At 41.3% G+C, this 72,089-nt stretch overlaps 1 protein-coding gene and 1 pseudogene across 1 annotated transcript; both read right to left on the bottom strand.

Moving 5' to 3' along the window:
- Positions 1 to 24,790: 24,790 nt before the first annotated feature.
- LOC150002165 (tubulin beta chain-like) lies at positions 24,791 to 26,122 on the bottom strand (annotated as a pseudogene).
- A 16,500-nt stretch (positions 26,123 to 42,622) lies between these two features.
- Positions 42,623 to 71,123, bottom strand: BPGM (bisphosphoglycerate mutase). Its single transcript, XM_090286808.1, has 3 exons — positions 71,015 to 71,123; positions 58,772 to 59,432; positions 42,623 to 43,584 (listed from the first exon to the last, which is right to left on the bottom strand). The coding sequence occupies exons 2-3, from the start codon at positions 59,370 to 59,372 to the stop codon at positions 43,412 to 43,414; spliced, it is 774 nt and encodes a 257-aa protein (XP_090142934.1). The 5' UTR covers positions 59,373 to 59,432; positions 71,015 to 71,123; the 3' UTR covers positions 42,623 to 43,411.
- Positions 71,124 to 72,089: the final 966 nt, after the last annotated feature.

Below are 72,089 nucleotides of genomic sequence, written 5' to 3'. Positions count from 1 at the left end.
TGGCTGTGCCAAGACAGATTCCAGACTAAATACTTCAATTTAAAAAGAAGATATTGTTGGCTAGACCTCCAAGTGATATAGATGAGAGAAGTGTCTGATGAATTAAAAGGTTTGGGGGAAAATGGTGAGAGATTTGTGCTTGTTGCTTGATGTTTAAAGTATGCAGAACGGAATACTTCAGGCATTGTTTGAAGGATTAGAAAGAGAAAAGGACAGCTAGAATGAGTCTTCCCTCCAGTCTCTGTTGGAACTTCCTTTTCCCCTCCCTCTCCTTCTCTCTCTCCCTTTCTCCCTCCTTTACTCTCTCCCTCTTTCTTTCTCCTTTTAAAAAATTTTTATTTGATGCTTATACACCAGGAACTGTGTTTAGGCTACAAAGATAAATAAGACGTGATTCCTGATCTGAGTATATCCAACAATCTCCTTTCTGTTTCCACTTTCATGGACCTTCCCCAAACATTCTGCTCCGCTTTACCTGTCTCTACTGTCCTTACACTTTACAGAACAGCCTGCATTTGTTAGGGTTCCCCAGAGAAACAGAAGAGGATATCCATATCATCTATATCTGTATATCTATATAGAGAGATTTTTTTGAGTGTGAGAGAGAGGTTTTGAGGAATTGGCTCACATAACTGTGGGAGCTTGTAAATCCGTTTTATTGAGGATTTTAGCATTTATGTTTATCAAGGATATTGGCCTATAATTTCCTTTCTTTGTTGTGTCTTTATCTAGTTTTGGAATTAGGATAATGCTGGCCTCATAAAATGAGCTTGGGAGTCTTCCCTCTGCTTGAATTTTTTGGAATAGTTTGAGAAGAATAGGTATTAGTTTTTCTCTGAATATTCAGTAAAATTCAACTGTGAAGCTATCTAGTCAGGACTTTTATATGTTGGGAGAATTTTTTAAATTACTATTTTAATTTCACTAGCTGCGATCTGTCTATTCAGATTTTCTGATATTTTTCTGGTTCAGTTTTGGAAGATGACATGTTTCTAGGAATTTATCTATTTCATCCAGATTATCCAATTTGTTGGCATATAGTTGTTCCTAGTATTTTCTTACTCTTGTACTCCCCCTCTAAATAAATAAATAATTAAAAAAGACTAATGACATAACAGGAGCAATATCATTATTCTTTTAAAGGTCAAATATGAAGGTATTTAGATATTAACTCTTTCTGGGCAATTAGATCATTCACCTATCTACTTTAAAAATTAAATCCTACAAATGCTGGGCTCAGACAGACCTATGCTGAGATTATTGGTCACAGATGGATATCAGTCCCTCCAGAGATAAGGTGCCTTGACCAGGAGGGTTCAGCTCTCCCCAGAGGAACTTAATGTAACAAAGGTGTTTGGCTTAATAACAAGAATTTTTATTGCAAAAATATTTTCCATTCTTTAATCAGAGCCTCATCCAGAGGAAACCTCAGATGCCTGTCATGGGTACTTTCCATTTTAAATCTCTACCTCCCTCTCATTTTAGTCTCTGTAGCATTCCTGTGCTATGCAAACAGTAAAGAAAAACCTGGGAATGGTAAAAGTCTTTGTCAAGCTATCACCATTTGATGAATCCCTCAGACTGTAGTAGTGTGACTAAGTTTTTAACCAACAGTCCAGGACTAATGCAACAAATGAGAACTGTCTACTTTGTGAAGACAAAAAGTTATTCTCATTAATAAGTTTTTGAATCCAAACATTTTGGGAACTCTTTGTGTGAAATTACTTCCATAGGCTATTAACATCTCTTTAAATAACAATTAAGAAATAATCATACCATGTATTGTACTATTTACACATTATCCCACTTACCCTCAAAACATCCCCAATACTTTGTATTACTTCCGTGGCATGAAGAAACCAAGGCCCTGAGCTATAAAGTTACTTGCCAAGAACACATAGCTGGCAAATTAAAACACAGAACTTCTGGTTCCAAGTATGGGGTTCCGTCTACCTCTCAACATCTACTTTATCTCTTTGAAAATTACTTAAATGTTTGGAAGCAGTTATAAGTCATTTAGAACAAAACTCTTGTGAATTAAGGGGCTCTTCGATCAATGACGAAGAGATGTTGAATGTGTGCTGTATGGAGAATAGCCCATGCATGTTTTGATACTATTTGAGGAGATTATCAGATGAATAAATAGTGGTCTCTGTTGTCATCAAATTAGGTAATGCTAATCTTTGGTCAAAACCTGAGGTATCACTTTAATGTTAACAAGACTAACCCTGTGTGTGTGTGTGTGTGTGTGTGTGTGTGTGTGTATGTTAAACCTGCTCTGAAGGTCTCCATTAATATCTATCTCATTGAAGGTACCAGGGACTTTTTAGATGTTAGACAAGGTATGATCACACACAGATGGAAGACTGATATCAGAAACACTAAAAATGATGTAATTGTGCATTGATTCATTAACCTGCTAGTCAGGACATATGCATAGGAGTATCAAAACCTTACTGTTGTCTCTCATTAATATCCTCAGAGTCAGACTGAGGATTGACATTGAGACCCCATATATCCTATATTCTATTTGACCTTTCTCTCCTTTTAAAATACATTATCTTTGGCTTGAAGAGAGTTTTATTTATTTGTTTTGCCACAAAGATATTACATTCCCTCCTGGGCATATCGTCATAATGTCACAGCCTGGCTTATACTCACTTATATTTGGGGTGACTTTTCACAGGGCCACTTGGATGATTTTGTTCTATGTATTATACCTGAGCCAGAAAATTTAGTAGACCTTGAATAAAACAACAGGATTCTTATAGGCTAAGTAGTATCACATGAGATGGATTGATATAGACCAAGGAGAAATTATTCTTCTGCACCAATCAATGATATGATTCCTTACTATTTTATAGCAATAAATTTAAATTTAAAGTAACTAGTAAATTTTATGTGAGAGTACTTAAAAATCAAAGGGATATACAAAAAGTCTCATGGTTCTTAGTAGTTGAATGTATTAACTTCTACTACATAGCTTCTAAACTTCTAAATGCAAGCAGTATTGCAGCGCTTCCCAGACTTGTCCTCTGATAAAGTTTTCACTGGTTCACAGAACAATGAGAAAAACAAATGCATATAATACAATCTTATTATAAATACATGTATAGATGTACTTATAAATTGGTATGTATTAGTTAAGCTAAATAATAATGTTTCTCTAATAAGCAACGCTTAGTATTAGTAGCTTAATAAAATAAAGTTTTATTTCTCAGTCTTATCACAGTCCATGAAGGTGAGGACTGTTCTTCTATTGGTCATTCTGGGACTTGGGCTCCTTCCATTGAGGGGCTCTGCCATCTTCTAGGGCATGGGAAGGAAGGGTGGAAAGGGCCTCTAGCTCACAGATGGCACACATCCTTTGTATACTTCCATTGGTGAGAACAGTTCCTGTCATCCCATCTAATGTATGGGAGCCGAAGAGACAGTCCAGCCGCAGATCATGGAAGGAAAGAACACAGATATTGGCCAGAACCTTAGGCCACAGTGTTAAGGCTCCCTAGTAACCTCTCCTGGAACAAGGTCTCTCTTTTTCTTAGTTTATTTTTTTATCTTTTTCTTTTTTGTATCTTATTTTTAAATTTAATTTTATTTTATTTTTTCAAGATTTTATTTATTTATTTTTAAAGAGAGGAGAAGGGAAGGAGGAAGAGAGGGAGGGAAACATCAATGTGAGAAAGAAACATTGACCAGTTGCCTCTCACAAGCACCTGGACCAGGGAGCACACCTGTAATCCAGGCCTGTGCCCTGACCGGGAATCAAACTGCCAACCTTTTGCTTTGCAGGATGACATCCAACCAACTGAGCCACACGGGTAAGGGCTTCTTATCTTTTTGTAGATGTAAAAAGTCCTTTCTTTTGTAGAAAACTGATAATAGTAGATGGTAGGGGGGTTTTTAATGCTCTTATTCGACAAAACATACTGTCAACTCTTCATTGGCTCCACACTCCCTAACTGGAAAAAAAAAAAAATTCTGGCTCCTGGATTCCTAAAGCCTTGGACCACTGGCCTATAGTATATTCAAACCCTAAGAAGATTTCCTGGGCCCAATGTCTCACTTTATAAAACCACTTCTATCTTTGACTCATATGGCATTTCAACACAAGTATTCTCAGTTTTTGTTTTTCTTCAATTCTTTTTATTATAAAATACTATGACATAAAATGTACCGTCTTAACCATTTTTAAGTGTATACTTCAGTAGTATTAAGTATGTTCATAAGGTTGTGCTAGCAACACTACTATTCATCTTCAGAACTCTTTCCACCTTGCAAAACCAAAACTCTGTACCCGTTAAACAGTAATTTTCTCTGTTGTCCCTGGCAACCACTATCATACTTTCTGTCTTATTTTGACTACTTTCAATGCCTCATACCTCATACTTCATCCCTCATACAAGTAGAATCATACCATATTTATCTTTCTGTGACTAGCATATTTCACTTAGAATAATGCCTTAAGTTTCACCCATGTTGTAGCATATGTCAATATTTCTTTCCTTCTTAAGGCTGAAAATACTGCATCATGTATATACAGTAGTTCCTCTCTATATCGCGGTTCGCTTATCGCAGCCTCACTGTATTGTGGGATTAAAATACATATATTTAATCATTTATCGTGGATTTTTTGCTATATCGCAGGATTTTGCAGTACTATACATATACCACATTTTGCTTGTCTATCCACTCATCAGTTGATACTAGGGTTGGTTTCATCTTTTAACTATTGTGAATAAGGCTGCTATGAACATGGGTATGCAAATATCTCTTCAAGATCCTGCTTTCAATGATTTTGGGTGGCATCGCTGGATCAAATGGTAGTTCTAGTTTTAATTTTTTGAAAACCACCATACATTTTCCATAGCTGCTGTACTATTTTATATTTTCACCAACAGTGCATGAGCGTTCCAATTTCTCCACATCCTTGTCAACACCTGTCATTTTCTGTTTTTTGTTTTTTTTAAATAGCCATATTAAAGTGTGAGGTTGTGTGTCAATGTGGTTTTGATTTGCACTTCCCTGATGAATAATGATGCTGAACGTCTTTTCATGTGCGTGTGGGCCATTTGTATATCTTCTTTGGAGAGATAGCTGCTCAAATTCTTTGCCCATTTTTGAATCGAGTTGTTTTTGTTATTGTTGCATTTTATGAGTTCTCCATATATTCTGGATAAGTTTTGCAAGTATTTTTTCCAATCCTGTGGGTTGCTTTTTTACTCTGTTGCTAGGGTCTTTTGTGGTACAAATTTAAAATTTTTTTGTGCAGCCCAATCTTGGTGTCATACCCAAAAATTCACTGCTAAATCCAACATCATGAAGTTTTTGTCCTACATTTTCCCCTGAGAGTTTTATAGTTTAGGTCTTACATTTAGGTCTTTTGTTCATTTTGGGTGAATTTTTATATATGGTATTAATACGTATACTTACCTAATAGAGATACTCTTTGAAATTGCAAAACACTTTTCTGATATTCCTTTTACAAACTCTGACAGCTATGTAAGTGTAGGAAGAGAAAAGGATATTAAAAAACTCATTTTTTTCCCCATTTTTTGATTGGTAGGAATAAATGCATCTTTCCAGCATTCTCCGCTCAAACCACCAAATGTCACGATTTCAGCAATGTTGTATTTGCAAAAGCTTTCCTAATCAATATTATTGCTTAGGTAGAAGGAGCTGTTGCCAGTGGGAACTTTTTCGTGATGTTACTATCCTCTGCTAAGCCTGCTCCTCGGGGGTGGGCTTCACCTGTCCTTAAAGAAACGTGCTGTGATCCGCCTGCGTCTAGGGAGTCTCACATCTAGTCTCTAGCACCAGAAATGCCTTTCTGAGAAGGGCACGGATCAGTGCTGCGCAGTTCACAGCACGGGTGAGTGCTCATACCGTAGAGTGAAGGATGGACATCTTCCTTTTATGATCTTGGCAGGTGGACTCTTATGCTCTTTTTCCCCAACCCTTTAGTATTTTTATTTATAACTCTGTAAATGGCTTTTCCATTCAAAACAGCCTTGAGTACATTCCCATCCAATATCTTACCACCGTCCCTAAAAAGCCCTCTTTTGTTGGGCGGTTGGTTTAAAGATTTGTTAAGTCCAAATCAGATAAGGTGACAATTTGTAACACTTCTTTTCAATTCCCAAAGATCATTGATTTGTCTCTGCATTGGATCGTAGAAAACAATGTGTGCATTTCAACTAACCCACTCATTTCTTTCTACTCCCCAAATACAATAAAAATAATAGCTCTCATGTTTTACAAGTCTTCTGTGTTCCAGAAAATATGTTGGATCTTTGACACACATGTGTTATCTCATTCAATACCCACTGCAACTCTGCGAGGGGGTGTTATTAGCCCCGGTTAAAGATAAGGCATCTGAGGTTCAGCGAAGCACTCCTCAAAATTACAAGCATAATCTGACTTTCACAATTACTTGAAAATGGCCATATAGCAATTTTTTATGGCTAGGGGGTTGGGTGGATGTGAATTGGAATTCTAGCCCTGCCATTCACTTCGGGGGACTTGGGGCAAGTTGCATACACTCCCCTAGGACTATTTTGCTGGGGTGCAGAATATGCCAGTGGAGGTCAGTCATTCTCACTCGTCAGCATGGAGAATGTATGGAAGGCGCCATCATGGAGTGTATAGTTCTAGGTCAGCTCCTCCCCCTCTGTAGAGTACTCTGGGAAGGTCCAATTCGCAAGCTCCCCCATCTCACTAGCCTCAAGAAGCCTCTTCCTGAGAGTTGAGGTTTGGTCATGACCTCCTAGGAGTAGCCTGAGTCCTAAGAGAACACGAACTTCTCAGGCTTTCTGAAATACTTTCCAGAATGAATTTCCAGGGCCCAGCTCAAATGAAACACAAGAAGGTTTTTACGAACCCTCAATGTTAAATTGTAATGGGTTTAGCATTTCCACTTACTTATTAGCAAAGGAACCTCTTTGCTGGATAGTTACCTCTGGATAGATACCCACAGGGGTATCCTAGGTCCCTGGAGCCTTGGCAGAAAATATTACCAGATATAATTTACTAAGGTGACCCAGGAAAACTTAGGCATTATTTACCAAAAAACAAACAAACAACAAACAACAGGTGTTGAATGGGTTCATAGAAAGATTTAGTAAAGGGCTCTTGGGAATTTGTAATCCTCCATTGTAAGGTTTCTGTAGAAACATTACTCCTGTGGGTTCTGGACTGTAACTATTCATTAAAAAATCTTAGCACACAGAACGCCACATTTGTCTGTTAGCTCCACAAATAAAGCTACCTATTATTTTTCCATTTAGAACTACACATTTCCTAATTTATCCATGCCCCAAATCAAGTCGCTCCTGCCTTATACAGAGAGGCTTGGCTGCTCCCTGGGGTAGCCTCCAGTGAGTCAGCTGTAAAAAAAAAAAAAAAGACTGACAGTTTTATTTGCAGTTTGTTCTCAATCCTTGACCTTGGAGAAACTGCTGCAGTGAGCAGTGAGGACTCCGCTAGAGGGAGGGGGAGGGAGGGGGCAGCTGCTTCTGCAACGAGCCCATCCAAGGCACCTTCTGACCTGCTCCGTGAGTTCTGTGAAGGCGAAGGGTCCCTTTTTCAGATGTTTTCCTCTTACGCTAATAACACCTGAGGAGCACGTGTTCACCGGCATTAACATATCTTGTGCATGTGGGTGGGGCTTGGGGGGGAATAGGCAAAAGATCCAATGCACGTTGGCCCAAGGCCTTGAGGAGTTTCCAGCTATTTCTCACCCACATTCTTCCTTACGCGCACTTGCTAGTGCCCTGAACACTGGTGACCTAGAAGAAGGAGCAATGCTGGCGTCAAACTCCACTTCTCTACATTGGACAACCACTAGACGGAAGCAGAGGAAAAAGAAAGAGCTGCTTCTCGTTTGTCAGCGAGGGAATGGACCACATCAGTCGTTCTAAAAGCTGAAGTCTAAAAATCATCTGAGGTGCTGACTAAATTGCGGATCCCTTGGGCTTCACTCCCAGATATTCTGGTTCATTAGTTCTAATTCCCCCTGCATATGGTTTCCAGGCTAGTTAGGGGGGTAACGCTGGTGATCACTTAGTCCACCCCAGCTGATTCCTCCCCACGTTGGATAACTTCATTGATGTGCTCTATTTCTCACCTGGGGCTAAATAGCCAACCTTCATCAACCCCTTAGCCAGTCACTCGCTGTTTGGTGTAACCTTGGCTTCCCAGTCAAATTCCTGACCCCCCACGGTCTTCCTCAATAGCAGATTGAAGTTCCTGAGTTCTCCTTCCTCTACCTTCAGAAGCATCCCAAAAGCAAGGAAGAGAGAAATAAGAGAAACCAGTTTTCAGCTGAACAAAAAGTCTCTTTGATCCTCCTTTCTCCCATCATGGCCGGCTGCTCCCCTGATCCACCTCCTCCTCTAATTGGCACACTTTCCATTTCCTATACTTTTCAGTAAATAGGAGCACAGTCCTATCCAGGCTAAGCAGAACATTTGAGAGGATCTGGTCTCAACCTCCTTACCTTCCAGGAAGGAAAGCAAGGGAGAAACTTCCCTTTAAAGGACAAACTTCTCTTTAAGGGACTTGCTCAAGGTCTCCGTCACACACAGCCAGCAGGGGCAACGGTGCTGTCTCCAGCCCTTATGCTTGTAACGAGCATATTCTACAGAGCATAGATTTGATGAGGAAGCTGTGCAAAGAGTGGAACTTCTACTGGCATAACTGTCGGGAAGATACATGTAAGTTCAGGGGCAAGGCTATCATGCGATTTTTGTAATTTTGTTCTTCTGTCAGTTTGTAGTTAAAAAAAAGAAAGAGGCAAAGCCACGTGCTGTCTCGACTATTCGGAAGCACTAATTGCATCAGAGAGGGGATTAAAACCCGGATTGTTGGGTCATTTGGCTTGGATCACTTCATTCTTTCCCATAACTCACAAGAAGAGACAGAGCGTGGGCAGGACCGGGAGCCCTGAATGGCTCCAGCAGCCTGGGGTTCTACTTTTAACTCCACTTCCCCCTGTGTTGGGCACAGAACTGCCTTTCATCAGTAAATGGGACAGAGGATTGTTCAGGGTGGTTGCTGGGGCTACTTTCAGTTCTAAGATTGGATATGTGTCCTACTGGGGATCTGGCAGACCTTTTTGTGTAGATCTCTTGTGGCTGAGGTTAATATAAGTTTCTTGGTCACTTGCATGTCTGTTGACTGGTTCTGTATTGATTCAGTCCTCTGCTCTCATGAATGGGGAGAGCCTTTACAGACCTTGTAACTCCCTTCTTCGTCTAGGGTAGTATTTTGCCAATGAAAGGTATCAGTAAGTATTGCAGAGCGTCTGTGCACAGGACCAGAGTCAGCCGGAGACCCCAGAGTCTTGATAAGGCTGTCCCTCTGGAGAGCTCCTCTCACCCCCTCCCTCTAATCCAACAAGCCACTCTGGAGTTTAGGGAGCAGGAGGATTTAACAAACAGACCTGAGTGACTCTGTGACCCTGTCATCTCACGGTGACTAGGCAAGAAGACAGCCTATCTCCCTGAGCCTTGTGACACTGCTTCTCCCGGCCTGTTCAGATATCTGGCTGGAGGCAAAGTACTGGTCATCCTGCTCCTTGCTTGGTTGGGGTGTCGGGGGCACCTCAGTTTCCTTGATAAGACCAAAGAAAAGTGTTCAATCTCTTAAAACTAATCTCCTGTCCCTACCGTTGACCAAAAAAGTGTCTCCATCACCAACAGTTCATCAATTCCAGCTCTTCTGCAATGTCCTTATCTCCCAACCTTCTGGGGTTCCATCCTGGATTCAGAAAGCTGCCAAGTGGTCTCCACAATGATGTCTGGGGATGACTGTCTCAGAGAAATGGACATAAACTGCCACGTGGGAGATATTTCTGGTCACACATTTCACCTTCCCGAGTGGATGGCATAACAGTTGGGCTTGTGAAAGCCAAACATCCATCCCATGGAATGTTCTGGAGTCTGTGGTACCTGGAGACTCAGGGTTGTTCTAAGCCAGTCTCAGAACTTTGGGCCTCTGGTTTCTAATTCAATGGTTAGAAACTGGGCTAAATGCTTTGATCCATGGATGGGCCAGTGAGCTTGGCTTAATTCAGTGGCCCAAATCCTACCACTAACTCTAACTTGGTGACTTTTGTATAATTATTAAAAAGGAAAACCAAAAAGAGAGATTGTACCTCAACTTCTCTCAGGCTATTGTATTACTCCAAGGCAATTTGAAATGTTGACATGGATTCTGCAATGGGATGTTTTAAGGAGGAATTACGAAGATCAGTGTCAAAGGCTAAGACTGTATAAAATCCAATAAATCATTTCCTCCAAAGGAAAGAACTGTTCATGATTTTTCTGTGCTCTCATTAAGATAATGTCTAGGTAAAATTCTGCTTCAACAAATACCATGGCAAATATGCAAGTTTTCTGTTTCATGTTTCATGTATAGCAGTTCTTCGTTAACTTTTGGAGACATGCCTTCACAGAGAGTGGTCTTAGTCCATTGAGGCTGCTATAAAAAAAATACCCTAGCCTGGGTGGCTTATAAGCACAGAAATTTATTTCTTGAAGTACTAGGAAGTCCAAAATCAAGATACCAGCAGATTTGGTGTTTGGTGAGAGCTCACTTGTTGGTTTATAGATCACTGTTGCTTTGCTGTGTCCTCATTTGGTGGACGGTGTGACCATCTCTCTAAGGCCTCGTTTATAAGGGCACTAATCCAATTCATGAGGGCTTCATTCTCATGACCTAATCAATTCCCAAAGGCCCTACACCCAAATACCAGCACATCGGGCAATAGATTTAACATATGAATTTGTGCATGGCAGGGGGAGGGGGAGACACAAACATTTAGTATATAACAAGAGTCATTTCTTTCAACAAACTAATTATTTCCTCTTCCAGATAGAACACTTTTGCTTCTCACAAAAGTAACTAGTATTTATCTTATAAGAAAAGAAGTAGACCAGAGTTTGGTTTAGTTGTGTCTAAAGTCAGGTCTCTCTTGGTCTCCAGAAAGCAGCAATTCTTTGCAATTTTTCTCTTTTCACACCCCAAACCCCACTAACTTACCTAAAACCCCAAACAATTGAACCACACCTTGTGCCTGGGTGCCACAGTGCTCTCCTCTATCGAGAGGTTGAGCACAAAATCTCTTTCATTCTTTATTCCTTTCAGACGATGCAACGATATCTAGTGGCGGGTTGTTTATACATTCTGCCAACACAAGCCAACAAAAAATTAAATGAAGTCGGCTTTTTTTTTTTTGCTGTATTCCACCCCTGGAAGAGGAAGGAAAGAATTCTGCCTTCCAACTGCCTTCAGACCCAAGCTACAACATCAGCTCTTGGAATTTCCAGCCTGTCAACCTGCCCTGCAGATTTTAGACTTACCTGCCCCCACATTCACGTCAGTTCATTCCTTACAATAAAGCTCTCTGTGTCTGTCTCTGTATATACTATTGGTTCTGTTTCTCTGGAGAACCTGATTATTACAGTATATGTTTGTTAAGAGTTTGTTGCTCTACAGACTTAAGAACAAGAAAAGGAATATGGCAAGGATGGCTGAAGGCTGGATAGGAACAGGAAAATAGCTGAAAATATTTGGTTGGTAGACACAGATTGAATAACTAGGAAAGAAACTACATGGCACTATTTTTTAAATAATGATTTCTACATTTATTACGCACCTGGGTACCATATGTGCATAGAAGTATTTTAATGTAATTGGATATCCTTAAATTTTAGAGATTCTCGTGTAAATATCAAACTTTAAAGTAGAATGGGATTAAGATATCGAAAAAAGGATTTCAGCCAACATAAAGTACATACAATAAAATGTATTTATATTTTATAGGGGATTTTCTGGAATCTTTAGAATCTTATGGGACTGGATTAAGTCCCTGGGATTCCTAAACACTTAGGAGTCCTCAAACTATTCTCAGTATTTTTTAAGGTTGCATGGAAGTCCTATCCCTGCCTGCTAAACCTGCAGAGTCTCTTTAAACTGTCCAATGTTGTTTGCTCTGGGTGAGAATTCTAAGTAACCCAATATGATAACATTGGTTAGCCTTTGTTGCTCAATGACTCTGGTAATTGCACATATCTTTGATTGAATTTTTTAAACGTGGAAACATAGCTCAACTAAATTAACAAATATAAGATTTATTCGCACACCCTCTTGAGACAAAGGGGGCCCAAGGGGTGGAGAAAAGGAGGGAGGTAATGAAAGGAGTTTCCAGTAACGAAAAGGTAGGGGTCCTTGGGTTGGATGATTGCCGAGTTCCTCCAAAGCCCAAGAGCTTAGTGAAGTCAGCCCAGGAGCTCATTAACCACTGGGCTTATGGTGGCAAAATGATAAGCACCTTGGGATTGTTTCTTTGCCTGGATTCAAGTTCACACACAGGTGTCTCTAGTGAGATGTCTCAGAGAAGCCACCTGAGCAAGCCAGAGAGTCCACATGGGGAGCAACGTGCTGGGACAGCAGCGGCAGCAGTCCTGCTCCCTAAGTCTTGACTGTGGGCAGCTGGAAGCCACAACCCTAGCCCTGACTGCCTGACTCTGAATCCCAGCTCCATCCCTCGCTAGGTCTGTGAACTCTTTGTGCCTCAGTTTCCTCACTTGTAAGATAATGACGATGATGCATTCTAGAGTTGTCCTAAGAATCAATTAATTTAACACAGAAAGTACCTTGACTTGTACCAGGAACACAGAAGCCGCCAATGAAAGTATGTTCTTGTTATATGTCAGGCATTTTGTGTAGGCTTCCTCCCAGTTCCTAGAAGAATCCCTCAAGGTGGGTACTATTATCTCCATTTTACAGATGAGAAAACCAATGTTTAAGGAGTTTAAAGAACATCCAAAATCACCCCACTCATTAGTGGCAGAAGCTCAAACAAAGCCTTGATATTTCCAACTGCACGTTGCTTCCCCAGTGGGGCAAAGGGTGTGCCTGTTAGGGACACCAAATTACCTCCCTCACTGTGTGCCTCTGAGCAAGTCACCCGGCCTTCCCAAGCTCCCAAGATTTTTTATCTGTGAAACAAGAGGGTTGTGTCCCAGTTTTGATCATATATTATGGTGACGTATGACGTTATCATTGGGAAAAGTACAATGAGGGATACCCAGCAACGCTCTGCACTAATTTTGTGACTCCTTTGAAATGCCTAAAATGATTTCAAAGCAGAAAGTTTAAAAACTACTGCGGGAATATGCTACCTGGCATTTTTCCTGATGTCAGGCACCATGTATTTTGCACATAAGACGTGCTCAATAAATGCTTCTTGATGTGATTTATCTGATTTCTAGAAAGTGAAATGTGACCAGTATTGAACAGATTGCTCTGTGTGACATGAAAAAGAAATTTCTCTCTACAAAGTCTCTCAATTTAAATAGCAAAAAAAAAAAAAAAAAAAAAATGTGACTGATAGAAACATTTCATTTTTTTAAAGTACATTTTTCAATGGTATTAAATTTTTATGTTAAAAAGACCATCACATCAACACAGTAAAAAATAAAAATCACATGAGTATATCAATAGATGCAAAAAAAAAATGAATTTGGCAAAATCCAATACCTATTCAAAATAAAAATTTTAGTGAGCTGGGAATAGATAGGAAAAATTTCAACTTGCTAAAGTCTCTCTACAAAAATCCTACAGCTAACATTATTCTTAACAGTGAGAAACTCAAAGCTTTCCCACTAAGATCAGGTACAAAGCAGAAATGTTCCATCACTACCCCTTTTCAAATGCCCTAAATAAATGGAGAGATGTTTCATGTTCATAGAGAGACTCAATACAGTATTGTAAAGATGTTTGTTCTTCCAAACTTGATCTATAGGTTGAATGCAGTCCCAATCAAAATCCCAGCAGTTGTTTTATGGATATCAATACACTGATTCAAAGTTCATATGGTGAGACAACAACTCAGAACAGACTACAATATTGAAGGGGAAGAAGAAAGTTGGATGACTGATGCTACCTGATGCCAAGACTTAACCTATAAAGCTACAGTAATTAAAACAGTGTGGTACTGTCAAAGGAATAGACGCATAGATCCATGGACTAGAAAAGAAAGCCCAGAAATAGACTCCAATAAATATAGTCAACTGATCTTTGACAAACAATCAAAGGCAGCACAATGAAGCAAAGATAGACCCCTCAACAAACAGGGCTGAAACAATGGGCCATCCACATGTCAAAATATGAATCTATATGCAGATCTTCTATTGTTCACAGAAATGAACTCAACATAGACCATAGACCTAAATGTAAAACACAAAACTATAAAACCCCTGGAAGGTTACAGAGGAGAAAACGTAGATGACCTTGGGTATGATGATGCCCTTTTAGACACAACATCAAAGGCACAGTCCATGAAAGAGATCACTGATAAGCTAACCTTCATTCAGTTTTAAACCTTCTGCTCTGTGAAAGACAATGTCAAGAGAATTAGAAGACAAGCCACAGACTGGGGGAAAATATTTGCAAAAGACGCCTCTGATAAAGATCTGATAACATCTTTGTTATCCAAAATATACAAAGAACTCTTAAAAATCAACAATAAGAAAAAAAAAACAACAGCCTGATTTTTAAATGTGGGTCAAGAAACCTTAACAGACACCTCACCAAAGAATATATACAGATGGCAAGGATCATATAAACATATATTCCACAACATATGTCCTCAGAAATATAGAAATTAAAACAAGACACTACCGATTAGATTCGCCCAAATTGAGAACACTGATAACAGCAAATTCTGGTGAGAATGTGAAGCAATGGGAATTCTCATACATTGCTGGTGGGAATGCAAAATGGTAGAGCTACTTTGGAAGACAGTTTGGTGGCTTCTTGTAAAACTAAACATACTCTTACCGTATGATCTGGCGATTGTGCTCACTGATATTTACCCAAAGGTGTTGAAGACTTACGTCCACACGCGCACACACAAACCTATGCACAGATATCTGTAGCAGCTTTATTTGTAATTGCCAAAACTTGGAAGCAATCAAGATGTTCCTCAGTAGGTGAATGGATAAATAAACTATGGTATATCCAGATAATGCCATATTATTCAGCACTAAAAAGAAATGAGCTACCAAGTCATGCAACAACATGGAAAAAAACTTAAATGAATTTTACTAAGTGAAAGAAACCAATCTGAGGAGGCTACATACTGTATAGTTCTAACTCTATGACATTCTGAAAAAAGTTCGAACTATGGAGACTCTAAAAAGATCAGTGGTTGCCAAGGGCTGGAGAAGAGAGATGAATAGACAGAGCACATAAATTTTTAGGGCAATGAAAATACTCTGTATGACATTATACTAGTGCACATATATCATTATACAGTTTGTCCAAATCCATAGAATTTGCAATACCAAGAATGAACCCTAAGGTAAACCATGGACTTGGGGTGATTATGACATGTCAGTGTTGGTTCATCTTTGGTACCAGATGTACCATTCTGTTCAGTGATGTTGATAATGAGGGAGGCTATGCATTGTTGGGCTCAGGCGTATGTCGATGGAAAATTTTTGTACACCCCTTTCACTTTTGTTGTGAATTTAATACAGCTCTAAAACAAATCAAATATCTAAACAGAAAAAACAACCTAGAGGGCTGAATGCAGGCATGTCTAAGGGCCCTTCCCGGGATAGGAGGGACTGCCTGCAATGAAACAAGCTTCTCCCATGAGAGTCTCTCCCAGCAAAGGAAGGGTTTCTGTGCACGCCCGCTCTGGTGCCTCGGCTGCCAGTCACATCTCCCTGTTTCATTTCAGTTTAGAAACGGCCTCGCTGTTAAACCTCCACCCTTGATGCAATCACTGCTGCCTTCAGAAGCAGCTGGAACCCTTTCTGCCAGGTGTATTTTGTCTGATCACGCTTGGTTGATGTGGAGGTGAACACAGAACTAAAAGGCTCTCTGTGTTTTGGGGAGCTGTGAAAATCTGGGGCCAGACCGGTGGGCTCCAAGCAGCATGCCCAGAAATATCAACAAAGAGATTCTTTAGAAAGTCTGCTGTTCTCATCTTGATTTAACACTCTTAGCTACCAGGGCTTTTGTTCTGGATTAGAGATCTATATAGGTCCCTTGCTTTCTTCCACAAGTAAGTGGAGCCAGCACATTTCAATCAACCACTCTCTGCCTCAACTTACCCATTTGTCTTAAACGCCATTCTGTGGGAACTACGTCATTTAACCAGTAAGGGAGGAAGAGAGTGAAAGGAAAATAGAATACCGATGAAGAGTTTCCTTTTCCTTATTTGAATTGGTGGCCAGAATGTCAACAGCAGCCTATTTCTAAAATTCAGCTGATGGAGGAAAACCAGTGAGATCATGCCCGTGGAGCCCTGGACCAGGCTGAACAGAAAGAAGTGACATGGTTCCATCTTGGTCCCTTCACAAAGAGTACTCACTGGCAGCTGCTCCTCAAGGCCAGGCCTCCTGGGCTGTCCTGGGCATCAGATGGGAATGATTTGGGCACATCCGGTATGGCCTGAATTTGATCCTTTGGGTACGATCTGACACAGAAAAGGAGAAGAAAGAAGGCAAACTGATTCCCTTAAAAATGACGCATACTGAAAGCTTGATATTTAATGCTCATCCCTTAGAGCAGTATTCCTAACTCTGGGTTTGTAAGACACAACATGTTTTTCCCCCTAATCCTTTCCAAAAATGCATTCCATAAATTGTTAGCATCCCTGCCAATGGCCCCAGTAAACTCACATACCAGCTTTAAAGTCAACCCCTTTTAAACCAAACCAATGCATCAGTCCTTTGAGTTAAGGGGATATTATTTCCAGATTCTCATGGCTGCTAGCTTCTTTTTAAAGTTGCAAATGATCACGTTTCTTTGTTGCTGTTAATTTTTAGAGAGAAATAGATCCAGTGGCAGGAATACATGTATACAGTAGCTGGGACATCCTCTGGAACCCCTGAGCACACTCTGAGATACCTTGACCCCTTCTCACTGCATCGACTCTCTTCTATGGACTCCAAACTCTCCTTGGTCAGAATGGCCAAGAGCTTCCCATATATGTTATTGTGCTGTTGCTACCGTGTTTCCCCGAAACTAAGACAGTGTCTTATATTAATTTCTGCTCCTAAAGATGCGCTAGGTCTTATTTTCAGGGGATGTCTTATTTTTCCATGAACAAGAATTCACATTTATTGTTGAACAAAAAAAATCAACATTTATTATTATACTGTAGTCATGCCATCACAAACGTCAGCATAACCAGCCAAACTCTGAACTCCATCAAGAATTTCTTATGACTCTATTTCCATGTACAGCAAACGCGGCGGCTGTGGTGGCGGGCCTCTTCCAGTTCACCCGTGCACAACGGTCCCCGGAGCAGTGGCCGCAGTGTTTTCCGTTTCGTGTTCCCTGGGCAGCAGATGCCTCCCACACAAGGTAAGAGCTATCTAAGTGACCTGCTAATGCTAATGTTTGGCATGAGGGGAGCGGTAGCAATGACTGCCGCTAGGTCTTATTCTCAGCGGAGGCCTTATGTTTCTAAGCTTGAAAAAAAATTGCACTAGGTCTTATTTTGGGGAGATGTCTTATTTCTGGGGAAACAGGATACTACTATTACTTGTTTTATAATAGAGAGGTAGTGAAATTTGGTGGTTTAGCACATGGGGTCCGGAACCAAACTGCCTAGGTTTGAAGCCCAGCTCTATCACTTGTAGCTGCATCGACCTTGAGCAACGAGCTTAACCACTCTGTACCGCAATTTCCTTCTCTATAAAATGAGTGACCGTAGCATCTACTTCGTACACTAATACACAAAGCAGTTCAGCAGGGCTCACACTGATCAGGTGCCACACAAGTGCTAGTTACTATCACATCATTTCCCTAGGTAGGGCTTTCCAGCCATCAGGGACTGTTCTAATGCTAATGACTGTCACCCATTGATATGGAAAATGTTCAAGTGCGTGTAGAGAATCCAGGGAAACGTGCCTCCTGACTTGTGGCCCCTCCGGCTCACAAAGGCTGATGAAGAAGAGTCACATGGATCAGGGAGGGCCACGTATGAAGATTTTCAGGCCCCACCCCTCCTCTTAAAGCCTCTCGTTGACAAGTTGAGGGCAGAACTGGTCTCCCAATCTCCCGTCCCCAGACCAAGTTCCCTTCATTGCCCGATGGTGATCTCACAGGGGACAGATGTCATTCCTGGCACAGGTCCTCATCACACCTGAGGGCTGCATTCCCACAGACTCAGGTAGTTGAGCTCCCTGGTTTTTGATTTTTGGTTTTTCCTACTCTGATTACCTTTACATCTCTTTGCCAGAATAGTTTTGCTTCAAATACAATTTTCTCTCACCCCACTTCAATGTGTAAGGGCTTCTCCCCTATATGTGATGTAGCTTTGGATGTGCCTCTGATTTTCACAGAGACTTAAAGAACCAGTTTCATTATTTCTCTTTTATTTATGTTACTTCTTACTCTCTCTAGTACTTAATAATTTGCTTTCCCAAAAGATAAGCAATAAGTGCTATTGCCAGCCAATGGGGTATTTGTTGTGTGTGTGTGTGTGTGTGTGTGTGTGTATCTATATTCTTATCTATGTCTATAACTATATCTGCATCTCTATATATCTCTCTCCAAGAGCTACATGGTGAGTTAGTAGCAGGTTCAGGACAAGAGCACAGGCTACCTGCCTGCTTTGTCTATATCTGATGGGAGTGGGGTAAGGATGGGTAATGCCTCCACTCAGGTGATACAGAAGGTATGCTATTCTGACCATTGAAGTCATCTATGATGTAGTAGAAACAGCAAAGGCAAAATGGATTATCAAGAGCCAATGGGATGGCAGCAATGGAAAATGACAAGTAGACTAGCAAGAAGGAGCTGAATTGAACGTCAGGAGATTATGTGATTGTTAATAGAAGATGTAATGAATAGAAGCTGTTCTTTATAAAAGAATTATTAATGAAAGTTCCTGAAGCCTTCGTATCTTCTGGAAGCCTGTGCAGCTAAGAGATTGCCGAGTTTTGGGTGGGACCCACAGGCCCTCTAGCAGCAGCCTCCTCTGACTCCTATGCACAGTCCCTGAGCAGAATGAGGCTCATGGGCGATATGTGCCTTATTCTAACACAGGGTGCCGGGCTCTCAGACTGTCTGTGCTGACCCTCCAGCAGACGCCCCTTCTCAATGAACTCAGAGGAGACCTGAACCATCATTTGAGCCAGCACAGTGCAAACCACTCCAAGGTTCTGATGAGCGCTACACGGGCCTGGGGAAGGGGCAGCAGGGAGCTGAATGGGCAGGGTTCTGGGACCCCTCCTTTACTTCCAATGGGGCAACTATGCTTTTAAAGAAAGTGTCCCCATTTAGAAAGAAGAAAGCCATGATCTAGATCACTGTCTGAGGCAATTCAGTCTCAGAGATGAAGCGGCTGGCCACAGGTCATTTAGTTAGTTGGAGGCAGAGCCCAAATCTTGGTCTCCTGGTACCCAGGTCCTTTGCATCTCAACATGTTGTACTATGAACTGTCTCATATACATATATGTCTCAAATAAGGATGCTCTAGAATGCTCCAATAATAATATTTTTAAAAACACTAAGAAAGAAGGCACCCAAATCTCCATAAAACATAGACAAGACTATCCATCAGCCCCGTGAGATGAAGGTATCTTCACACCCAGCTCAACAATGTCCTGTTCTCTCTCCTCCATCCCCACTGAAGGTAAACAGGGCAACCCTTAGTACCATCACCCAGTTAGTACCTTTGATTCTCATAGTCGTTTTTCCACAGAAATTCCTCCTCTGCTTTAGCACTCTTTCTTCTGTCAAAACAAGGGGAATCTGCCCCCAATAATTTTATCTGACCACATTTTCATTGGGAATGAGTATCTTCAGTATACTCTGTTCCTTGGTGGTATTTGCTTTTAAAATTTTATCTGTAATGATTTCACAAAGATTTATATCCCTTATTAAAGGAATCTCTGGCATCTGGGATAGAAGAAGGAAAAGACACTTTTTCTCAGTGGTTGGGAAGATCTTGTGATATGAGGTATTCATTCAAGGTACTCTTAAGGTGGCCAAAGACCAAATTATATTTTGATCTTGCAAAGGCAGAACTCCCCAAAGGCAGAACTCCCCACTTAATAATCTGGATCTGTGAGTGGAACTTGAAGCATCCCTGGTTGCATTTGCCAGAATTCTGCCTGGTAGGGAGAGATACATAGGTAGCTGTGGGGCCCCCTCCTCCACCACCCCCTCTCCTAGTCCACAGAAAGTCCTAACTTTCCCCTCCCTCTGCCAATTCCCCTGTGGTCTCAAATGTTCCAGGAAATGAGGAGTCATTCTTTATTTCTTGCTTCACAAGGGGAGGGCACCATGTGACTCCCTCTGGAAGGGAGTAGTGGGGTGGGACCTTGCAGAAGTCCTGGCTCAGGACTCCTAGGGAGGAGCCGGCTCCATCCCTGTCCCTCAGTATTGCCAGCTTGCTGGGTGACTCAACTTGGCACAACTCCACGGCAAAGTGCCCCCATTCCCCTTGCCCCCCCCCACCAACACCCCTCTTTCACTGAGCTCTTCCCTCCCTCTGCCTTGGGGCTCCTACTTGCATTCCTTCTATTTTCTGGCTTTTTTTTTTCATGTTGTTTTACTTTGTACTTAATAATTGATCCACATTTTCTTCTTTATCAGAAATCAAGAATCATGCCTATTTCATGTGTTCACTTTGGGAATAAGATTTATGGCAATGTTTGCCATTAATTAGCTTCAAACTTCTTAATGATTACAAATTGTTTGCCTGGACAAGAAACAGTTCCAGCCTGTTCTCCAAATTTACTAGCCTTCAACTGCAACCAGAAACTGGAAGTCTTGGATTGCTTTTTTCTTTTTGCATTAAGTTCTGACCATACTGAAATGGGGGAGAGGGTGGATAATTCTAGATCTTTAGACTTCAAAGCCCAGATAATGGTCCACAGGCCAAATAAAAAGTGAATTTAGCTTTTCTAAGCCATAGATTGCTCTGTATCTCAGCTCTCAAATCTATAAAGTGAAGTGAGAAAGACAAGAGATGTACATTTAATAACAAGTTTACTTTTAAATCAGTTTTGAAAAACCTATACTTCATATAATGAATGAGGTTTCAAAAGCAAGCAAGAAAGAGTACACCCACCAAAAGGGAGTGGCAGAATAAATCCCAATGGAAAATTTGTGCCTTCCTGTGGTTGGAGTCATTTGGTCAAGAAATGATGAAATTACACATTTCTGAAAAGGGTGTGTGTTTTGGAGTTACTGAGGTCCAGGTCTCAGCATGATGTTCGGGCAAGGCCAGCATTTAACTCCAGTGTGGAACAGAGAGAAGGAAGCGGTCTTAACCAGCGTTCTTTCCCACCCCAGCAGCGCCTCCCGGCTCTAATATTGCCCATTCGCCTCTTCTTCTCACGACCTGGAACCAAGCTCTCTCTGCAAGCCTGTGCACCCATCCTTCCCTGTAAGATCATTTGTCCTTTAACTCTATATGGGGAAGGTTGGCAAAGAGGGAACTGCGCTTCCCTTGCCCAGAGCCAGCTACTGGTTTCTGTCCTTTCTGTAACACGAGGATCATCTGTCTTGAACTAACATGTAGGAAGAGAGGGAAGTAGACCCAGAAGAACCAAGCAGTCCACACGAATCTGTACTTTTGGCCCATAAACACACAATGCTTTACTTATTCAGTCATCCTACAAACAATTATTGGGTGCCAACTGAATTAGGATGGGCACTAAGCTGCTCTGACGAAGAGGTATTCACAACACTGATCCTGGCTTAAGAAAGCTTATTTCTCTCTTCCCTGTTACAGAAGATCATTTAGTGACCCAAATTCCTTCGCCACTGTTGATCTGTTTTCTCCCAGGGCAGTGCTATTCAAAGTATGGTTTAGGGATGGGCAGCAACAAGCTCACCTGGGAGCTTGTAAGAAATTTAAATTCTTAGACCCCAGTTTCATGGTGGCACCCAAGAATCAGTGTTTTCCCAGGCTCTTCAGGTGATTCTTTTAGTTTTTTCTTTCAACTGTATTGTGGTAAAATACACATAACCATAAATTTACCATCTTAACCATTTAAAACTGCACAGTTCTGTGGTATTAAATACGTTTATAATGTAGTGCTACCATCACCACCATGCATCTCCAGAACTCTTATTCTCTACCCATGAAACATTAACTCCCCATTCCCCTCTTCTCCCCAGCCCCGGAAACCACCATTCTACTTTCTGTCTCTATGATTTTGACAACTCTAAATATCTCATATAAATGAAATCACACAGTATCTTTGTGTGACTAGCTTATTTCACTTAGCATATCTTCAAAGTTTATCCACACTGCAGCATATGTCAGAATTTCCTTCCTTTCTAAGGCTGAATAATATTGCAGTGCATGTATACACCACATTTTGCTTATCTCTTTGGAGTGCTTCTTTGTTTTGGCTATTTTGCATAATGCTGCTATGAACACGGCTGTACTAATATCTTTTCAAGACCCTACTTTCACTTATTTTGCGTATATATTCAAAAGTAGAATTGCAATAATATCGTAATCCTATCTTTTAATTTTTTTTAAACTATCATACTATTTTCCATGGCTGCTGTGTCATGTTACATTCGACCAACAGTGTGTAAGCATTACAATTTCTCCACATCCTCACCAACACGTTTTTTTTTGTAGTTGTTTGTTTTTGATGGTAGTCATCCTCAAGGGTGTGAGATGGTATATTATCATAGCTTTGATTTGCATTTTCCTAATGATCAGTGATATTGAGCATATTTTCGTGTGCTTATTGGCCATTTGTATATCTTCTTTGGAGAAATGTTTATTCAAGTCCATTGTCCATTTTTTAATTCAGTTGTTTTGTTGTTGTTGAGTTTTAGGAGTTCCCTGTATGTTTGGTTATTAAACCTTTATTAGATATATGATTTATAAATATTTCCCACTCTGTAGGCTGTCTTTTTACTCTGCTGATAATGTCTTTTGATGCACAAAAAATTTTATTTGTCTGTTATTTCTGTTGTTGCCTGTGCCTTTGATGTCATATGAAGAAATCATTGCCAAATCCAATGTCATGAAGCTTTCTCCTAAGACTTTTAGGCCTTAATTAGGTCTTCTATCCATTTTGAGTTCATTTTTACATGTGGTTAGGTAAAGGTCCTACTTCATTCTTTTGCAGGTGGATACTTAGGCTTGAGAAGCCTTGTTCTCAAGCACTGTCCTCATGTGTATGATCAAAGCTAGGTCTCTGGCATGTTTTCATGGCAGCTTTAAGGAAGAGAGAAGAGAAAGTAAATTCAGGACAATAATTCCTTTTAAGGATGTGAGGTGAGAAGTTGAACTCTTCACTTTTTCTCACATTAAATTAGTGGAAACTTAGACACATGGCCACTCTAGCTGCAAGGGAGGCTGGAAAAAGTAGTTTCTGACTGGCAGGCTATGTACCTATCTACAATGTTTTATTATGGAAGAGGGAGAGAGTGTGTCTTAGCATCTAGTAGCCTTTGATGCTCCTGTCATGTGGTAGGCATGGTGCTAGTGGGAGGACAAGGCAGTCCATGCACTCAAAAGACAGATCTAATAAAGTATTTCCTCCTGGTACAATGATTAAATAACAGGGTCTGGGTGTGGGTTGGTCCCCTCAAACTAGAGTGTCTTAGATATGCAAGTCTCTCATCTTTTAAAAATGGTATTAATGTCTATGGACATTCACATTTTAATAAGGCCACCAATGACATTGCTCCAGAGTGAGAATTGTCAAACTCTTGCTTGTATTTGTAAATAAAGTTTTATTAGAACACAGTCACAACCATTTATTATCCTTTTTTCAATTCCCATTTATTTTTGGCTTTTGGGGCAATGTCATTTTTTCAATATGAAAAAAAGCAATTTCAAGACAAAACAGAAATTTGAAGTGTAGGTTAGGCCAAAATCAAGGGTAGGGGGAAAAGACAATAGCAAAGGAAATGAGATGTTGCCAAAAGACAGAGGGTGTCCTGTCCCCTCTCCTCCAAGGAATGACTACAACATTTATCTGGCAGTACATCCCTTTTCACACACATACAGGACTGCTATTCCTTTTTGGGTAAGAAAAGGTTGAGATGAGGAGGGCTTTTCTGGAGGCTTAGGGACCAAGGATGATCACTCTTCCCCCTTTACCTCCTCCATCCAGAGAAAGGAAGTGATTCAATGTGAGAGGGAGGTCAAGTGGAAGAAGCAAGGGTCCCACTTGACAGAGTAGAGCAGACCCCTGCAAAAAAAAAAAAAAGCTCAGGACAGAGCTTAAGAGACTGAAAATTGAGGTAATACTGTTTATACCTTCCCTAAAGCTGAAGGGGGAGCAGAGAAAAATACCTGGAAACTAGAACAGCCCAAATCCCACTCTCCAAAACTGCTCTAGAATGGAAACCCCACCCATTCCTTGTAGGGAATTCTATCTGCTAGAGTTAGCATCATTCCCTTTCCCCTTGGTTACCACATGGGCTTAGGATGGTGTTGGCAGCACACAGTCCTAAATGGGATCTGGAAGAGACCCAGCTTCTTGGAGAATTATCTTGAAAACAGAGAGGGGAATATTAACTGGGCAGATGGGAGGAAGAAATACCAGGTTACCCAAAATGGCAGAAATATAGGTCTCCAGAGTGGAAAGAGAGAAGAGACATTCAACAAGCAACAAGTATTTATTGAGTGCCTATTATGTGCCAAGCACTGTTCTAGAACACCCCTAAAAGAAAAAAAAAGAGGCAGAAGATGCAAATTCTGAGGGAGAGGAAAGAGGCAGTTGAGGAAGAAGGCTAAGGGAACTGAGAAGCCTGAGTGATGGGCATGGCCTTAAGCCTCCTCTTCTGCCTCCTCACCAACAACCCCCTTCTCTTCTGTGGTGGCATCTTGGTACTGCTGGTACTGAGATGAGGTCATTCATGTTGCTCTCAGCCTCAGTGAACTCCATCTCATCCATGCCTTCGCCGCTGTACCAGTGCAAGAAGGCCTTCCAGCAGAACATGGCCATGAACTGCTTGGAGATGCACTTGAATAAGTCCTGGATGGCCACGCTGTTGCCAATGAAAGTGACTGCCATCTTCAGGTCACTGGGTGGGATGTCACAGACAGCTGTCTTGATGTTGGGGAGCCACTCCACAAAGTAGTTGCTGTTCTTGTTTTGCATGTTGAGCATCTGCTCATCTACCTCCTTCTTGGATGTCAGCCTACAGAAGACAGTGGCCATGGTGAGGCAACGGTCTTGGCGGGAGTCACAGGCAGCCCTCATGTTTTTGGTATCAAATACCTACTGGATGAGTTTGGATACATTGAGGGCCTGATACTGCTGCCTTCCATTGCTGGTTAGAGGGGCAAAGCCAGGCATGAAGAAGTGGAGGTGTAGGAAGGGGTCCATGTTGACTGCCAACTGGCAGAGGTCAGCATTGAACTGCCCAGGGAAGTGGAGGCAGGTGGTGGTGACACCACTCATGGTGGCTGAGACGAGGTGGTTCGGGTCCCCCTAGGTTGGCATGGTCAGCTTGAGGGTGCGGAAGCTGATGTCATAAAGGGCCTCATTATCAATGTAGTAGGTCTCATCAGTATTGTCTACCAACTGATGAACAGAGAGGGTGGCATTGTAGAGCTCAACCACAGTGCCAGACACTTTGGGTGAAGGTACCACACTGAAGGTGTTCATGATGCAGTCAGGATACTCTTCATGGATCTTACTGATGAGCAAGTTGCCCATTCCAGAGGCTGTGCTCCCTCTCAGTGTGTGGTTCAGCTGGAAGCCCTGCAGGCAGTCACAGCTCTCAGCCTCCTTCCTCACCATGTCCAGGATTGAGTCAACCAGCTCGCCCCCCTCTGTATAGTGGCCCTTGGCCCAGTGGTTGCCTGCCCCAGGCTTACCAAAAACAAAGTTGTCTGGTCTAAAGATCTTGCCAAAATGACCTGAGCCAACAGAATCATGGTACCAGGTTCTAGATTCACCAAGATAGCATGAGAAACGTATTTTCCACCTGTGGCTTCATTGTAACACACAGAGATGTGATCCAGCTACAGGTTGCTGTCCCCATGGTAGGTGCCAGTGGGATCGATGCCATATTCCTCACTGATCACCGCTCAGAACTTGACACCAGTCTGGTTTCTACAATAGCCCACCTGGATGTGCATAATTTCCTTCATGGTTCCAATTAAAATTTTTTGCTCACCTCAAAAAAAATGGGGCAAGAAAATATATAATATTTTTTTTCTCTGCTGCTGCTCACAAGCTGGTAGAATGGGATGTGCCCTGGAGGCAGGAGCAGCGAGGTCTGAATGCAGCGGCAGGAAGGTTCTGAGAGGGAGAAAGGAGAGGGCAGGACCCACAACCATTTATTTTCATATAGTCTGTGGTTGCTCTCACACTACAGTAAAACTGAATAATTTCAATAGTTTGTATGGCCCACAAGGATGACACTATTTACTAGCTAGCCCTTCATAGGAAAAGTTGGCCGAGCCCCTCTAGAGCAAGGTTCACAAACCATTCTTGGTGGTGGGTACTTGGTAGAAGCACTTCTGGTGGTCTAGGTTGATCTGAGGAAACACCCAAAGTTAGGCTCCCCAATTACCAAGGGAGAAGGAAGAAATGGGGTAAAGAAATTGTAGGGACTGAATAGTAATTTAAATTTTTTTCCTATGGCCAACCACTATGCTAGACATTTAGATATATTTTCCTATTTAACTCTCTCTAGACTCCACAAAGTAAGAATCCATGGCTCAGTTTTGCTCTAAACAAAGCAATATAGTTGATGTGTACATTTTGACTAGCAGGTCAAGATAACCTCCATTCTAGACCCAACTTTTAAATTTATTAGCAATTTGCCATTTGGCAATTCATCATGCTCATTATGCTTCTGTGGGGCTCAATTTCCTCCCTTTTGGAACATAGTGATAACATACCTGCTCCTCCCACCTTACAGGTTGCTGTGAGCAGAGTGAAGTGAGATAAGGTATGTGAAAGAATTCAGTAAACTACTTTCAGGTAGCAGTTGCTGCTGATACCCTAAAACATAGTGGCTTATAATAACAACCAATTATTCATCTTATGGTTTTGCACGTTGGCCAAACTGTAGGGTCTGAGCTAGCTTAATTGATCATTGTTGGGTTCACTCAGGCATTCATGGTGAACTGGCAAGTTGGCTAGTGGATGGGTGATCTAAGAGGGCCCCAAGCACATATCAGGTGGTTGTCAAGCCTTAGGTCTGGGTAACAGGAGTGACTGGGTCATGTGTAGCTCATCATCCAGGAGGTCACCTTGGGCTCCTTCACGTGCTAGCCTCAGGGTTCCAAGAGAAGACAAGTTCCACTGTACGTATGCTTTTCAAGTCTCTGCTGGTGCCACAATTCCTGATATCCCATTGGCTGAGCCCAGAATCAGATGGCAGGGCATGCAAAGTCTCATGGTAAGGAAGCACAGACAGACAAATTCAGGGGAGGAGAAGAATTTATGGTGATTTTTGCAAACTACCAGACCACTGCCCATTGGGAGAGCAGCAGCAGATGTTCTAGCTCTCAGTGCCCAGCATCACTGGTGGGAGCTGCAGTGACCATGCCCAATGGCAGGGCATTAGGGTCCTTCCTGGAGCCATCCCACACTATGCTTTGGGTGTTATTCCCAGCTGAGTGGTCTTTCAAGTCTGCCCTTCCTAAGGAGAATGTGAGGCACTGATATCCTTTAATAAATTCCTTGTTCGTTTAGACTAGCTAGAGTGGTTTCTACTGTTTCTGCCTAAGAATCCTGATGCTGAAAGTTTTCTTTCTTTCTTTCTTTTTTAGCTGTTGCTTTTGTTTATTTGTTTGTTATTTATTTTTAGAAAGAGGAAAAGAGAGAGATAAATAAAGGGAGAGAAACATGAATGTGTGGTTGCCTTTAGCACGCCCCCAATGGGGAACCTGGCCTGCAACCCAGGCATGTGCACTGACTGGGAATCGAACCAGTGACACTTTGGTTCACAGGCCAGCACTCAATCCACTGAGCTACACCAGCCAGGCCTTGAAAGTTTTCTAAGGCTGGAGCTCTGTGGTTTTAACTACCCATGCTGAAGAAGGCACAATTTTTGTTTTGTTTTATTTTGCAAATAAATATTTAGTTCACCTACACCTATGTATATACTCATATAACCCAGTTAGGTTTTAATACACAAGCTCTGGACTCTCCAAATATCAAAGCAGGTGGTTTGAGAAAAGAAGGAATGTAAACTCCATTTCTTCCCACTAAGAAAAACAACCACTTAAATTTTGAGAGAAAAATCTAAGCTCTCTAGCTCCACTCAGTGTCCTGTTGAACTTATGTGGCATCGTATTTGTTTGTGGGAGAGTGGAAATTAAGGTTGCTCACTGTAGCTTATTGGACCTTATTCTTTAGCCAATTTTGGATAGACATCTCAATTTAAAAAAATTTTCTTTTCTAACTAAAAACAGTAAGGAATAGTGGCCAAAAGCATGGGCTATGCCTCGATTTGAATCCTGCTGCAGCTATATACTCACTACTCAGCTTTCCTGAGCCTCCTCTGTAAAAGGAGAAAAGCCCAAGTGTCCATCTCATAGTAATATTGTAAGGACTTAGCAAGATCTATATCTGGCTTAATTTGCTATTAGAGAATGACCCTGGGGGTAATTCACTATAACTGATGATAAAATTTTAAATCAAGATTTTAAATATGGCACTTTTGCCTGACTTCGATGGTCATAAAAGTAACCATGGTCATTTCCCTCTCATTGTGATGCTGGTCACAGTATTTCCAGAAGTGGAGCATTTACACATGTACAAGTCTTCCTGTCACTCTCTCTCCGTCTCTTTTTTATTGTGGTAAAAAACATACAACATTAAATTTACCATCTTAACTATTTTCAGTGTACCGTTCAGTAGCATTAAGTGTATTCACATTGTTGTGCAACAGATCTCTAGAACTTTTTCATCTTGCAGAACCAGAACTCTATGCTCATTTAACACTGATTCCCCACCCCACCCCACCCCAGCTTTTGACAACCACCTTTTTAATTTTGGCTTTTATGATTTTGACTAATTTAGGTACTTCGTATAAGTGGAATCATATAGTATTTGTCCTTTTGTATTTGGCTTATTTCACTTAGCCAAATGTCCTTGAGATTAATCCATGTTGTAGTATGTGCCAGGATTGCCTTCTTTTTTAAGGCTGAATAGTATTCCATTGTCTGTATATACCACATTTTCTTTCTCCATTCATCTGTCAATGAGCATCTGGTTGGCATCCATCTCTTAGCTGTTGTGAATGATACTGCAATGGATGGGTGTGTAATTACTCTTTAAAATCCTGGTTTGAATTCTTTTGAATATATACCTAAAAGTGGGATTGCTGGGTTATATAGTAATTTTATTTTTTAAATTTTTTTTTGAGCAAGCTGTAACTGTTTCCCATAATAGCTGCACCATTTTACATCCCACCAATAGTTACAAGGGTTCCAATTTCTCTGTATCCTTGTCAACACTTGTTATTTTATGTTCTTTTGATAGTGATCATTCTAATGAGTGTATAGTAATAAAATATCTCATTGTACTTTTGACTTACATTTCTATTATAATTAGTGATGTTGAGTATCTTTTTATATGTTGGTTGGCCATTTGTATATCTTCTTTGGAGAATTGTCTCTTCAAGACCTTTGCCCATTTTAAAAATTGGATTATTTGTTTTTTGTTGCTGTTGAGTTGTAAAAGTTCCTTATATGTTTTAGATATAATCGCTTATCATATATGATATTTTCTCCCACTCCGTATGTTCCCTTTTTGCTTTGTTGTTTCCTTTGATGAACAGAAGTTTTACAGTTTGATATAGTTCCGCTTGCCTATTTTTGCTTTTGTTGCCTGTGCCTTCTGTGTCATCCCCAAGAAATCAGCCCCGAAGCTTTCTGCCTATGTTTTCTTCTAGGAGTTTTATAGTTTTAGGACTTATTGTTAGGCTTCTGATCCATTTTGAGTTAATATTCATATATGGTGTAAAGTAAGGGTCCAGTTTCTTTTGTATGTGGATATCCAGTTTTCCCAGCATGATTTAAGAGACTGTCATTTTCCCACTGTGTAGTCTTGTCACCCTCGACAAAAATCATTTGGCCGTATATGCAAGGGTTTATATCTGGGCTTTCTATTTTGTTTCATTTGTCTATATATCAGTCTTAATGCCAGTCCCACACAGTCTTGATTTCTGTTGCTTTGCAGTATGTTTTGAAACTAGAAGCATGAAGACACCAACTTGGCTAATTTTTTTCAAGATTGTTTTGACCACTCAGGGTCCCTGGAGATTCATTTATAGGATTTTTTTTTTTTCTGTTTCTGCAAAGAATGCAGTATTTTATTCTTTTTGATGTTATAATAAAGTTATTTCCTTAATTTCCTTTTCATTGTTATTGTCAGTGTACAGAAACACATCTTATTTTTGTGCGTTAAGTTTGTATCCCTAAACTTTGTTGAAATCATTCCTTAGTTTTAACAGCTTTTTTGGAATCTTTAGGATTTCCACATATAAGATCATGTAATCTATGAACAAAGATAATTTTACTTCTTCCTTTCCAATTTGGGCATCACAGTAATGCTGGCCTCCTTGAATGAGTTTGGAAGTATTCCCCCATCTTCAATGTTTAGAAAAATTCAAGAAAGACTGGTATTAATTTCTCTTTACATGTTTGGTAGAATTATCCAGTGAAGCCATCTGGTCCTATATATATATTTGTGTGTGTGTGTGTGTGTGTGTGTGTGTGTGTGTGTAGGCTTTTGATTACAGTATCATTCTCCTTACTAGCTTTAGGCCTGTTTGGATTTATTTCTTATGATTCAGTGTTGGTAAATTGTATGTTTTTAGGATCGTATCCATTTCTTCTAGTCATCCAATTTGTTGGCATATAATTGGTAATAGTAGTCTATTATAATTATTTTTATTTCTGTGACATGAGAAGTAATGTTCCTTCTTTCATTTCTAAATATGAGTTTCATCCCTTACCTTTTTCTTAGTCTGGCTAAGAGATTGTCAATCTTTTTTTTTTTTAATATGCTATATTGATTATGCTGTTACAGTTGTCCCAATTTCTTTTCCCTTTGTTCCCTTCCACCCAGTGACCCTCCTCCCTCCAGTTGTCCCCGCCCCCCTTAGTCCATGCCCATTGGTTGTGCATATAGTTCTTCTCAACATCTTCCTATCTACTCCACTCCCTCCTACTATGCTTAATTCCTGTACCATCTCCCTCCCTTTCTTGCGTTCCCCCTCCCTGCTGACCTCCTCCCAAAATGTTCTCCATAGCTATAATTCTTTTTCCACTTTCATTGCCTACTTAGTTTGCCTTTGTTTTGATTCCCTAGCTTCTGTTGTTGGTTGTCATGATACAGTTTTCATTTTAATGTTCATAGTTTTGATTCTCTTTCTCCTAAAAATGTCCCTTTAACATTTCATATAACAGTGGTTCGTATCTGATAAACTCTTTCAGTTTTACTTTGTCCTGGAAGCACTTTGTCTGCCCTTCTATTCTGAATGACAGCTTCACTGGATAGAGTAATCATTGTAGGTTTTTGCTTTTCATTATTTTGAATATTTCTTGCCAGTCCCTTCTTGCCTGCAGAGTTTCTTTTCAGAAATCAGTTGATAGTCTTATTGGGACCCCTTTGTACATAATTCTCTTCTTCTCTCTTGCTACTTTTAAGATTCTCTCTTTATCCTTAATTTTTGACCTTGGACCTGTAATTCTATTTCTTTCCCCAATTTCTGGAAGTTCTGCTTCATTATTTTTTCACATAATTTTTCAATTTCTAGTTCTTCTTCTTCACCTTCTGGCAACCTTATGATTCAGATGTTGGCCCATGTATAGCTGTCCCATAGGTTTCTGAGCCTCTCCTCACTTTCCTCACTTTTCATTTCCTCTTTCTGCACTGGTTGACTGTTTGTTTCTTCCCTACGTTCCAATTTGTTGATTTGATCCCTGGTTTTCCTTCCCTCACCATTTGTTTCCTATGTGTTTTCATTCATTTCGGTAGGACTAGCCTTCATTCCTTCCCCATCTTGTTTAAGATCTGCTGTTAGCTCTGTAAGCTTTCTTATAACCAGAGCTCTGAATTGTGCCTCAGAAAGATTTTCTATCTGCTGGTCCACTAGATCATATATTTGCTGTCTGGTCAGCTGTGTGATTGGGATCTCTATCACGATCCCTGCCATCCTGACTGTTTTATGTTTACTTTTGCTTCCTGGGTGGGACTGTCACACCTCCTACGCTACAGGGGGCGGAGCCTCGTGCACTCATCACTACCAGGTGACCCTTCTCACCACACTGTGGTATTTTGTGTGGAGATGGGGGTCCAAGATGGATTCCTGCTGCTCACTCTCCGCTGAGAGACCGTGAGCCTCCTCCTACGTCCCCACGCCCTCTGGTCCTCACAGTCTGAGGCAATGGGGGTCTGCCTTCCCCGGCTTTGGAATCGCAAGCTGTTGGGTCTGGTCTGCAGCCAGGGGATGCTTCCCAGGTGCTTCTCGCCTCCTCTTAAATATGGGTGTCTGTGCTTACTGCCGTCCCGCTGCCATCACCACAGCTGCCGCTGCCAGCACAGCTGGACCTCTCTGCCCCGGCTTCACCCCTCCTACCCATCCAGACAACCATTATTGTTTGTAACTTCATATGTTGGACTTCCATCTAGCTTTATTTTATGGAACTTCTGGTTATTTCTGGTTTTGCGGTAGTAGCTGTATTCCTTCTTAGTTGTAGAGGGAGATGGAGCATGTCAGTTTAGGCCTCAATCTTGGCTGGAAGTCAATCAATCTTTTTTTTAATCTTAAAAAAAAACTATTGGTTTTATTTTTTTCTATTGTTTTATATTTTCTATTTCATTTATCTCTGTTCTAATTTTTGTTATTTCCTTATTTCTGCCAAATTTGGTTTAGTTTCTTTTTTCTAGTTCTTTGAGATGTTAAATTGATTTGAGATTTTTTTAATGTAAGCATTTGCTAACTATAAACTTTATTCTTAGTACTGCTTTTACTTTATCCTGTATGTTTTGGTACACTGTGTTTCCATTTTATCTCCAACTATCTTCTAAATTCCCTTGTTTTCTCCCTTGGATTGTTTGTTTATGTGTGAATTCTTTATTTCCTGTTTTCTGTTATTTCTAGTTTTACTCCATATGGTGATGGAAGATATATAATTTTTAACCTTAAATTCATTGACTTGGCTTGTGGCTTAACATGTGGTCTATCTTGGAGAATGTCCCATGTGCACTCTAGAAGAATGTGCATTCTGTTCTTTGGAGGTGGAGTGTTTTGTATATTTCTATTAAATCCCATTGGTCCAATTGTGCTGTTCAAGTCCTCTATTTCCTTATTGATCTTCTGTCTTGTTGCTCTACCCATAATTGAAGGGGAGTTTAAGTCTCCTACTCCTATTATGTTGCCATCCATTTCTCCCTTTAGTTCTCTCCATAATTTATATATTTGGGAGCCTTCATCTCTATTTAAATATGATAGGATTTGCAATTCTCATAGGGGTTATATTTCACAACAGTGGAAGGTGAACGTTGCTTTGGGGAGACTGTATGCTCAAATGGCTTAAGATCTTCAGTGGCAATTAGGGCTTGCCATTCTGCTGCTTAGAAGGCCTTGCATATCTTCCATACCTCTATCCATGACCCAGTCTGGTTTCTGTCTACTTCTCCAATCCCACTTCATGGTGTTTCACTGCTCATTACTGTGCTCAAGCTACCCTGATCACAGCTGTTATGTTTTTTCAACCACCCTTTTCTGCTTTAGCACACACATGTTCAAGCATGCACACACAGAGACACCCACACACTATATTACTCAAGGTTTAGTCTATATGAAAAATTTTCAAAGACTTTCATAACCATCCTGATGCTTGTTGGCTTTCATCATATAAAGTGGCTTACAGATTTTAAAATATTTTTTGTTATAAAAGTATATTTGTCAACATGTATAAAACACTTTATATGTTTGTTAGCTTGATTGCTATATTAAAACATTTGGACAAATAGTATGTGTGTCTCCATTGTGATTTTGTATGGGCCTCACAGACATTCAAGATGAGCCCGGAGGGAAGGTATATGAACAGAATTACTTATTATAGCAGAACATTAAAAGCATCTATTTTTTCTCTTTGAAATATTTAAGTTCTATCCAAATGATGGACCAGTATTTATCCATACATTAAGATTGTTTGAAGCCTATGATAAACATGGAGAAATGCTTATGATGAAGAAAGAAATACAAAATGGAATGTAAATTAAGACTATATGTGAAAAATGCATGTAGAAATAAATAGTTCTCAGGATAGTGAGATTAAGGAATCTTCTCTACTTATTTACAAATTTCAAAATATGTATACTGCTACAGTTAACTCTATAATTTGAATAAAAAGCGAGAATACAACTCATTAAGTAACCTGTTTCCACACCATTATAGCCTCAGCTAAAGGAGAAAGGCTCTGAGCTGACCCGCTCTGCAGCCTCACTCGCCCGCCTGTCTACCAGCAGCAGGGTTTCCATCTCTGCTTCCCAGTGGAAAGACAGCCACAGAGCACAGTACAGAGTAAAATCAAATACCTCCTAGACAAGAAATATTTTAAAGAATAAATCCATAAACATGGACAGTTGGGGTAAACTTGTGAAATTCTGGAGAGTACATTTGCACAATGTTGCGAGTTCATGAGGCAGAGGACTGAATTCATTCAACTCTCCTGCCATTGAAGAGGAGGCAAGGGAACAAGTGAGACTGAGCATCCGTCAGGAGATCCTGGGGCTATGAGGGAGCCTAAGAGTCAAAAGAGGTGAGCAGATACTAAGCAGACAATGAAGAGGGCAAAGTGGGGCAGGTGATGTTGGGGACCAGGAGTGCGAAGGCAGAGCCTTGAAAGAGGGCCTGTGTCTCTGAGAGTCTGCATGAAGTTCTGTGTGGTCACCTGAGGCAGGAAGATCAACTAGAAGAGTGTTGAAATGTTTTAAGAGGGAAAAAATGAGGGTGTGACGTAAGGCCTGAAGTGGTGATAATGAGATGAATTTGGAAGGTATGAGGATGGAGAATCAACAGGACTCAATAACAAATCAGGAAAGTCAAGGCTGAGAAAGCCAGGATGATGGCTGGGCATCTGAGTGTACAAGTAGGACCAACGTTGCCAGACAAGTCTCCACAAACTAACAAGGACTTGGAATTAGTTTATATTTTAGATTTAAAAGTGTCTGCTTCTTTCCAAGGTTGCAATCCCATGGGAATTCACGGTAATTTACATCTTATGTTTACATAAGATGAGCTCGGTACCATAATTGGGAGAAAAAAAATCCCACAATCAATTCCAGGTCCTTTTAGGTATGACCCTTTGTAAATAGGCACACCTAAGTTTGCAGTCAAATCCAGGGGCATTTATGAATAAATACTGACCCCCAGTGTTTAGGTGCAGAAATAAAGAGAAGAAAATACCAAGCCTTCTGGGAGAGTACGTGGCATTCCAGCTACAAATATTCCCTGCACTTCAGTTCAGAACCCTAGGGTGCTTCTGTGATAAAAATGGTGACTAGCTAACTGTTGGCTGGTGGCTGCTTGAACAACTCTAACGTATATTCTATAGAACAAGTGTCAGCATAGATTAAGTGGCCTCAGTCATGGTGCATAGCTATATTGTGATGGCCTTTGCCTTCTCTGCTCTAAGGTCCAAGTTCAGCTACTCCAAAAAAATGGAGTAAGAGTAGATTTATTGCAATCAATTTGACTAATAAAAACTCCAGCTCTGAATCTCAAGACTTCCAGCCAAGATGGAGGCCTAGACAGACTCACTGCATCTCCCTCCACAACTAAGAAAGAAAACAACTACTTCAAAACTAGAGACAACCAGAAGTTCCAGAAAATCAAGCTGCATGGAAGTCCAACAAGCAAAGAAATAAAGAAGAAATACTCATCCAGACAGGTAGGAGGGGCAGAGCCGGAGTGGAGAGAACGCGGTGTGGTGGCGGCAGCAGCGGCGGCAGCAGGCTGGCGGAAAGCGCAGTCACGCGTTTTAAAAAGTCAGGAGGGACACCTGGGGAGCTTTCCCAGCTCCTCACTGCACCAAGCAGCTCACGGTCTCAGCACCGGGGAAAATCAGGCCCCATTGTTTCTGACTGTGCAGACCAGTGGGGGTTGGAATAGAGGCAGAAACTGCCGGTCTCTCAGCAGAGTCCACTTGTTTAAAGGGCCCCCACGGTCCTAGAATGTCCACAGACCCACCCAGTCTGGGAACGACGGCCAGGGCAGCAGCTAGAGGAGCACCAGTCCAGTGTGGAAGTGGGAGAAGTGCCTGGAAAAGTGGTGAGTGCTGGGCAAACGGCATTGTTCCCTCTCAGACCCCCCCCCCCACATAAGCGCCACAACGTGGTGAAACAGGTCGCCCTGTACTGACGAATCCCTAAGGCTCCGCCCCTTACAACATAACAGGAGCGACAGCTCTACCTGGGACATGGAGGCAAACAAACACAGGAGCCTTGTCAGAATGAGGAGACAGAGAAATATGGCTCAAAAGGGGGAACGCGTCAAGGTTCCAGTGGGAGAACTAAGTGAAGAGGAGATAGCCACCCTAACAGATGAGGAGATAGACAACCTAACAGATGCAGAATTCAAAACACTGGTGACAAAGATGCTCACAGACTTGACAGATACGCTTGAGTATGGCAAACGCATAAGAGAAGTGAAGGCTATGCTAAGTCAAACAAAGGAAAATCCACACAAAACCAATGGTGAAGGGAAGGAAACCAGGGTTCAAATCAATGATTTCGAACATAAGGAAGAAAGAAACAGTCAACCAGTGCATAATGAGGAAGCAAGAGTTGAAAAAAATGAGGAAAACTTCCCAAATTTTGAAAAGGAGATAGACATACAGGTCCGGGAAGCACAGAAGGTCCCGGGTGAACTGGACCCAGAGGGCACCACACCAGGACGCATCATGATTGAGATGCCAAAGGTGAAAGATAAAGACAGAGTCCTGGGGGCAGCAAGAGAGAGGCAGAGAGTTGCCTACAGGGGGGTGCCTAGAGGACTGTCAGCTGATTTCTCAGAGGACACTTTGCAGGCAGGAAGGGACTGGCAAGCAGTATTCAATGTGATGAAAGGCAACCTGCAACCAGGATTACTCTATTCAGCAAAGCTATCATTTTGAATGAAAGGGCAGATGAAGTGCTTCCCAGACAAGGTAAAGCTAAGGGAGTTCATCATCACCAAGCCATTATTATATGAAATGTCAAAGGGACTTACTTAAGAAATAGAAGATCAAAACTATGAACACTAAAATGACAACCAACTCACAACTATTAACAACTGAATCTAAAAAATAAAAAAATAAAAAAGCCAACTAAGCAAAACAGAATAGGAACAGAATCATAGGTGTGGGGATCATTTGGAGGGTTATCAGCTGAGAGGGGGGAGGGGAAGAAATGGGGAAAAGGTGCAGGGATTAAGAAGCATGATTAGTTGGTACAAAATAGACAGGGGGAAGTTAATATAAGAAAGGGTGAAGCCAAAGAACTTATATGCATGACCCATGGACATGAAATAAGGGGGGTGGGACTGCTGGAGGGAAAGGGGGTACTGGGAAGAGGGGACAAAGGGAAGAGAAATTTGGACAACTGTAACAACATAATCAATAAAATATACTTTAAAAACAAACAAAAACCCCAACTCTAATTCCCACCTAAGTCAACATCACATCAAATAAGATACCCTCTCAGTGGACTCAGGGCCATGTGATTGGCAGATATTCCCCTTTCAATAGCTGTGTGGCCAGAGCAAATTCGTGAGAAATTCTTGGGTAAACTCTCTGCAGCAAAATAATTCCTTCAGTTGCAGTTGCTTCATCATGAGAAAGTAACCATCTCACATCTCGGCCAACAGTGGCTGCAGCTGCTGTCCGATGGCACCTATTTTCCGCAGATTGGAGCCTAGGCACTGGCACTTTGGAGACAAGCTCCTATCATATTCAGGGCTAGACTAAAGCTTTTAAAAAGCTTAGCTTTGCAAAGAAGTAAATGAACAGGTTGAGCAATCAAGCTGTCTTGAAAAGGCGGAGCTTCCTTCACAAAAACAGGATCTTTTTCATGAACCTTGTTTTTAAAGTGAGAAGAGACTTAAGTGGCCAACCACAGCATAAAAGACAACTCTTTAATGCCAACTGAATTCATTTGACTTGTTCTGGCCAATGAGAAGCTTTCACTTCAGGCCATTAACCCTCAGCATTCTTAGTAGAAGGTTGCATAGAGGAGCAGTAGAAACCATGGATTCAGGCTGGGCTATGACATGGGGCAGTGACTCAACAGGCACTCATGAGGTGGGTGCTGCAGGGACCTGAAATTCAAGCAAACAGGGGCCCAGAGATGAAGTAGAGTCTAGGAGCCACAGTGTGGCATGAAAAAGGGATACCGCCCAGCGGCACTTTTTGTTCAACTACAAGGCAATGGCGGTCATAATCCTGTTTCTGATTTGTTGTATCAGCAGACAGGCTCATTGTTGGTCTGATGCATAACTGTAGCCCTAAACATAGTAGAAGTAAAATTAGTGTACAACTTGCCTCTTGACAGTATAATACAGACTCAAAAGATTTTCCCTTCCCTAACAAGGACTAGAGACTTCAAGAGAAGAAAAAGTATAGGAACCACTCACTTTTATCTGCAGGCTGCATACAAGTTTTAGTGACTGTACTCAATGCAAGTTTGTTTTAGTCAATTTTTAGTTCCTGTCATTTTTTTTCTGAAAAATTTCAGACCTACAGAAAAGCTGGATGAATAGTACAATACATTATAAACTCTTTCCTCAGTTCATCAGTTATAACATTTACTATATCTGCTGTCTCTTTATAGGGAAATTGTGTTGGCCGAACCATGTGAATGTGAGTTGCAGACATCATGACATCGCACCCTTAAATTCTTCAGCCCCCCAAATGTCCTTCATAACTTTTAAGTAAAATATCTAATTAAGGTGCAAATGTTGAAGCCCCAATCCCTGATGTGATGGAATTCAGAGGTGGGGACTTTGGGAGGTAATTGTTTCAATGACATCAGTAAGTTGGATCCCCCATGATGAGATTAGTGCTCTTGAAAGAGAAAGAAACCAGCGCGCCCTCTCTTTCTTCACCATGTAAGGATACAGCAATAAGGTGTCTGTCTGAAAACCAGAAAGAGGGCCCTCATCAGGCACCAAATCTGCCAGCGCCTTGATCTTGGACTTCCCAGTTCCAGAACTGTGAGAAATAAATGCTTATTTAGGTCATCTAGTCTGTGGTGTCTTATAGCATCCTGAGCAGACTAAGAGAAATGTTCTATAATCCATTATCACCATTCTTCTCTTTAACCTCAAATTCTCCCAAATTTGGCACTTAAGCCAATTTTTGTGTCTCACCATCAGGTTTTGGGCATTTTCTTCTTTTCTGACTCAAGATGTTCCAAGCTCACCTTATACTTTATCTGCCCCAAACCTGGGATTCAACCAGCATCTCTGGTTATGTGACATAGTATTTAGAAAGATCAAGGGAACTAGGTGTGCTCATTTTCACTAGGTATTGCTCCTAGGACTTTTCAGAGGACAGAGCCAGATCTGGGAGTGGGGGAGGAAGCGGTGATATTGGGAAGAAAGAGGAAAACACATATACCTACCCACACGTTCATACAAATATCTCCAGTTCCAACTAATAAAACAGGGTCTTTCTTTAACTTCCAAATCATCCCACATTATCCTGCGGAAGTCACACAAAACAGACCAACAGCAATCAGAGATAATGGACTATATACAAGTCAAGATTCAAACTGGACAATTTAGTAAGGGCTTCTGTTTGGTTTCCCTAGAGCACCAAAAAGGACAAAGTTCACGGCAGATGCCTGATGGCTTCTCATTATCAAAGGCTACGGAAGCCACTTTCCTTTTCAAAATCTATACCATTTGATGTTTGGCATTTGTTTCAAAATAATCCAGTAGGGTCGGGGGAAGAGAGTGAGGAGATAGCTTACCTTTAAAATATTGTCAAAGGAATTTACAATACATTCTTTTTGGCAACTTGAGGTCCCAATGTCTTAAAGACTAAACTCTAATAGTTAGATCACCCTCCAATAAATAAAAATTTACCAATTGTGGAAAGAGTGACTTCAATCCTGCCTACCATTTTGCCAAATAAGTTTGTCATTAGAAGGAGATTGAATAATTAAAATATTCTTGAAGTTTGGATGTTTTCTAGTCCCCTTGGGATGAGTGGTTTAAAATCCCCTCCTAGTCCAAAGTGAAAACCTTAGGCTACAGCATAACATGCCATCTGCCTTGGCCAGATCTGCTGCGAGGCAAGGCCTGGTTTAATACAACAAATGGTGTCGTAAATGTGAGCCCCAAACTTGCAAAATACAATTATGCAAAACACAAACACAGGAAACATGATCAAGATCTGCAACAGTTTTGGTATATTTCTGAGGGAAGAACCTTTGAAAGACTTTCTAGGTGAGAGGGAAGTTGGACTTTGAAAAGAATCCTATCACTTATAAAAGCATAAGAAAGAATTAAAAATGGCCCTGGGAGTAATGAAACTTCTATCTCGTTAAGCTGTTTCCCCTACCCCATTTTGTGAAAAATGGTAAGGAGCCCAGAAAAGAACTATATATATACAATAGAAATCAGGGGAAAGTACATGACCTCTGGCTTCTCTCTTTCCTGGGGGTGGCAGTATGACCAGGGAATTTTTTGCTCTGGCCACCAAGTTGGCCAACTGTTGCCCAGTGGGTATTGCCTTTAACAGGCTCGCACACTGAGCAGAAAGAGCATTTTACCCCCCCAAAGCTGCAGAGCACAGGGAATCTTCCCAGGCTAGAAGACAACCATTGCCATTGATGTGTGCATGTAATAACTGCATTTTAATAAACTGGTCATAATCCAAGATCAGAAATAGTCTGCAAAAGAATCTCATTGAGCTTGGCAATAGACAGATCACATTTAAAAAATCTTCCTTGCACAACTTATTAAGGAAAAACATGTGATGTAACACATTCTAACCAAGGAGGCTTTGTTAATTCAGTGCTCAAGTTAAATGATGCAAGAACCCCCATTTTCTGAAGCAGCACTTTTACTCTTGTAGAAAAAGTCTCAGGGTACTAAAACTCTAGGAGTAGCATCTTGCTGCAGTCCTCCTCTTACCACACGGGGACAATGATCTCGGCCGGGGCAGAGGGGACGTGTAGCCGGCTCCAGGGCAAACCCAACCTGGCAGCACGGTGGGCTGCCCTCTCCAAGGACCATATTTCTAGACAAGCTGTCTACCATTTATTTAAAATATAATTTAAAATTCTTTTTTGTTTGTTGGTTGTTTTTGGTTTTTTTTTGGTCCCAGCTTGATATAGCACAGAAGGATGCCAAGGTAGGAGGCAGGTTAGGCAACCTTCAACATCCCTACATCAAAAATTACGAATACCTTGTAAGCTATGCAAAAGAAATGGGTCGCTAGGTGATCTGAGGCTGAGGTGCTGGAGTTCTTAAAAATAATTTTACATGCTGTCATGAATGTCTCTCCATTTATTTCAGCCAAGATCTCAAAAACAACAAAACCAAATTATATCAAAAGCATCCCAAACTATCCCTACCCGAGGAAGTCGACAAGATTCTGAAGTGTAGCTTTGTATGCAGAAGCACATCATGATGTTGCTGGAGGTGGGGGGTGGCACCGGAAGTGGACATCTAGGTGGGGAACAAGGAAGAACCCAACTCTAGGATTTGAGCTGCATTAAGACATGGTTATGACTTGGGCGGGAAAATTCAGAGGCCAATTCCAGAGACGAAGCTGTTCACAAAAGGTCTAAGCTGTAGCCTTATGACAGGTTTGGAGTTGTAGGAAGAGCTGGTAGTTGGCAGCCGACTCTGATCTCTGAATTCTAAAGTGTCATTTGACTAAGCAGCTGGACTAAAAAGAAGGACGACAGTAGGGAAGGCAGCAGTCGGTCAGAAACTTAAAGCATCCACAGTTCATGTCCTTATGCATCACAGATGTGGACAGCTGTGAACAAACCAAGTTCATGCCTTTTTTTTCCCCAGCCATCTTCCTCAGCCAATGCTCTACGAGTCTTGAATAAAAGATAAAATGGAAACCAAGCAGTGGCAAGGGTTTTAGAATTAGTTTTCTTCTAATGCCAGTTTTACTATAACACGGATACAAATAAGCTAATCCACCAATGGAAAGCCATTAAAAAAATGGTAACTCGCTGTAACAGCCATTACAGCTGCAAATTTTTTACACGCCTTTATCCTTGAAATATGTGTTACTTGCTTTGAAATAAGGCAATAAAGAAATGACTTACATACCTACAGTATCTAAAAATATACTATGGAAAACAGTATCATTAAGACTGATAAGCAATCAATTCTGCCCATGATGTACCTTGGCTACTCTTAGCTATCAGCAGATGAACAACAGAAGTCTGTGACGCGCTCCAGTATATCATTTCCCCCGCTCACGTGAATAAAATTACACCCACTATAATATACCTTCTCCCTGACACCAACCTTCAGTTTATAGAGAATCAGGAGTGCCCACATGTTGAAAAAAGGTGCAACTTTTTGAGTGTTACAGAAAGATAAGAGCAGAAGACCAGTTCGGGCCTTTATCTAATATTTATGAATCATACAGAGGTACCTGGAGCTATTATTTTTGGTCACAGAACTTTATTTTTAAACCAATTTTAGGAACGCAAGGATTAAGGTTCAAAGAACAAAAACAAAACAAAAAGAGAACACAAACAGCTACACTTGTCTACGTGCTGCTAATTCTAGCTGCCAAAGAGGAATTCCAGCAAATGTCAAACAAAGGAGTCTCTGGACTGGGGACAAGGCACGGAGCCTTGTTGTTCATTGCTGGCTATCTTGGGGGAACCCATCTGTGGCTTTCCCACCAAATGCGCCTCTCATCTTACCTACAAAACATCCCTTTTCCTAGAGGAAAAGACTAGTAATAAATACTTAAGTATAGTTCGTTAACTAATATCCTTTTCTATCACCCCAGAAACTCTTAGTAAATATAAAAGTGAACTATTTATTGGAGAAGTAATGCCTGTCAGTGGTGACTCAAACATAATATACTGAATGCCTTAAACTCTACATACGTGAACCCCTCCCATCTCAGAAACTTATGACGCTGACTAAGCCCCAACTGGTTACTAGCTTAGTGACTAATTCAAACAGGGACAGCAGGAGAGCTAATCCATAAGGCTTATGACATCAGCACTCAGGCACCCTCAAGTCGTTACCTGGGCCAACATAAGTTACTTAGTTACCTATACAAACTTCACTCCACAGCCTAACTCTGGAAAAATCAGAGAGAGAGAGAGAGAGATGGAGAGAGAAAGAGAGAGAGAGAGATCAGCACCTATAACATACTGCATGCCACTCCTTTTTATAGCTATTCCTGTCTAGCACTTGGGAAAGGCTTTATTTCTCAGCTCTTTTTCACTTTTCCTTGATCCTCTACTTTCTTAATGGCTGCTTGGATAGCCTCTTGGTCACCCAGGAACTGGTGAGGCCCAACAGCACGCAGGTTCTCATCCAGCTCCAGGAGAATGGGAACGCCAGTGGGAAGAGTGATGTTGATAATGTCTTCATCTGAGATACCTGTAGATTAAGAGAGGAAGGAACAAGGCATTAAGGACGACCCAGGAGGAAGTTCTGTTTAGTTGCTTAACTGCACATTTACTTAGTCCCAGATTAACTGCCTGTCAGGAACCAGGCCAGATGCTGTGAGGGATTCTAGCTATAGTTACTGGAAGCCAAGAACTTCCCAGAAGTTAAAAAATTAAAAAAAAAAAAAATTAAAATAAAACCCAAGACAGAAATTACCATCACTTCATATTGTAGGACAGGAAATACCTTTTGGGACAACCTGTTCCTGGCTGTTTCCCATCTAAAGCCTAAAAGAATGAAAATCATTCTCTCCACGTCTATATTTGTGCTACTGATTTTCCACATGAATCAGCCTTGAAAAACCTTAAAGTGACCTAGGAGGGTTTTCTGATTTTGTTTTCCCTCTTATATGATGTCCCCAGGCTGGCTGAAATTAACCTCTAAATCTAGTTCAATGGATGAGAATGTGGTTGGGTTCCCAACACTGAGTGAGCTTGGAATGACCTGGGCTAAACCCAGGCAGGAGGAGCACTTCCCTGGCTACTTAGAACACCAATGAGGGGGAATCAGGAAAGGACTGTAAGGGATGCCTTGTGAACGGGCCTCACTGTCCTCCTGTCCCTTATCGTCCCAACTAATAGGAGAGGAGGGTATGTGTAATGGACAAATTACCTTCAATTCTCTTTAAAATAAGCTAAATTACAGGTAGTTCAACTGTGACCAGAAGAGTTGGAGTTCGAGTAATAATAGTAGCTGTGGTAGTGACAGTATTTAATTATTATGACTGCTTTTAACAATAAACAGCTAAGATGTACTGGGTACATTCTACATGCCAGGTGCTCTTTTAAGCACTTTCTCTATATTAACTCATTTAATCATTGCTATAATCCTATGAGGTTATAAGCTATTATTTTTCTGTGTAACGTGGCACAGAGAGGTTAAGCAAACAATGGAAGATCACACAGTAAGTAGCAGAGCCTGATTCAAACCCAGGTGTCTATAACTACTGTACAAAGTAGTGCCTTTAAGTTCTTCTGAGTTCAAAATGGGCAACAAGAAGGGAGGACACAAGAGACAGAGTTAAGCAAATTAAAAGGTAACTGAAACTTCAAATTACCTATTTTAAAAACACACTTTCGTTACATAGACTTCTACATACCAACCAAATGCTTCTGTCTGTATTAATAGAAAGGACCAAGGGGGAGCCACTTCTGAGGAAGTCTGACGGTCTGTCTTTACTTGGGAGGCGATGATGGCAAAAAACATTATTAGCAGCTAGTTCTCGATGTCCTTTGCCATTTTAATTAACCAATGTCATAATTACAGCACCAGCCAAAAATCACAGAATCATAGCACTGGATCCCAAGCGCTAGGGTAATTCTTGAGTAGAATTTCATTTCTGGGCCCAGAGATCTACCTGCAAACTCTCACGCACAAACTGTCCATACTCAAGCCACTATGGAATGAGGGTCAGTGCAGCGCATCTCCTCTCTGCCAGTTCCCCCAATATACCAACTCTGTAACTTTAGGCACCTAACTTCTCTGGGCCTCCATCTCCTCTGACAAATTAAGAAAAGAAACACACACATTCTTCCTTTACCATTACAAAGGGTGTGGGGTGAGAGGAATGGACTTAAAAGAGAACAGGAAAAAGTAAAAGACAGTAAATGTTTCTTCTTTCTCTGCTACAAATTCTCTTCTAGGTAGACTATTTAAAGGGTGGGGAGGGGCCCCTAAAACACAACGTTGCCCTGCCAAACCTCCGTTCCCACACTGCAGCCCTACACAAGATTACCATCCCAAGCTAAAGCTGCCAAGAACAGATCCGTTCAGATCAGACAGACAGCTGTTTAGCAGGGGAGATTCTAAGAACCCTCTGGCTCCAAAAGGCCTGATCTGTCAGCTGGATGCTCCACAGCTGCTACACGTGAGCCTTGGAGACAGCAGCGGCAGAATTCACCAGCATGAGGTTTAGAGCCAGGTGACCCCTGAGGCTTTAGAACCCAGTAGTTCTCACCCCAAACCCATTGGGAGCCCTGAAGGCCTGACTCAATCAGCAACCAGTAACTGAGGGCCTATGACATGCATAGTACTCTGGGGAAGGACACTTGTGACCTTGGCCAGGATTTTACCTCCACTGAACTATTTCTTCATTTATAAGAGGAGGAAGGATAGTCTCTTCTAGCACCAAAGCTCCTCTGTTTTATTCGTATGGCTAGGAAAAACAAAGGCACTTTAGAAGCCTTGAGAGGAACATGGGGACACTGACTAGTGTCTACAATAATCTATCACACAAGGACCATGTTTTATCTGTGGTCAGAGTCTGCAGGCATATTGCCCACTGAATTGGAGAGAGAGATGGATTTTATAATTTCTTCAATTAATCTAAATTTTCACTACAAAAAACAATTTGGTAGGAGACAACCATTTAGTAAAAAACACCATGTTGACCAACATTTTCCAGGTGAAATAGAAATAATGAGTGTTCACATCTATCAGTATCTCAGATTCATTGCTTATAGATTGTGAGACTCTACAACATCACCAACCATTAACCTTTACAAATGTTTTTGGGCCTAGGACTTTATTTTATTTTATTTTTTTTTTTTTCAAGATCTTTTAATTTATTGTTATTATTATTTTTTTTTAATGTTTTTTATTGATTACATTGCTACAACAGTTCCAATCCTCTCCCCCCTGCCCCCCTCCCCCCCCTAGGACTTTATTTTAAAATGACTAAACTTCCACTTTTATTCAACATTGTACTGGAGTTTCTAGCCTGGGCAACTAGTCAAGAAAAAGAAATAAAAGGCATCCCAATCAAAAAGAAAGAAGTAAACTATCTCTATTTTCAGATGACACTTGAACCAATAAATGAGTTCAGCAACGTTGCATGAGACAAAATTAATGTATAAAACTAATTGTATTTCTACATACTGATGAGCAAATCAAAAATGAAATTAAGAAAACATATCTATTTACATTAGCAACAAAAAGAATAATATACTTAGAAATAAATTTAACCAAAGAAGTAAACAATTTATCCTCTGAACACTACAAAACAGCTTCCCCAAATTAACATACAGATTCAACACAATCCCTATCAAAATTTCAGCTGATTTTTCTTTTTGCAGAAATTGACACACTGACCATAAAATTCATGTGGAGATTCAAGGCACTCAGAATAGCCCAAAATACCTTGAAAAAGAAAAACATAACTGAGAGACTCACACTTCCTGATTTCAAAACTTACTGCAAAGCTACAAAAATCAAGATAGTGTGGTACTTGTATGTGATAAGAGGTATTTACATAAGATAGACACAGTCAATAGAATAGAACTGGGAATTCAAAATAGAACCTCATATTTTTGATCAACTGATTTTCAGCAAGTGTCCCAAGACAACTAAATGAAGAAAGAATATTCTTTTCAACAAACCGTGCTAGGACAACTGAATATTGACATGCCAAAGAATGAGGTCGGGCCCCTACCTCATACCATATATAAAAATTAACTCAAAATGGATCAAAGACTTAGATATAAGAGCTAAAGTTTTAAAGTATGTAGAACACAGAAGAGTAAAATCTCATGACCTTGAATTAGGCAATGGTTTCTTACATATGACACTAAAAGCATACTCAAAGAAAAAAGTAGATAAACTGGGCATATAAAATTTTTAAATGTTTCTGCTTCAAAGCACACTAGTAAGAGAGTGAAAAGATAACACATATTGGAAGAAAAGATTTTGCAACTCATGTATCTGATGAGACTTGTATTTAGGGTATATAGAGAACTATTACACTTCAATAATAAAAAGACGAATGACCAAATTTTAAAATGGGCAAAAGATCCGAACAGACATTTCTCCAAAACAGAAACACAAATGGCCAGTAAGCGCATGAAGAGAGGCTCCACGTGATTAGTCATCGGGAAAAGGCAAATCAAAACCACAATGCGATAACGCTTCATATCCACTAGTATGGCTATAATAAAAATAAAAGTCAGATTATAAATAAGTGCTGGTGAGGATACAGAAAACTGGAATCCTAATACACTGTAAAAATTAAGAGTATAAAATGGTGTGGACACTTTGGAAAGCATAGGGTTACCATGTGACCCAGCAATCTCACTCTTCGTTATATACCCAAGAGAAGTGAAAACATAGGTCCACACAAAAACCTGTACATGAACTTTCAGAGCAGCATTATTTGTAACAGCCAAAAAGTGAGAACAGCTTAAATGTCCATCAGCTGATGAATGAATACATTAAATGTAGTATATCCATACAGTAGAATATTATTTGGCAATAAAAAGAATGAAGTGCTAATACACACTAAATACTGATGAACCTTGAAATAGTACGCTAAGTGAAAGAAGCCAGTCACAAAAGACTACATATTGTACCATTCCATTTACGTGAAATGTCCAGAATAGGCAAATTTATAAATAGATTAGTGATTGCCTAGGGCCAGAGAGAATGAGGGGACTGGGAAGTGACAGTTAGGTATCGAGTTTCTTTTGAGGGTAATGAAAATGTTCCAGAATCAACTGTGCTGATGGATGGACAACTCTGAAAGCCAATGAACTATATACTTTACATGCACGAATTATATGGTATGTGAATAATATCTCAATAAGGCTGTTAAAAATACTAAATAAATTCAGAGACGTTAAATAAAACTGCTCAACTCACAAAACTGTTAAGGTAGTAGAACCGGGCCTATTTCTGGTTTTGTTTTTTAATTCCCGAATCCCAGGACTTCGACTCTGGTCACCTGACACATTTGTTGCTACTTCCACCCCAGCATAAGGAGGGAGGAAAATATCTGTATGAACGCACTGCCCCCGTGAAAGGCTGGGTGCCAACCGAAAGTATGGAACAAGAACAGAGAGGACTTTTTGGACATCTTTGACAATCCAATATGGAGTCACTGTCAGCCATGACGGTTAGGTCGAGTGCTATGTCAAGACTGAGGAAAAGGCGGAAAACGGGAATGCCCTTAGGAGGGGCCCAGAGTGCCCAAACCACAAGCCTGCGCACCGGACACCAGTATGAGTGGGGCCTCCCCTGTTGGTGGGCTATAAGAACTCAGAGCTCTGGCCACGCAACGCGCAAGCGCGGCTGTACCAAGCATCACCCCCGGAGCCCTGCCAGGCTTCCCCTCCCCCGGATGTGTGCCACCACTGCAGCCACCTGGCTTGAGACCCACGACAGCCTTTCCACCTGCAGATGCTGGCACTGACCCGGGACTTCGCACAGGATGTTTGCTCTGCTTGCTTCTATCACGTAAGCTCCCCCCCTGTGTGTATAAAATGCGTGTGACTCTGTTGGCTTATTGGGGGGGCCCTGGGCCCTCCCCTAATAAAGCTGGCATTGTGAAAGATACACACGTGTGTGAGTGACTCTTTGGGGGGTTGCTCCCTTGCTCACGACACCGGACCGCAGCGCCCAGGGTTCTCATGTTTTCAAAATTAGTAAAGGATGTGAATACATGTTTCTGATCCCCTTGAAATAGCTAACACACTAGTGATGAGATTTAGGGGTTACAGTCTGTGACTTTTGGGTTCAGATCTAACCAGACCTAGCGGGTCCTCTCTTGAATAGCACCATTCTCAAGCTCATGCCTATGGCTTAGATGTGTGGGATCAAATCAAAGAGCCAACAAAACAAAGGCCATGAGAACTATAGTTTCTGACTTACCAAGGAAGGAGAGCTCAACAAAAGCAGAACATTTCCAATTTAAATAAAGTAACATTCCACTTTAATGACTACTCCAGCCATTCACACAGCAGACTAATTACGTCCAAATATTTAAAATACTTAGACTGGTTAATAATCAGTCAATGAGACTTAAATTTTAAATAGCAAATTAGGAAAAACCACAGTGAGGCCATTACTCATTGCTCAATTTGGCAGAAGTCACATTCTTTGTCCTAAGGAAGTTAGGCAAGCAGAACTCCTAAGGCTAGAATAATGTATCTGCACTGGACTAAACCAAATTGAATTAATACTATCTTATGTAATTTTGTGTTACTAACTCATTAACTGGAACATCATATAAAAGTTAAAACTAGTGGCCAGAGATCACATCTTCTGTCTGATAACTGGCGTAGATTATTTTTTAAAGATTTTATTTATTTATTTTTAGGGAGGGGGAAGGGAGGGAGAAAGAGAGGGAGAGAAACATCAGTGTGTGGTTGCCTCTCACGCACCCCCAAATGGGTACCTGACTCACAACCCAGGCATGTGCCCTGACTGGGAATCGAACCAGCGACCCTTTGGTTTGCAGGCCAGTGTGGCACAGATTTTTTATACAGCACCCACGAATGTTCTGAAGGGAAAGATCACAGCGTTCTCATCCTGCGCCAACCTTTCTCCATCACTCCCCCTCTGTAGCCATCCCCTTATAAACCACCAACCATTACCTTTAATTCTTGAATGTTCATGTGGACCTTCTAGGAGTTAACTGAAATCAATTTAAAGGATCGGGATATTTCAAGTAAGAAATAATAAAAGTTCGGTGGTAAGTCAAAGCGGTAACAACTCAAGGGCAATATGAGGATAAATTCTAATTTCATTTTCTGCACACAGGACTGACTTCAGAAACTCAGGTCTGTACTCGTAAGGCCACCTCCCCCAAATCACTGCAGCAGAAACAGGAACCACAGAGAGACCACTGAGTAAGTACTACACCAATCACACGTTGCCTTCTCTTGGAGGAGCCTGTGCAAATGCTCCCGTCTCCCCCTAGGATTATGAACTCCTTGAACAGGAAGCATGTTTCATCCAACCCTGTACCACTCACGACCTTGAAAAGTGCCTTACCCCCTGCAAGAATTTATATATGTTTTTTCAACTGTTAAGGACTGCTATCATGTGATGGCTGCCAGGATGCGCAAATTATTTAACTATATCATTCACTAGTATAACTGTAAGTATTCTCTCTCTCTCTCGGCAGCCGTCCGTCTCGAGAGACGATGGTGTAGCTTCTTAAAAGTCTATCTGCACCGCCGAGAATGGCTGTGCAGTCCGACTCAGGAGTGACACGGTATCTGTCTCCTCCCGTGTTGAATCGACATCTTGCGATGACGCTGGAGTATCCTCTCCAGTGGAGCTGAAGCTACAGAGCTGTAAGTATTATACATCTGCTTTTTACATATAAATAAAGGCTATAAGGAATTAAAAAGATTAATTAAAAACCCTAATGCCTAAAGCCTATACATGAAAGCATTCTGTGAGAAACGCTCAATAGAACACCGAGACACAGATTTCAGCAGCAAAGCAAGGCGTTTATTCATGAGTCTGTAGAGTCTGTACAGCCAGCCAGGGGCATGCGCGCGAGAAGTAGACAAAGTAAACTGGTTTTATACTAACGCGATTAACTCCCCCTTCCCTCTCCCCCATTTCTCCATTACTGGTTAATCTGGGTTCACAATCTAATGTGATTAACTACTTCACTAAGGGTATCATTAACTAAGGTAATCTAGTGATAGGTCTCTCTCCAACTTCTTTGCAAAGTTACCTAAGCTACATCTTCCCATTTCTCTGTGTTTGCTGACAACCATCTTCCTCCTTTTGATCCCAGAGATATGTGTGAGGAGCTGCGGAATGTCACTTCTTGGCCCCTTTTTCATGATTCATCTGTTAATTATCTCCTACTGGTTTGAGAATCACTGGCTTCTTTATTCCTTACAATTCTGAGGCCTTTTCAGAGGTACAGGTATTGGCTGAGTGTTAGAAAGAGATAAAAATGGAGACAAGCTCCTCAAAAGTAAGGACTTTGTGTGTCCAATTCTAGGTGCTGCAGCCTTATACCAAGGACAGTACCTGACTTAACAGATCTTTGGAACACAGTGGAAATGAATGAATCTGAACTCTTTGGGCTTTCAAATTAAATCTAGTCTTTCACTGTTAAAAGTTTTGATTAAAGATGGTGTCCCCTTCGTTACCTTACCAAGAAAAAAAGAGAGAATTGAAAAAGTTGAACAAAAGGCTGTTTGCGTTTAGTGCTAATAAAGTAAATAATTCATACTAAATTTGTCTTACTTGTATTTTCTTTGATTTTCTCCAAAGTACTTGCTCAAATCTTTGACTATCAGGAAATAGGAGAAAAGAAGCAGAGAGGTTGATTTGTTATGGGACAATAGGAAACCCTACTTCTAAAATGCATATTTTGGGGGATTAGAAAAGCGGAAAACAGTTTTGACCAAATCATTTGAGTATGAGGTCCCACCCCTGCCTCACTTCTCTTTCCCAGTCACGTAAGTCACAATTCAAAATCCACCCCGATGGGTATTTGTGATAAGAGTGCTGTATTCTTCTATCGCCAAAATAAGAGCTAACACAAGAAATTCTGAATTTTATGGATGATCTACCTATTTTTAATTACAATTCTTTAAGATTTGAATGCTATCTATGTACAACTTAAAGAATGTCTGGGAACAAGTGGAAATGGGTTATCTGAATGTTGTTACCATGACAACAGAATAAGAGCCTCTAATTTAGAATAAGGAAGAGAGAAGAAACCTTTCTACATTTAATTTTATAATTAAATAGCATACAACTTTAAAAATTAAGGTTCTTATAAATCAATGACACTTTTAATAATAAGAGAAAGCTTAACTGAACCACTAGGCTAGTATTTGTTTCGCAGAAGAGAGGCCTGAATTTGCTGCTTCTGAAAATACCACACTAAAATGCCAAAGGTGACTGACTCGCCTGTCCCTGTCCCCACAGCGAGTTCCCGCTGACCTTTCCTCCCTGATTCTCTAATTTCATCCAACCACTTCTTTGCCTTGTCTGTGGACAGCTGCACGCAATTTTTCAGGAATCAAGTCTGTCTTTCATGAGTCTCTTGCATGCCACTTTGATTCCAAACTTGAAACCGCCTAGCCCTGCGCTTGAACCCAGACTAAACAATCCACTTCCGCTGGCAAGACGCAGACAGCATCCAGTGCCTCAGTTCAGGACCTGGCCTTGCCTTTAGTGTGGGCCGGCAGGAAACAAACAGGAAGTGACTATGCCAGTCAGGGAGAAAGAAACAACGCCTGTCTGGAACACTACAGAACAGCGTGCCTTTAGATTCTGAGTCTGGGTGCAGAGTTTTCAGGGCAGTGAGGAGTGTGTTTGAACCAGTGAGAGGTGGGCCCTGCTTCAATCTGAACTTGTTAGTATGTATAGCACAGGAAATTGTGCTGCTGAAATCAGTATGGCAGTCCCGTAGGTAGGAGTTTTCTTACTATATAATATTTCACATCTGCTTTAAGTCTTCTCTCTCCTAAAAGTATTAAGAATTACTATTAAATTAAAAGTAAAACAATCCCAAACTTACATATAACTTAAAAGCAGAGATATGATATAAGTAAGTAATTCCACAGGGTGGAGGCCATCCTGCTCAAAGCCTGTGTTGGCAGTTCTGGTCCAGGCGTGTTAACTAGCTCGGACTCAGCCACACTCGCCTCTCACTGTGCTGCGCTCCTGCTTGGACTCCAGGAGGTCCTAGTGACCTACTAGACTAGGTGGTTGTGAAAAAGGGAGAAAGATCAACGGAAGGCCCACTTAAGAATGGAACTTAGAATCGGATGGCAAATGAGAAGAAGTAATTTGGGGGCAGAAAAACCTTTGCTAAAGGAGTTCACAACCTCTAAGCACAAAACTTCACGGTCCAGCAGCTTGTACATAGCTTCTTGGGAAGAAGAAAGAAGGACTTTAAAAGGTAATTCCCTGCACTGACCGCAGTGTAGGTGCTAAATAAAGTCAGCACCAATAGCCCCTGAGCACTGAGAAAACATAATGATGCCCCCAGGTTCGTTTTCACAGAAACAGGTAGATGGACATAGTAACTTCCATTCAATTCTACTAATCAACAAACTAATCTAGTCTATTATTTTGTAAAACAAAAGGCAAGGTCCCAATTGGAGCAATGGCCTATTCACTAGATAAAGTTAGTTAAGTCTTTTAAAACTGAACTATAATTTACATACAGTGAAATTCACCCTTCCTGATGTACAGAATAGTTCTATCATCCCCCCAAATTTCCTGTGCCCCTTTACAGCCTACCCTCCTTCATTGATCTGTTTTCTGACGGAATAGTCTTGCCTTTTCCTGAATGGCATATAAATGGAATCATACAATACATAACAGCTTTAAAAAACCAGAAAATTTCTCACAATTCTAGAGATATCAAGGAATTTTTTTTTTTTCCCTAAGGCCGCTCTTCTTGACTTGGAGATGGCTGTCACCTCCTTGTGTCTTCACAGGGTCTTCCCTCTGTGTGTGCCTGTATCCAAGTTTCCTCTTCTTAAAAGGCTACCAGTCATATTGGATTAGGACCACCCTACTGGCTTCACTGACCTTAACTCCTCTTTAAAGTTTCTTTCAGCAAACCAGCTTAGTGATCAATGATTGATCAAATGAAATTTTTAAAATGACCTGGATACACGAAAGAGCAGAGTAAAACATAGTATTGAACCATAGCTTTCCAGTGAGTTCAGAGCCGTGTGCTAGTTCCTACATTAAACAAGAACTGCACTTGGCACAAAGTATGCACTCAAAAGACGGCCGCCTTGCAGAGCGGTATCAGGGAACACCACGCACAGACTACAGCGTGAAAGCCATTCACAGGCTACCACGTTGGAGTAACAGCAGTAATAATTTAAGACTCAATTACTTGCATCAAGTTACCCTTTTATGGTTTACCTGCCAAAGATACTCCTGACGTGGCTCCTTAAAACACACTATTCCAAACAAAAAACAGATCAAGGGAAGAGCTACTTTTCTGAAAAAAATTTAAAACAAAAAAGCCAAAGTGGTCATCGTGTGTAGAGACAGTAGACTGGGTTTGGGCGGAACTGGCGACCCCATCTAATGATCATGCTCGTACCCAAGTCATCTGAGGTCTGTATGGGTTTCATCTTTCCTTCAACAGCACCCATGTTCTTCCCCCAAATGGAAAAAGTGCCCGTCAGGATTTGATTGCCTGTAGAGTTATGTCATTAACACCAAATAGTAGAGAAACAACGTAACGTCTAAAGCACCAACCCTCTCCGTTGTTGAGGTATATACAATCTAGAGAAGATGAGGAACACTAGAATACCCTCATTACCAGAGGCACCTTGAGATTTCAGGGTCAACCAATACTCTAATCAGTTATTGGGTCCTCTTTCTTCCTACCCCGAAGTTATAGTCGTAAAGAATAAGAAGAAAGTACTTTTATGATACGACAGTATTCTGGCATTGATTCTATCAGTCACCACACTCCTTCCCAGGAGAAGGTGAAATATTTTAAGTCTGTTAGGCAGTAAGACAATACAGGGAAAAATTGCCCCCGTTCTTTGAAAGATCCTGTTTTATAGGGGAGAATTTTATATAAGCATATTTAGGAAGCATGACTAGGAATCAGATGAATCTATAACCACAATCATTTTTACTTTGGTAATCAATGCAAAAAATTTAGTAACTTCTGTGTTAATAGAACATATGGAATCTAGCCACATTAACTTCAAGGATACTTTCTTAATATTAGAGAAAGCTAACATCTTTATAGTAGTAAGTATAACTTATCCAAGCTGGAGCACTTCTGAAAGTGAAAGAGGATGCTATTAATAATTGCTCTACGATAAAAGATATTAACCAGAAAATCGGGTGTATGGTCATATAATCTTAGAGTAAAAATAAATGCACAGTCAAGATGGTAAATTTTGATGTTTTTAAAACAAAAAACACAAACACGAATTGGCAAGTATTTCTTCTTATAAAACAAAAATCTACATTTTCCCCCTAAAGTAAGAAATATCCACTTAATTTTTGGAGTCTTGAAAAGTTAGCATCCAAATTCAATGGGATGCTTTTTAGGCTGGGAATTTGTCAAGTACCACTGTAGCCCTAAAACTTGAGCTCCTGAAAGTTATGCATGGCAAGATAAGAGGTCTCATGTTGGTAGTCCCATTCCAGTGAGCACATACCGTATTTTTTGCACTATAAGATGCACCTGACCATAAGACGCACCTAGGTTTAGAGGTGGAAAACAAGAAAAAAGAAAATATTCTGAACCAAATGGTGTACTAAAATATTTAATAAAATATAACAGAATAATATTTCAACCATGTAAAGTGAACAGCAGTCAACAGCGGTATTAAGAACCATCATCACTGTCATTAACAAGTGAGGAGAGACTTTAAGGTTCAAGTACTCTTCTAGTTTTCTGGGAACCCCAAGAACTCGTCATTGCTAGTGTCAGAATTTATGAAGCTCAGTTACTCACAATCACTGATACTACTTTCTTCGCTATCTTCATATATGATCCTATCTTCAGTTCCATCTAAGGCATTGCTAATGCCACATTTTTTGAATGACCATACAACGGTTTCATCCTTCACTGACAGGTCAGGTAATACACGTCACGGTCTGTGACACAATATTTGTTCCATAAGACGCACAGACATTTCCCCCTACTTTGGGAGGGGGGGAGTACCTCTTATGGAATGAAAAATATGATATATTTAGAACAAGCTTTAAAAGGGCTGAAATCTCACTAAATTAACAGAAATGACATGGAAGAAATAACATACACTATTTCTTCTGATCTTGGGAAAGTCACTTATGCTTAATTCTTAGAGCTGTGACATAGAATGCTTGGATCTTATTCTTCAATATACACAATGAAAGAAATTCTATTAGTGGAAAATGGCATTTAGAGGACTCCTAAAATAAGAGAGAAGTAATTATAAAGTGATTATAGTTACATTATAAAATACACTCCAGTCTTTTTCATGCACACGAAATAATTTCTTCCATGTTAGGGCGTGGGAGTAAATCATTATAGGGAATCACAGCAACATCAAAGAACTTCACAAATCTTAACAGTATCACCAGGGGGCACTACAGCCCAAAAATAATCCTCACCTGAGGATATTTTTTTCTTTAATTATTGACTTTAGAGAGAGAGAAAGGGAGAGAGACAGAGAACCATCAATGTGAGAGAGAAATATCAATCGATTCCCTCCTGCACACACCCCAATCAAGGATCAGACCCCCAAAGTATGTGTGTGCCCAACCAGGAAGAGAACCTGCAATCCTTTGGCACATGGAACAAAGCTACAACCTACTGGGCCACCCAGCCAGGACGGTGACAGTCTCCTTTAACGATTTGTTAAAACATCATATTTCCTTCAAAAAAGAACAGTAATAAATAGTTAAATCATCAATGCGCTAATAGGAGAAGGCACTAGAATGAGCTACAGTTGGGCTACAGAATAATCTTAAAGACATCTAAACCTGAAATAGAGTAAATGGCACTAAATGGCAGGAGCAGAGGCGAATTTAACAGCGGGCGCCCTGGGCCCCGACTTCTGAAGGGCCCCGCAAAACCCCAACTTACACTTTTTTCTAATGACACCAAGTTTGGTTTCATTACTACGCTGCATAAAATATGGTTAACATATATTTTTATTTTCCCTGTCTCTCTCTTTTTTTTTTTTAAGGGGCCCAATATTTTCTTCTGTGTCCAGGCCTCAACCAACCTTAATCCATGCCTCTGGGTAGGAGATTGTTTTTAAAGGGAAGGCTTCCTAGATAAGACAGGGAAGCAAAGAAGATCCTGAAGATGATAACATTTTCTTTCGGGAAGAGTGTCCGGTCACAAAGAGAGCTAAATTCCACCTCTGAAGAAAGAAATTGGCATGTGAGAAAGAGTACATCTTCTGGAAGTAACTTTGAAATTGTGAATTTCAGCCTGCTGTTGTCCTAAGAGGACCCTCAACTCTTCTTCAAACAATAAAGTACTATAGTCCAATAATGACTAAGTTATATATCATTTAATCAAGTATCTGACTATTCTGAACAAGGAAGAATAGAACCATTTATATAGCTGAGTAAATGAGATATATATATACATACACAAACAGATTGAGCGCCATGTCTAGCCAATGAAGTTTTTAACAGCCAATAAAGTCTGTAGTTCTCAGACGTCTGCACAACGAATGGATACAGGTATACGAGTAATGATTTGGCTGTTGGCCGTGTTATAAAAATTAGGGGTAAAGAAACACATGCTAAAAAGTTTACAGTAAAATCTCATAAAGATCGCTTTATTTTGTTTCCAATACCCTATTTTCACTGATTCACATTCAAGGTTAACACTTCCGTTTTTCACAGCCCCATACAGAAAAGTAAAGCAGAATGGAAAAGGAATGTTCAAGAAACGCGTTCTAGCATCAGTAAGTTAACTGCCGACAGTGACGACAGTCAGGAAAACACCAGACACAGCAGATCACTCAGAAAGCACAACTAGCTGGGATTAATTAATGAAGGGACAGAAGGGGATGAGACATGTCCTGAAAATGTCACAGTGTAATCACTGATGCCCAACACTAACACTGGTGAGTCTGAGTCCTCAGAATGGTTCTTTAATTCATGTTGAGAGACAGGTAACAATACAATACATTTCACAATACATTTAGAACACAACATCTAGTACTACTGATTACCTGCAATGAGCCCTCTTTTTATTTTCCTCCCTTCCCCCCAACTTTCTCTCAATCAAAGACTAAGCCTGGGTCTGGAAAGAGGGGACTAGAACAAAAGAATTGTTCAAGAAACCTAGGCCTGAAAACACAGCAACCATTGTTTAAGGTTGGAAGAACGTGAGCAAAACTGTGGAGTCTAGATAATTTTCCTTATCTTGAAAGACTCAAATAGATTAGTTTGCTTTGAGTAACATCTCTACTGAAACTTCTTCCCTCCCTGGCCTCCTTTTATCTTACTACAACAAAGCTATATAGTCCTTTAGTTCTTAAATGGAGAACCCCAAGCCACAGCGTCAACATCACCTGAAAACTTCTTACAAATGCAAATTCTCAGGCTGGAGGCCCCAGGTCTACAAGTTCAGAAACTCCAACAAGGCCAGCAATCTGTGGCAGCCCAAGCTCTCCCTCCGGGTGATTCTGATGCTTACTGAAGTTTGGAAACCACTGCTCCAGATAACATGAATAGAAAAGGCAGAGAGTTGTTGATTTATAGGACAAAATAATTCTTAAAAGACTGATGACGAAAAGAGAACAGGGAAGAGAAGTCTATTGTGTAGACTGTGCATTGTTAGCTTAGCAACCTTGTCCTTTCTAGATTATGGCCCACCTATAACATCAGCAACCTCTAATAAGCAGTAGCATAAAGATGGTACCTTCCAGATGTTTCAGGAGTGCCCTGCTGCTATTTCCATGAGCAGATATCAGAATGGTTTTGCCACTTAATACTTCAGGAGCAATCCTTTCATTCCAAAAGGGAAGGAGTCTCTCCAGAACATCCTTTAAACTTTCAGACCGTGGCAGTTGATCCAAAGGTACATCACACACTTTGTACCTCCGGTCATTGTAGATTTCATGGTAGTAAGGATGAGACTCTTCGATAGGTGGCGGGGTCACATTGTAGCTTCTTCTCCAGAGCCTCACCTGCTCTTCGCCGTGATTCAAAGCCATTTTCTCCCTATTGAGACCAATCAAGGCTCCATAGTGACGCTCATTCAGACGCCAGGAGCTTTCCACAGGAACCCACTCCTGCCCCAGCTCTTCCAGGATCAGCCAGGCTGTGTGAATGGACCGGTTAAGGACAGATGTGAATACAAGATCAAACTCAAAGTTCAGCGCTTTGAGTTGTTTCCCACAGTTTCGAGCTTCCTCCAAACCATCACTGTTAAGTTTCTGATCCACCCAGCTACAAAAACGATTCTCTTTGTTCCAAGCACCCTCTCCATGTCTTAACATAACCAGTTTGTACTTGGACATACTGACGGATGAGCTTTCCTCCTGCCTTCAAATGGCCTATGTTCAGTGACAGACGTACATCTAGAAAGAGAAGAAACAAAAAGCATACATTATATTCTTCACTCAGCTAACGACCAGGGAAAGGAAGCACAATGTTACAACAGCCAGTTTCTAAAATAAACTAGGGTTATTCCTTTGAACAGTTTTGGTATCAGATATCCGGCAACTCATACGTTACAGCACGTAAAGGCATATTCTAAGATAATTAATTACAGGGAACCTAGTTGACTTAAATTTTCTGATGGCTAGATAATATGTTAATTGTATGACGTACAATAACCTGGATACTTTATTCTAATGGCATGCTGCATTTCCGCCAGATCAAAGGAGTTTATTTACAGAAGAGAGGATTTAACAGAATGAGTTGTAGATGTCTACAAAGATGACTAGTAGCTGATTCTAGATAGAAGGCATCCTTCTTAATTTGTTTTTCTTCTGGTAGAAAAAGAATATTTACCAGTCTCACCTTATTATATACCTGTTAATTCAATGACCCACCACATGTATCAGGTATGTAAACCACTGATTGGTGGTGACTAACTCTTCAATGCCACAGGCTATACGCCACATACAAGAAAATCAAATGTTCGACATTCAAACAACATTAAAAGTGACTTAAAGCTACATTAACACCTAACAGGGTACTCACCTATAAATAATCTCTCACCTGCCTCAAGACAGAGCTTGAGGCAGGAATAAATCCGGATGCAAACAAGCTATCAAAGGCCAGCAGCTGAGAAACGCTGCCTGTAGAAACAGATTAACAGGAGCAGGTCTATGGGAGCGAGAGGAAGCTCAGTGATAAGGAGGTCCCGTCTCCTCCCCCCAGGCCTTCAGTTATCCTACACACACCAGCCACAACTCAGTGGGAGAAGAATCTAGTAGAGTGGAAGGCAGCCACCAGCAAAAAGTGTTCCGAACTTGCTAAGTGAGGCTGCTGACCCAAAGATCTACTGGGCCCACTGCGTGCCCCCGTGCCCGGTTGCCTCAGCCTGCCTGCCTTCAGCTGGCAGTGGGCGTATCTTCACTGACAAACGCTGTTCGGTTTACCAGCCCCGCGCTCTCCACCTCCACCCCAGTGTTTTCCACACCAGGGAGTACAGATTACGTGAACATCGGGGCCTGGTCTTCTGTCATTCTTGGCAACTTGCATTATGGGAGATTTTCTGTCCCACTGAAACTGTGATTCAGCCACAGTTATATAACCATCAGTGACAAAGTTAATTGGAATCTAGATCTAGTTTCTTCCTTTCTATAACTCGTTCCTAGAGATTCTGAAGGTGGGGTAGGGCTTCACAATTAGGCTTCGGTGGAAGGCAGCTGACTCGGGTGATTTGCAAGCAGGGGAAGGCTCCAGCAATTGGGTGTATGGTTTCCCTTTCTCATCAGGCACCAGGGTTGGAGCTTCAGTGAGCGTGGAGCAGGGAGAAAAGCATGAAGTCCCTGGACAAGCCTGAGCTCGGGCCTCAGATGAAGGCCCCTCACCAAGAATTTCCAGAGGAAGAGTGATGTCTCTGTCCTTGGCCCAGAGGGCCACCAGTGTGTCAAAAGAACAGAAAATGGGTTGAAGGCATCTGAGCAGCGTTTGGCTAGGTGATTACTGGGACCCAGAAGCAGAATAATCATGAAGCTGATGAAGCTTGAGCTTTGGGTGCCCTCACTGGAACAAACTCCTTTTAAGGCACTGGGAGACCAAATAATGAATTCACATGGATGAGTGCGTGCGTGGGTAATTTACAAAAGAAAGGTATTTTTGTATCGTTTCTTTAAAGGGCTCCAACCCACCAAGTAGTGGAAGCGTTAGGCCCATGAGAAACTGCATGCACCCCTCTAACATTTATTGTCTTGTTTTCTGGTGGTGGTGGTGGTGGAGGATGAAGAAAAGAGAAGCTATCAACTATTCATCTGCCTCAACCCTTACTTTGTCTTATGAAGCAAGAAGCCTCCTTACATTAATGGGCTATTTGCCCCTTCAAATGAAGAGGGATATTATGGACAGATTTTGTAGGCAGATGCACTTCTGCGCCATCTTTTGGTTATGAACTCTATCAAAGGGACCAAAAAATGCATTAAATAATATCAGGGACACTCAGGTACCTACCACCAAGCTTTGCAGTATTTTAATCTGTTGCATTTGCTTACTTTGTTTAAGGAATAAAACACTTTCTCTGTTTTTTCCCACTCAAAATATATATGAGGTCTGTCTGGAAGATATCCAGCTATTGTTAATTTAACAAAAACCGTTTACGTGACATCAGTGTAACCTCGCAGCAAGGAGAGTGAACTAGAATCTGCACATGTGTGAACAATGACGACTTCACTGTAATAGTCTTGGGGGTGGTAGACACTATTGAGTGAGCATGTGTACTGCGTGGCCGTCACATTCAAAATGCAGAGCAACAAATCTGCCTCAAATTTTGCGTTAAGCTTGAACATTTCTCCAAGGAAATTATTCGGATGACTCAGAAGGCCGCAACTATGGGCAACTGGTAACTGGAAGCGTTATCACGACAACAGGCTTGCTCAAGCATCACATTTTGTGCAGTTTTTTGGTGAAACATCAAATCACCCAGGTGACTCAGCTCCACTATAATCCAGATTTGGCGCCCTGTGACTTCTGGCTTTTCCCAAAACTAAAATCACCTTGGAAAGTGAGGAGATTTCAGACCATAGATGAGATTCAGGAAAATACGACAGGGCAGCTGATGGTGACTGGGAGAACTGAGTGAGGTCCCAAGGTGCCTACTTTGAAGGGGACTGAGGCATCATTGTCCTATTACAATGTTTCTTGTATCTTGAATCTTCTTCAATAAGTGTCTGTACTTTTCTTATTACATGGCTGGATACCTTCTGGACAGACCTCATATACTGGAGCAGAGAAACAGTACTACGGCCACAAAGACTGCAAAAATACATACGCTTCCCTCCCTCTGGTGCAGAGGGTGTGAATAGAGAGTAAGGTCCCAAGCTAGCGCTTTTATCTCACGTAAACAAAAAGCCACTTCCCTCTGCCCTTCTTGCTGCTAACAACTGACTTTTCCCATTTTAAATAACTGCTAAATATTTACAAAGGAGCTGTTGAGCTTTAAAGTTGGTCATCTTTAAGATTTTCATCATCATGGCTGCTGGTACACCAAGTGTTCACCAACAGACACACGACACTAGTCAGTTTGAGTTAAAGTTTAAGGCACGGCCAGCAGTGTCACATGTCCTAACGGCCGGACAGATGTGTGAAGAGCAGGGATGCAGGGGTACAAGGTGGTGGGAACAGTGCTGAGCTGCAGGGAACATAGATGGTTCTCTTACGTAAACTGACAAAGCTTCTGGATAACCTGGTCTCACCAAACTAAGTATACTATTCTTAGAACTTTTTGAAGAACTAAAACAAAATGGGACTGCTGAAAGCCAAGTCTGGAGAGAATGCAAGACTTAAGAGTCAGACCACACAGAGCCTAAAGATTCTAGTTGTTTTTAGGATAAATGAATGCTTTAAAAATAAAAATGATCACTTCAGCTCCTACTGAGAAAGTGAGGTTCCTAGATCTTCCAACTGTCAAAAACATGGAAATGTGCATTTTTGTGTGATACCTGACATACTACTGGTTACTCATTTGAATATATTTCTTAAATGTGAGCTAAATAAAATATGTCTGCAGGGTAGATTGGGTCTGCTAAGCTTATGACCTGTGGCTTAAAGGGAAATGTCCTCCTGGCCACAGATGAATGGGAAGGCCCCAGGAGATGGTCAGACCCCAGCCTCCAGGCTGTAATCCAAGCTTTCCTCTGTTATTGTCCAACCCACTCTTTCAAAGGACAGACCCTCTAATCCCCACATGTGCTGGGCTTCCTTGTTCCTGACCCTGCAGAGTCCCAGCTCTGTAATCAAACTCCCACTCAACTTTGGACTCTTCCTGCAATGCTTCCCCCAGCTCTGAGCTGTAACCAAGCTGAAACTGAACTGAATGCAAACTGCCTCCCAGTTGTCTGCTCCTCTTTAGTGGGGGGTGTTTGTGCCTCATATTCTGGGACAGGGACAAGGGCAGGTGATCGGACGGCAGGGTCCTGCTCCCTCTCAATGATACTTCCCAACCAAATACCTCCACCCTACCATCTTTCTCTTTTTAAGGGGGGGGGGGGGGCTTTGACTCTGAAAGTGCTGTCATATTCAACTGTAGTTCTCTTGCCCTCATTTATTAACTACAAACTTCCTGAAAATTAAGCACACCATTTAAAACCCTCAATTACTTCCTGTTGATCTAAGGATAAAGTTCAAAATCATTAATGTGACCTACAAGGCTTTGGTTTTCTTTTATTTCCTTGAGAATGCCGTGATCTTTCTCGCCTCAGGACCTCTGCACGGACCAGGTCCTACCCAGAACCCTCGCTCAGCCCATCTGCCTCCCGTCCACCTTCACTTCGGTGCCACCCCTGCTGCTTTAGGTAACGTCCTCCTCTAGATCAGCTGTGTCCAGTTAAAATGTAATGCAAGCTACATAGGTTCTAAAGCCACATTCAAAGCTAAAAGAAATAGGGAAAATGAACTTGCATAATATATTTTCTCTAACTCTACAGGTTCAAAAATTATCAGTCCAACATATGAGCTATATAAAATTCTTAACGAGGTCTTTTATCTTCTTTTCCTAGTAAGTCTTTGAAACCTGGTGAGCATTTTATACTAAAGCACATCTCAATTTGGACTAGCCACATTTCAAGGGCTCACCAGCCACATGTGCCCGGTGGCTACTGCAGTGAACGGCACACTTTAGAGCTTAGCTTAAATGTTAAGACTGCAAGCTGCTTTCCGGCTGGTCTGACACGGCCGGCTGTCTCCCAGAACCTGGCGCGCCACTTGACACATACCTAAGTACTTAGTAGGTGTGCTGACCGAATCAAAGTCAGTTAGACAAAGATGATTATATTGTGCTAATGAGCCTGAGGCTTGACAGTTTTAGCTGTAACTGCCAAAGTAAGATCAGTCCGTTGGCAGGCCTGAGATGTTAGAAAGCTTTAATTCTAGAATCCCAGTGTATTTAATGGCAAAGCCAGAGCCAAGAATAACCATGCATTATATTTTTGTGCCCTTTACGGTTTTGTATGTTCATGGCTGGCCATAATTTCCCCAGAAAAAGAGAGACTCCAATTAACTTGTTCAAAAACATTAGCCACCAAGTGACAATTTCAGGTCTTCTTCCCCTGATCCCTGAGCTGTTCCTACGTCACCACTGAAGACTTTTAGAGTCTTGGTTTGAGGACTTAGGCTTCCTTGGCTTCATTTCGCAGGAACATCTCCAGTCACGACTTGTCTTTCCAAACGCAGGCAGCATTTTATAAAATGAACACAAGCAAGGTGACTGTAACGGGGGGCTCAGCTTATGACTGTTTTTGAGAAAAACCTCAAGGCATAAAGTCAAGTTGGGCAACAGTCACCCCAACATAGGTATCATACTAAGATTATACACTCCCCACCCTCAAATTAAAAACCGTTCTTTTTAAATATCAGGTTGTATTTTGGGTGAAACTTACCACCCTAGAGTTGGTTCTTAAGGTTCTTCTTCATTTGTCCCTCGGCAAGGGTTACCAACACTTGAATTAAGCACTAATTTTAGTTGACGATTTATTGATACTTCAAACCAAAGAAGGGCCACAGAGGTCACTGAATTCATACCCTGGGCTTCCTTCCTTTTTCAAGTCTGCTATGGCTGAAAAGAAAACTGTATTTTAACATGACTGTGTGTCATCTCCTCTCCCTTTCTTTTCTGCTGTTTTTCCTTTCCCCTAGCCATCACATTTTTAGTTCCCTGACACCTAACTTGTGCCTTGCCCGCTCTACTGAAATGGCCTCTCAAAAGGCTGCAGTTTAATTATTTCTTAGTAAGAGACCATCTTCTCTCAGGACTCACACTCTGAAGCTGACGACTTCCATCGAGGAAAAAAATTCTTTAAGATTTCAACACTGCACCTCCCCCAGATCTTCTATTGTTCTGTCCTTGTCTTAGGTCTCTGCATTTCCCTACTCGCCAGCAGTAGTACTATGATGATGACGATATCATAGGGTGTCACAGCAGCTGACATTCATGGAGTGCCCACTACATGCTTGGGACTCCCTTTGAATCCTCAACTGCCAGTCTACAGAGGGGGTACTGTGATTAGTCCCACTGCACAGATGCAGACACTCAGGAGAAGTTAACTCGCCCAAGGTGACACAGATTGCAACTGGCAGAGCTGCAGTTCGGTCACAGGCAGGCTGGACCCCAAAGCCTAGACTTCTGCCTTGAAGCACTCTGCTACACCGCCACACTGGCACCCAAGGCTCTGTCCTCAGTCCCTAGAAACACAACTTTCCTCACCACTTAATCACATTAAAATGGTTGGTTTAAAAACTGACAGCCCCAAATACTTATCCGTCTCCCTAGTCTGGTTAATTAATTCATTTTTCAAACATGCGTTGCAAACCCCACTCAGGCACGGCACAATGCTAGGCCTATGAGGAATGTAGAAACCAACATGGATTATGTCTTCAAGAAACTGGTGAGAGAAAGGTGAGGGCTGTGTGTGTGTGTGTGTGTGTGTGTGTCATGTATTACAAAAGCAGAAAATAAGCCACATCATGAGATAATCATGAGAGGAGACTCACAAGGGAGGTAAAAAAAAGAGAGAGAGAGAAAGAGAAAAAGAGATTATTTTAGAATAAGCCTTCATGGACATGGCACTATTGAAGCTGGATTGGAAAAGATTTAGATTTCTATAAAAAAGAAAAGGGATTCTAGCCTAAGGGGCCAGTGAGAAGAGGCAAGGGAACAGATGCATATGAAAAACAGTGGCCCACTTAAGCCGACTGGAGAATAGGTAGGGCGACCATATGTCCTGGTTTGACCCTTGCTTTAGGCCTCTTTCCCCAACATAATTATTACCGGGCTCCTTTCACACTTGAATGTCCCATTTGGAAAATTATATGATCACCCTAAGTATAGGGTATAACAAGGAAGTAGGAGGAGACTAGCCTAGAAAGATAAGACTGAAGAGTGACTTCAGAAGGGCCTTATGCCAGAGAATGTAGTTTCTTCTGTAAACACTGGGACATCATTAAAGGTTTAGTAATATGTATTTTAGAAGAATCAGGCAGCGCTTACAAATACAGTTGGAGATGGGAAAAACCAGGGATATGAACACTTGTGAGGCTTTTGCAGTAATCTGGGTAACATATAATGAAGACCTGCAACAGGATAATGGCTGTTGAAATGTGACGGAAATCAACGTGAAAGACACTATAGCTTAGCTCAGGTGCTGGCAACTCTCTGTAAAAGGGCAAACAGGGCATTTTTTAGGCTTGTTGTGTAGATGGTGCTATAATCTGCTATTGTAGCTGAAAGCCTTAGACAATACATAGCTGAATAAATGTGGCTGTGATCCAATAAAACTTTATGTGTGAACACTAAAATTAGAATTTCATATAATTTCCCTGGACATGAAATATTGTTATTCTTTGATTTCAACCATTAAAAAATGTAAAAACCATTCATTGTTCCTGGGTTGTACAAAAGCAGGGAGTGGGCCAGAAGGCCTTAATTTGCCAATACCTGGCCTAGCACGATACCATCCTCTGTTCTACTAATCACATCACCATTTTGAAGCTGTAAGCATCCTGCCACAGAATAATCCCAACATGATTAAATCACCTGATTTTATTACTGGCCAGGACAGCAAGTACCTTGAGTAATGGAATCCCACTCATAACTGTTTGTATTCCTCACAGAATATAATACTGAGGACATTTAAATCAGTCTGCGTAGTTTACATCTGCTTAGTTACTTAATAATGGGTTAAAGAAAAACTCTAAGGAAAAATTATTCATCCTGTTAACCAACTTCAAAATATAATCTGTCATTTTGAGGTGCTTTACTTCTATTAGACATCTCCATAAACTGTCATGGTGCCTCGCACTTCAAATGAATGTATATTTGCTCAAGAATAGGTGCTATGCAATTAATTGCCTTGGCAATCAAGAAACAAATAGGTGATTCAAAGCAAACACACTTTGCAAGTGATTTATATTTTCAAATACCCTTCGCACTACACACACACACACACACACACACACACACACACATATTCTAAATTGGCTACAGAGCAAAAAGTATTATTTCTGTAAATGCCACCATAAAACTGAAGTTATGTTTCAAGGTCAGCATCCTTTTGGCAAGGCAGGGATGGAGAGGGTAGGTAGGTAAAGGACTGGTACACATGCAAGGCACTGCATTTACTGAGGTTACTTCTACAGTACCTCCAGAATGGCTAGGTAGTTTCAACAAATGTAGCATAATAATCTAGCTGCTGCCTCCTACTCCTGCCCCTTATTAAACCATATAATTTCACATACCTCCCCCAACCCTACCATATCTGAGGCTTGTCTTGTCTTTCAAATTAATGCTCCTAGGACATTGCTTCCTCCCTTCCTCAGGGATTCGAAAAGTAATAATTTCTAATATTCTATTATGACAACTCATGAACAGGTGGGTAAAATTACAGGATAACGATCAGCCTAAAACTTTTGTTTTCCATTTTCTGTATCCAAAAACTGAGTAAGAGATGTGATCAATGATATAATGTTGAAGTAACAGAAAATAAAGGATACAGAGCCAGAGTTGCTTTGATCCAAAGCTTACCCTGAAATAGTAACTATTCAGATGCTACCACAGACCACTCAGGTATTTTCCCTGGTCCCAATCATCACTGCGTAACTCAACCCCCATTGCATTAGAAACCTAACTCTACCAAAGATGAGATGGCTATATATTTGAGGATATAGAAAAAAAGAGAGAGAGAGAAGTTAACCATATTCCTATTATGAGAGAGGTTAACCGTGTTCCTAGTAAAGTAAAAAATAACAGTTCTTAAGGAAAATGAAATCTGGAGCTGAGTTCCTCAGAGTCTTAACAAAATACACTTTCCTCCAAATCAAGCTCAATATAGAAGTTTGAACATGAATGTACCTAAAGGCACCTAGTGGTCCAGCATCTATTACTTTTCCCAGCTTTATAGTAACTTTTCCATTCATATTTGCATTCTAAGAACACCTCTTTACCAGGAGCAAGTGCTATCACCTAGAGGTGTTTTCTAGGCACGATTCCCCTGTCATCTCCCACTTTACATCGACTACTGATCACTTGTTACCAGGGGAACAAAGCAGGGCAGGCAGACCCCCATTCACAGGACAGAGGTACACACAAGATGTCTGTTTCCTGGGCACGCTGCTTGCTCCAGCCAGCATGGCATTGCTGATGTGCACAGCACCCACTCGCCACACCTCCTTCCTATCTCTGGTTACTTATTTCTCCAGAGTAGCAGCTTTTGTCAACACAAGCTCCACCAAATCCCAAAAGTTTTAAGTCAAGAAACTTGGATATCAGTCCTGCCTTTGCTACTTACTGGCCATGTGACCTTGACCAAGGTATTTAAATTCTCTGGGCTTCAGGATCCTGGTCCCAAAAGGTGAGGATAATAAAATTACTGTCCTCAGAGGCTATTAGGAAGACTAAATGCAATTATGGTGAAGCACTCTACCAAAAAGTGAGAGGTATTCGGGGTTGAATGGAGCAGACTCTAGCTAACCCATGAAGACTGGCACCAACCTCAGGCCCCTGAAGGTGCCCTTCCCTTCCTGATGGCATGAGCAGAAGCAAAAGCTGAGAAAAAGTAAGAGGTGAGTAAAGAAAAACTTCAGTTAGCTAGCGGAAGGAGGAATGAAATCAAATGGGGGGGGTGTGTGTGTGTGTGTGTGTGTGTGTGTTTCTTGGTGGGAGGTGGGGTAAAGTTGATGGTAAGATACAGTCCTTTGAAGCATAGCAAATAGCAACATTCTACAAACCAAATGCTTTAATGAGGTGGCTGACACTTAATTTACATTTTATAAAGTAAGTTTTTTCCATATTTGTGGCCAAGCTTCAGTGAAAGATTTTTGTGAAGTAATTCTTGTAGTTCTATTTCCCCATATAAACATTCTCTCATACCAGATTTCATTCCAAGGATTTCAAGAGACGTATCTATCAGTTCAAACATTTGCATGGCTGAATTTAGATGTATCGGTCATTACTTAAAATGAAAGGTGCCACTTAATTTCAACCAACTGTAGAAAGCAAAAGAGGAAGAGAGAGCAAAAGATCTACCCAAACACTAACAGCGGTTGCCTCTGGGTGATGGAATAAAAAAATGACATTTTCCACTACATTATACCTCGGTACATTGGTCGGTCTGTAAAATGACCAGATTTTCTCCCATGATCCATTTGGCTTAAATATGGACACAAAACAACAAGTATTGCCTTCGCAGCTGGGAAGTTTTATTTGCTAACAGGTAAGTACGGAATTTACTGCAATGAGATTCTGTTATATACATACTTGTAGAAAATGTCTAATCATCTTCATTTTAAAACAAATCTTTAACACAGGCGTGGATCTCAGAAATAATCTAAGGCAACATCGTTTTTTTTTAAGACGCAACAATTAAGAGTCGGAGAATTGAAATGATTTGTTTAAGATCACACAAATAGCAATGGCTTCAAGACTAAAATCTAGGTGTCTTGACCTGCAACTCAGAGCTCCTTCCACAACACCATCTGTTTGGGTTATGCTTCTCTCACGTCCACCACAATTTGAGAAGCATCTATGGTGGTGTGGGGGTGCTACCAGAAAACAGAGATGGAGAAAACCTAGTCCCTGGCCTCTGGGGCATCAGTTTTAAAATAAAGGACGCATTGACATGGATTCTGCTTTCATTCTCGAAAACCTAATTAGCCACGGATGCAAAACAGTATTTGATTTTTTCTTTTTCCTCCTTCAAAGTCTGCATTCAGTCGGTTAACGTTTTGGTACCACTCACAAGCTATAAACTCTCCCTAATTTGGAAGGGAGGTGGTGGGGGAACTGGAGTTATCCTAAGTTAGCTAACAACCAATTAGCCTTCAAAACTTAACTGGGACTTCCTTTATGTATTTCTATTGCCCTTCTCTAGTCACGCAGCGCCCTCCCCCCATACCCAAAGAAAGCAGGAGAAATGCTTTTTTTTTTTGGTAGTGATTCTAAGAACCTGTGATTTGGGGCCAGATTTGAGCGCCAGATAAAATCATTTGCAGATAGTCACCTTCTTCTCTTTTCATGGCATTTACGTATATTTCGTCGACTTAAGACTTTTTGGCCAGGTCTGCCATCGCCCTAAATATAGTGGCATGGCCCTGGAAAGACACTGAGCTTCCTTCCAGGAGCCCTACCATGGATGGGGCTCTGCCAGACGTCCAGGAGAAGTGAGTTCATCCCTCCCTTCAATTCCTATTTATTCTTGCCGTCAAGGCATCACTGCCAAGGCAAGTCCCGCCGTCAGCTAACAGATCTGGGACTCCCGGACAGGCTCGTTCTGAGAAAGGGGCAGCACAGAGGGACCTGGGGGGATACGTAAGGGGTTAGGTTGAGGGGCGGACTAGCGAGCGCCAGATTCAAAGACTGCACCGGGGGAATAAAGGGACTGGCCTTCCCGCACTCCAAAATAAAACATCACGTTATTTTAAAATGGAAACATTCTCAAGAGCAATATTCTAAAACAAAACCACTCACCTGCAAAGAGGCCACCAGCAGCACCCGCTCCTTAGAGCCGCTGAGCAAGCAGCGCCGCCTAGGACTCATGCCTGCTGCCGGCATCAACGCTCTTTTCTAGCCCGGGCGCCAGAGGGGCCGGACCTAGCGCTCTGCCTATTGGAGGATTGAGATGTCACTCATTTACGGCCCCGCCTTACTCCCAGGAACCGGTCGAGGTCTTTTCCGCTTCCCAAATCCCTGGGGTGGAAAGTGAGGCTCTGATTGGCTCTCTGCAGAGACGAGCATATTTCCGGACCAGTAAAGGAGTGTCTTCGACACCGGTGGGCGGGCTTGGGCCCGGGGAAGTAGAAAAAACAAAGCCGAGAACGTCGACCCCGCGATGGAAAGACCTCAGCACTGGGGAGCTCTTAAATGGCTGAGGTGCTAGAAACCATTTGGCGTCGTGAGGAAAGTGCCTGTGAATGTAGAGAAGTCTCGGCGAAATCTTGGAAGTGATAAGGTGATGCCCTTTTTTTTTTTTTTTTTGCTCGTGGGAGACTTCAACCTGGGGAAGAAGGTGGGCGGTGTCGCGGAGGAAAGCTGCTTTCCTTGCGGTTTTAAGTCTTGAATCGTGATCAGAACAAAAGCCTTTAAAGTGCCGACTTTATGGACGATAGCTCATCCGCGCTTTCAGTTAGTATTTTATAGGGACTCCCGTTAGGCAGTTCCCTGATACTGTCTTGGGTGGGAGAGGAAAATAATACGTGGAAAGCATCGATGCTTATACAACAGACGCAGGAAGGACGGAGTGGAGTGAGGAGAGTTATAAATTTGGAGGCCACAATTACCGAACTGCAGAAACCTATGAAAATCCCCGAAGCCTGTCACGAGGCCCTATAAGTTTCTTAGCAGGCTGCAACGACTGCACACGGCTTTGAAGCACAAATGTCAGAACTTTTCTTGTGAGTAGGTGAGAAAGATACGGAATGGTATGTTTGCCTGACCACACGGGGAAGTCCCCTGCTCGATTTCTAGAAGCTGCCCTACTTAATGTTTAGTGCCCACTTGGGAGGATTTCGCATTGCATCCTCAACCAGTCCAGTAGCTTTGTGAC

This window comes from Furipterus horrens, unplaced genomic scaffold (assembly GCF_987537825.1).
Source record: "Furipterus horrens unplaced genomic scaffold, mFurHor1.1.pri manual_scaffold_9, whole genome shotgun sequence".
NCBI classification, from domain to species: domain Eukaryota; kingdom Metazoa; phylum Chordata; class Mammalia; order Chiroptera; family Furipteridae; genus Furipterus; species Furipterus horrens.
The sequence above is the reverse complement of the archived record's forward strand: the minus strand, read 5'-3'. Positions and strand labels throughout refer to the sequence as shown.

What these genes read in the sequence shown, in the direction of transcription:
- BPGM (XM_090286808.1), bottom strand. Translation starts at nt 59,372, where the DNA reads ATGTCCAAGTACAAACTGGTTATGTTAAGACATGGAGAGGGTGCTTGG. An exon ending in ACTCCTGAAACATCTGGAAG is followed by an intron (nt 43,585 to 58,771) that starts GTACCATCTTTA and finishes CTTAATCTACAG; the next exon opens with GTATCTCAGATGAAGACATT.